Consider the following 72,089-nt stretch of genomic DNA (forward strand, 5'->3'; position numbering starts at 1 on the left):
CATTTCCTCTAACCACATTAAAGTCATGATGTACGCCGGGGTCCACTCCACTTCTTTAGCCTCAGGCGGTGGTTGCCTGATGTGTTATTAGATCTGTAATTTCTATTGCACAGCTGTACAGAGTGCAGAGAGAATTGAACTTATAACTTACATGAATTTGAAAGCAAGCAGCAGCCAGACATTTTTTAAGATCTAAAAAAAAAAAAAGAAAAAGTTTGATCAGTGTTATATTTTCATGCGTTTGTGCTTCCAGATTTCATCGGCCCTGAGTTGCTCTCACTGCCAGCTGGACGTCAGCACCACAAGCTCTCCGGTCCACAGCTCCCAGCGGTCCCCCGGCCCTCCAGACCCTCAGTACACAGCTCAGTCCACTTTGCTTTGGGATCCTCCTGCACCTGGTGATATGTGTCTCTGTCTATAGTGACAGCTACAGGGGTGTCTTAAGGCCCTGGCCGATCAATGGACACCAGTGAAACATTTGCACATATTTATAGTCAGAGCAGGGGTGTGTATAGCACTCGGATTAGAACCATTTATTTATTGTAGATGGCCAGGACCTGCTGGTATATGATGTTTTTTGTTTTTTTTGTTCCTTTCAGGCCTTATAATGAGAGATTCCAGGAAGGAAAAATGGGCAAAATTACCCTCATCCCTGTGGCTCAGTTGTACTAAAGAGCTTGTGTGCTTGCCAAGGTATGCCTTGCCATAAACTGCCAAATGGCCATATATGGGCATCCTCCTGTAACAGGAAATGCGAGTGATTGGATTGTTCCTCGCCGATGTCAGTGCCCATGTTACCGATCAGAGGGGAGGCGAGGCAGTCTGTTCTGCTCTGATGTGCCTGCTGGAGTGAAGCTGAAATAGTGCAGTTCATTTTTAGACATGTTTAAAGTATATTGCCACTAGGGGGCATTATATCATAAGAGTTATAGAACGTAAAGATGAAGCTCTGTATGTACATGAAGAATAACCTGCGGGTGTTTATATTTATAACTGCTGATGCTGAGGGTTCACTGGACGCCCGAGGCTCTGATCATTAAGTGCAATGGAAATTACACCAATTCTGGCAAATTGTAGTCCCTCAGCGCTCTGCCTGATGATGCATGACCATCACGTGCCGTCATTCATCCTGTGTTGAGATATTAAGTGCAAACCTATGATCACAAAGTGCTGGACTCGCTGTATAGAGGGCTTTGACGTCAGGTTTTCATTTTAGGCTTTTGGCTGGAGCTCTGACTCGGAGTGACCTGGTGCCAAAGAAAAAGCAGGGATTTGATTGTATGTCGGTCTTCTTGTTCGAAAGTTTACAGGTTTGGTTTTTGTCGATTTCACATGAAAGTTTTATGAATCGATGCACTGAGAGTTGCACCACTGAAGCAATCAAGTGGCCTCTTGAAGAAGTGGAGAGTACTTTATTTTCCATTTCCTCCAACATGCTTTTGCAATTTAATCTGTCAGCCTGTGAGAGAAACGGAAGGAGAGACTTGGTGACAAGTAGCCCTTTTACACCGTGTCCTAACATGCACCTTGAATCCAGATCTCTTCCACTGTTTTTCTCTTTTGGCTCACAATTTAACACCAACGTGGGAATTTAAAGGAATTGTTCAACTTTTGGGGCAATACCCACGCAAAATTATTATTATCATAGTGGCCATATTCCACTGACGTTTTCTAATCTTTAATCTTTGAACAGAGCCAGGCCAACTGTTTCCCACCGTTCCCAGTCTTTATGCTAAGCTAAGCTAAGCTAATCACCTGCTGGTTGTGGCTTCATATTAGCGCACAGACATGAATGATAGCGACACTGCTCCTCTCACCTAACTCCTGGGAAAAATGTAAACTGAAGTGTTTCCCCAAATATCAAACTGTTCCTTTAAGATAAACATGTGTACTAACACACAGCGGCTGTAAAAACGTTGGTGATTTATTCCCTCCCAGCATATCTGGACTGTTACGGAGTTGCTGGCTGAAGAGTGATTGACAGATTGAGCTTGCTGACGTCCGAAGGCTCGTGTTCTCATAATAGATCTCCAACCTTCACAACACTCGTCATTCTCACAAAAACATAACTGAAAAGGACAGATTGATTCTTCTGCGTCTGAACACGGGCGGGTTGTAACATGAAGTGATGTACAGCGATGGAAAAGAACCAACAGTATTCAATGATGTCAATGTTTATGTTGTTATATATATTGATTATTTTGTACAGAATGTATATTGAGCATGTGCATACATTGAAATCAATTTTACTACCAATATGATACAATAGAGTTTTGATGTGAATGTTTTAAGCTCTGATTTTAGTTCTCTCTCTCTCTCTCTCTCTTTTTTTTATATCATCCTTAGACAATGATAATGGAATTAACAGTTCAGCACACATATAAGTGCTGTTTCTAGGCAGCATATCAAACACAGTATGTTAAGTAATTAAAGTCATGTGAAACGTACCTGTTTCCTAAACAGATCATAGACATGGACAATACATTATATAGGTAGTGATAAATATCTCTATGATTATTTTGTGTTCAGTTCCACTTCAGCTCAAGTCTGCAGGTGCCAGTGCAGCAGGTTATTTCATGGACGGTGACTCGTTTAAAAACAATGTATAATCCTCTCTTTACCTCACTTTTCCGTCTTCAGAGTTCAACCTGCACAAACTAGAGAAAACAAACTGGATGTAACCTGAGATATAATCATGATAAACATGCTCAAAGTTAAATTTCATTGGTTTAGCAACAGTATATATAATCACGAGTCCAGCCACCAACAGCAAATACTGTAATAAAAGACCAGAAAGCTCTTTTATTTCAGAGATTAATTAAAATTTGCTGGTGCATCTTAGATCAACAATTACTTTTACACCTCCTATTAAGCATTTATAAGATGTGTAGTCAATGAAGACATGGTTAAGTACAGTAAGTATAAGCAGATATAAAGACATTTAAAGTGGCTATAACTGCTATTTTTATAACTGTGTCAAGTGACAATGTGAAAACTGTGATGAGGTGGAAAGGGTCTGTCATCGTCAGGCAGTTACCACCTGAATCTGCAGCTCCTTTCAGCTTAATGGAGCGTTAAAGTGAGTTTTAGCTAATTGTTCATCTCTCAAACCTGCAACTTCGCTCTCATCGTGTCGTTTTCTGCCGCAGCAGACAGCTGATTTAATGAAAAAGCTCTAAAATACCCACCGTAGACTTCCTGCTCAGCAGCGTTTAGCAGCCGAGGAGCCAGAAATTTCCTCAGGACCTGGTAGAGACCAAAGATGGAGCTAAAAGAGAGTGAATATTGGATTTACATTCATCAGGTGGACAGAAACAGTGATCGATAATGTTGCTCCGTAACTGCTGGATGTGAAAACAGTCGATCAATACTGCCCCCAAGTGGCCAAAAAAGGCAGTTATCGCAGGTTTAAGTGTTTAATAATTTAAACTCCACATGAGAAGCATCCACAACTGTTGAATAAACATCAATACTCTGTTCTGTATTATAGCTTATTGAATCTTATATAGTGACGCCTACATATTTATACATAGTCTGTAAAGGATTTGTACATGTGTATGAATGGTTAATAAATGCTTTTTAACACTAAGGATCAGTTATGGTATCAGTCATGTTCAGTTGTTCGGTAGCTGTTTATACTCCAGTTATGGATGCATCTGAAATTAGAGAAGCTATAATTGGTGACAAAGTCCATTAATAAACACTTAAAGATGGCTTTATATTTGCTTATAGTGACATCATTGTGCATTATAGAACATTTATGAAGTGTTAATATGCTGCTTATAAATGCTGAATGGAGAGGTTGAAATGAAGTGACCTCAGGAGAAGCTTTGGAGCTCATCGTTAGTGTAAATCCAGAGAGGAGCTCAGTGTTATTTCTTTTAAAACAGACGACTTTCTAATGCTGAAACTACTTAATGGGAGTCCTAATCTGGACCGTCATCACGTCTACATCGAAGGTTTAGTTTTTCCTCCGACACTCGAGCACAGTTCCATGTGTTAGTCCATAATGTGTACAGCATCTAGAGGAAACAGTGGAGTCTGTGGAGGAGTGCTGACGGTTGATCAGTGTTAATCACAAGGAGCGAGTCCTGTAAAAACTTTAACGGCTGCAGTCTGTTTCATCTCATCCTGTGTGGAACTGAAATAAACACAGTAAACCCTCCGAGAGTCAGAAGGCAATTGTAGATGTACCACCGCACATTTCTTTGCATTGCATATATGAAATGAAAGTTTCAAACATACGATTTCAAGAAGGGTTTCTCTTCAGATTCCGGCTGAGTCGGTTGAAATCGTTCACTGCCTCGTTGCCTTTGTTAACTCGTAGTATGTTTACCTTTTTTGAGGAGTGCTGCTGTAGTGCTGCTTCCTGTATCACTTCCCCAAATCAAACCAGAGCCGTCATCAGCCTTTTATCTTCAACGTGTAGTCTTTTCTTGATCGTGATTCGCTGTGGATTCGCACTAAAAAGCCTCCAACTTTAAATGCATTGATTTGTTTTTTTCTCACACAACGGCAGCAAACGACTGGACATTTCACATGGACTCTGAACACCTGTACTGTATTGGTGACACGAGATTGATCTCTGACATCATAGGATGATGTCACATAGCCCCAAAATCAGCTACTGTTACGTCCAAACTGTACATTGTTTTTGTATATAAAGAATCGTGGAAAGAGATCTGTCTCGTCTTTGTGCTTTTTCTGTCTTTCATGAATCACTTCAGTAAAAACATGCAGCAGAAGTGCAGCAGCAGAGCTTCATGAGACGAAGATAGAGGCAGAGGTATTACCAAAAATATGGATGGTTATAAAAAGCCAGCATGCTTCAATATGAAAAAATGGCCTGTGCACAGAAACAGCTGGACATGAGCAATGCCCAACAAGCATGTAAGTTAAATTTTGCTGATTCCCCGTCTCCCTTTTCTATCATTGTATTATTGCCGGTGCACTCCTCAGAGCTGATTCCAGAGTCCTCGAAGGCCACGTTTCCTAATTCAGAGACATGAAACTGAAAGAGCAGGAAGCTACGTCTCTGTGGAGTTTCATCTTTAAATACATTACATCATTCCTTACAGATTTCATGAACTAATTAAAACTGAGCCAATTTTTTTGTTTAATTTCCACTGAGCTTCCAAGACAGCCATGAGAGAAATTTACAGCCTATCAGGAAACCCAAAATTGTTGCGATTAGTGCCAATTAAGCCTTTGTAGGATATTAGAAAAAAACGGAGAAGCCTTAACTCAGTTTTTCTCATCACCTTCCGTGTGCCCTGATTTAGAAAAATTGTCCAGGATGAGAGCATAATTACTCCGTTTTGGCTCTCGCCGAGCTTCTTCTTGGGTTACAAAAGGACAAAAGATCCTGTAAAAAGTAAGATGATGCACATGTAATTGTATTAGACAGCTGGAGGTGTGGCTCAGGGGACACTGGGTCTGTTGGTGTGTCAGCCGGTTCACCGCTTTGCTCCAGACTGAAATATCTTAACAACTATTAGATCGATTGCCATTAAATTCAGTGCAGACGTTCATTGTGCCCAGAGGACAAATCCTAAGGACTTCGGTGATCCTCTGAACTTTCCTCTAGCGCCCCCATGAGGTCGAAATGCCTCAACTTTTGGATGGATTGCTATGAAATTTGGTAGAGAAATTTGTGTCTCCGTCAGAATGAATTACAACCTGAACAACCTCAAAGACTTAAATTTAGGACTAAACACCTACAAAAACGAATGCCATGACCGTCAGCCTCAGCTGTTTTCTTTGTGTTTAGCATAAATTAGCCAATGTTAGCGTTCTAACCAGATAAACTATGACTGCTGCTGAACATCAGCATGTGAACACTGTGACTGTGAGCATGTTTGTATGCTTACTTTAGTATTTATCTCAAAGCGCTGGTGTATCTAAGTACAGTCTCACAGCTGCTGCCATGGCTGCAGACTCTGTTCATCATCACGTCCAGTCTGTCCCTCTTTTTGGCAAATGTAATGTACATAATGGCTGTATACAGAAGTAAAATAAGAGCGTCGACACTGACTAATTCGGTCTGCTCATGTTTGTCCTCCCATGTCTTTTCACCCTGTGGCTCAGTTGCCTGCAAATAAAACCACGTGCAATTAACTCTAATCAAATAATGTGCATGTTGAAATACATCAGTTTAATTAGTCAAATGCAAAATAAGACCATTCCAGATACTCTAATAGCTGCCTCCTGAATAGGGAGTCACTTTTCAAATGCATCCTCAGTCTGACAAACACAAACTGCATTAGGCTGCCTGCCATTAAAACTACATTTCCACAAATAGATTTCTGAGAAATATTCCTGTGAGGTCTGCGAATGCTGCCTGTTTGCACTGTTCTGATGCCTGCTTGCATATGGCATTTCTTGGTCTTACAGTGCAAGTGCTGCAAACATCTCTGAACCTCTCAGCGAGTGTATTTTTTGCTTTGTTTGTGAGGTTTCTATGCCGATGACCACTGAAGTATCCAGTTTCATTTTCTGTTCAGCCTCATCCGCAGAGCAAGCCTGCCAGCTTTTAAAGAGGATGTGGGCGTAATGGAGTTGGTCCTTAAAGAGAGGACAAGGAAATGAGATGTAGAGTTTGAAGGAGACGAGGGATGAGGAGAGGTGGAGAGAGATTGCACAGACAGAGATGGTAGGAAATGACAGACAGTCAAAGAGGTGAATCACCACTGAGGCATCTGGTCAACTTGCTGTGGCTTTGGACGTGTTTTTATGGTACATATGTGCTGCAGCTCGGTGACAGGAAGGGCGTAAATGTAAGTTTTTGATTTGCTCATGCTGCAGACTTTGCAGCTCCCATGTTCAATATATATATATTATTGTGACAGCGGAGATTATTGGCTTTATAAAGCAAAGGAGGACAGCGAGACCACTGTAGCAGCTGGTGCTTATATGCGAGAGATGCCCTCCTGGACCACAGTGTTCATAAACCTCCTGCTCTCTCTCTCTCTCACACACACACACACACACACACACACACACACACACACACTTCTTTCACCTGCGAGGAGCCACACTCACCTCCTAAATCCTCACTTTTATCTTAAACTTTACTTTAAACTTCACCGCGGTCATATTGTTTGCACCTGAACTTTAAACATTAAATCCAAACTGAGCCCCTCTTCTCGAAGTCTTCTCCAAAAAGTTTTCAGCTTTTCAGCCCCATAAGTCAGTTGTAAAACCACACACACACACACACACACACACACACACACACACACACACACACACACACACACAATGCCCACGTTAATTAAGTTTCCCAGGAAGGATGGGAGGCAGTTTTGTAGCTGGCACACTGCCTGGAGGTCTTGGCTGTAATGCAGGGCTGCTACTCAAGTGGAAAAGGGTGGATATTAATCATGAGTCTAATACCCTGCAAGGTTCCAAAAAGTGTGATCATTAGCGGTTTACTCCTCCCTGTTATGCCGCTCATATTACAGTCATTCAGCTTCGAATTACATGCACTCTCGCCCAAAATAGGTGAAAGGTTGTGAAAGAGGTGTGGAAGATAACCTTTCTTTCAAAGAGACTCACACTGTTTAAAATCCATTTAAACCGTATTTGTTAACCGTAGGTGATTTTTAATGTAAACTTTCATTACATGAACCTGCTTCCGACTCGCTCAGACACTCATTAAGCATTTTGCCATAAAGGTTCATCAAGGTTCTGCGTACTCCTCAGGATTTCTGTTTACATTTAGTGCCAGACGCACGCCTCACAGAAAATATTCATGTGTTTGTCTCTGCTGCAGAGTCGTGAGCATTGTAGATGAAGAAAGAAAGAGGGAACGGAAAGAGGGAGAAAAGGAGGAAGAAATGAGGTTTAAAGGGGGGGTGTAAGCAGTGAGGTAGATGAAAGTGGGGAGTTTAGTGAAGGAGAACAATGGAGGAGAAGAGTTGAGGCAGATAGATAAAACAGGTGGGTGGCTGGGAAGGATAATTGGATTGTGGGAGCGTTCATATTTGACGAGGGTGAATGTGCTTCCTGGATCTTTTCATCGTTTGGCTGAGCTCCTGTGTAAACAGAGGGGAGAGCAGATGTGAACTACCGGCCAAACGAGACACTCACATCAGCCGAACACAGAAAGGCCAAGTGGCCATTAAAAGGTGCCATTCATAGTGTCAGGCACCATTTAAAAGTACAAACACTCCAAGGCCACTGCAGCTTCCAGTCTAACGACAGCTTTTAGGGGCTCACGTGAAGGAACACGATGAACTGCCTCGACCGTCGAGGCACTGCAGGGTGTTTTCAGAGGTGAGGTGATAATGAGCCGCCCTGTGAGATTAGATCGATGCTGTGGGCGTGAGGCTGCGAGGTGTTCAAGTACGCATTTACTGACTGACCTCAGTACCAATATGATGGAGCCTCTCATTAACAGGGCTGAACTTAAATAGAGCTCAACACATTTTCTCTGTAGGTTTCATCTTAAGCACATCTGGAGATTAGAAATAAGTGAAATAAGGTACAACTTCAATCCAAGATGATTATTAATTGCCCTTTAATATGTCAATGCAATGAGGGAATATTCTTTGACAATGATCTAATCTATTGAAAACAAATCAACAAAAAGCTGTTTTTATGACTCAGACCTTGTAACTGAAGCCTGAATAAAGCAAACACTGGGCCGCTGCTTCTTTCTGACATCTACACTTTATACTGGACTTCATGCCACTGTTGCCAAGAGTCCACACAGCCAGTGCAGTGGCTCTGTGAGGCTGTACTCAGGCACAGCGGCACGATGAGCTAACCGCTAACGCCACTAAGGCAGCATGATCACAGTGACGGTGCTAACATGTTCAACAGGGATCATGTTTCCCATGTTCACCATCTTAGTTTAGCGTGTTAGCATGCTGATATGGTAATTAATTAGCACTAAACACAAAGTGCAGCTGCTCATGGGAATGTTAATTTATCTGACAAATTTAGCACCTGCACCGAATTTCATGACAACCCAACCCGTGAAAATGCTGAAATATTCCACTGGTGTGATCTTCTATACCAGCACGTAACAAAGGATTATGAGCCGTACATGCAGAGGGGGATCAGTCATCAAACTTAATTCTGTATTTGGGCGACCACACTTAAAGCAGTTAGTTGAACCATTGAGTCAAAATAAACAAATACGACAATTTTATACTTTGAGCTTGACTTTTTGGATTTAGATCTTTAAAACCGTGGTATGAAAATGAAGTATCAAATATTTCTGGCCTGTAAGTTCACACGTAGCGGGGACAAAAGTCATTTTATTCCAGAAATATTAGGGTCCCTCTATCCAGCTATGGGCTTCAGAGGGTATTCACTATCTTAATTTGCCTCATTTTATATATGATCATTTATTTCCAGAACTTAATCAAAACAGTTGTTGCTGTAGACATATGATTATGAGCGTGCAGAACAGTTTTAATGTCCCTGTGCTGTAAAAGTTATGGTGTGTGTGTGTGTGTGTGTGTGTGCTGACAGGCAGGACACAGGTTTTATGGTCATCGTGAAAACTCCAGAAGGAATAAGCTGTTTGAGTTACACTGTTTTTATCTTTGCTGTACAAAAACCTGTAATACTTCCTACATCTACAGTGGATTATGGAGGCACTCGCAGTGACTTATGATGCATTCATAATGCTTTCTGATGCACTATATGAACAGTCATGAAACAGTACAGATGTGGCATTGTCATATATATATTCTGACTACATATGCACACATACACACACCTCAACAATGAACTGCAGTAAGGACTCATATTGTGCTATAACACTGCATGCAGTATCGTAAGTGTTCATTGCATGTGTTAGTAAGTAAATCGTGATACTTTTTCATGCATTTAAAAGAATCTATGCTGCATCATTTGTGATTGTTATGTAAATATGTCAAAATTACAAGTACAATTTGTCTGTTTTAGGAATGGAACTTGCAGTTGCAGTACTACAAACAGGGCAGCACTGAGCAAGGCTAATTTCCAAACAGGCTAAGTACTGAAACAAGTCTTTGTCGACATAACAGCAGTACAACAAATACACCTAACATCGATTAGACAGTACAGCATCGTGAAATACACAGAGAAATGAGTTACATGAGCTTTACAGCGCCAAAGTCACTGTGAGTGCCACCATGTCGTACTACTACACATATGTCAAAAAAGACGTCTGTAAAAAACGTTAAATGAACAACTTTTCTCAAGACGGTTCAGTCACTATCCTCTTATCTGCTGGTGATTTTCTCAGTAGATCATCATTAATGTTTTCCTTTTTCTTGCCTTCTTTCAAGATGAGTTATGGCCGTACTTGAGAGCCTATAATCGATGTACACCCACCTGCGGGCCATTTATTGCCATTAAAGTCCATTTCCACTGAAGTAGCTGGATCCTGAGGAGTGTGCGTCTATTTATGTGCTCGTGTCTCAGAGAGAACAAGTCAAGCAGTTTGTGTCTGTGTTGTTATGTGTGTTTGTGACGGCACATCAACAGGCCTCACGTGGCTTTCACGCCTGACTTGGCAGCACCGTCTCCACGACTCTCACAGCGAGGACAGATGGCAAGGACTTACCCCACGAAGAAACCCTCCAACACACACACACACACACACACACACACACCCAGACGTGACGCGCAGCACAAGAACTTCCTTGGCGCCCACTGACTTGTGTCTCTATCCAACAATGAGTCACGCACAGCATCCTTCTCCCACCAAGTGTCTGTACTTTTGTGTGTGTGAATTTGGCCAGCAGTATGTTTCAGTGAATCACCTGAAGTCAGCAGGTCAAACCACAGCGCCTGCTCCTCCCTTCTAGTCGCACATCTCACTGCACCTGCTTCCCACTTCGGTCCACAGAAAAGCCTGAACTGACTGCTTCTCACCTCTGATGAAGATGGTCTTTGACTTTTCTTTGAGTGATATACTGCTCACGTGGTGATGACAGTCACTGTGTTCAGGTCATGCACAGCTGATCTGCGTGCACTTAAATGTGTGGGTGTATGATTGGATACAAAATGTGTGTGTGTGCCTCAGTGTGCTGCATGTGTTAGAGACTGTGTAGGTGGATAACGGTTCATTAAATCTGCAAGGCCAAACAAAAGACTTGAGTGAATTTTACGGCTGTGCTGCTCATACAGGCAGCTGAGAGGCTTTACACCCGTACCGGAGGTTATCGACGCTCTAGCTTGAAATACAGGCTCATAGTTTATTTTCCAAACTGAGAGATCTCATTGTTTTTTGAAAGTGATATCCTCATTTGGAATTTGATGCCACTGACATGTTTTTAAAAAGTTGGGGCAGGCTCACGTTCACCTCTCTGCTGCATCAGCTCGTCTTTTAACACTGTGAGTTTTGGGAACTGAGGAGACCGACTGTCTCTGAGGGGTCTCCTTTGTCATATTTTACATTTCATAATGCCCCAAACATTTTCAATGGGTCACAAGTCTGGACTGTAGGAAGCCAGTTTAGCACCCGAACTGTTTGACTAGGGAGCCGTGCTGTTGGAACACATGCAGAATGCCGTTTCTCATTATCTTGCTGAAGTAATCAAGGCCTTCCTGACGAAGAAGACGTCTACTTGGCAGCATATGCTGCTTCAAAAGCTGAATATACAGTTCATTAGCAGATGGTCCTTCTCCTCTTTAGCCTGGAGGACGCGGCGTTCATGATGTCCAAAAATAATTTCAAATTTGGACTCGTCAGTTTTTCACCTCCCCTCAGTCCATCTTAATAAGCTCTGGAGCAGAGAGCCGTTTCTGGATCTGGTTTACATGCGGTTTTGTCTTTGCACAGGAAAGTTTCAGCTTCATTTGTGGCTGCAGCGATGAACTGTGTTCACAGATGATGGTTTCTGAAGTGTTCCTGAGCTCATGCAGTGAAGTCCACTACAGATTCATGTCTGTTTTCAACGCAGAGCCGTCTGAGGCCTGCAGATCACAATCAGCTAATACCGGTTTTCAGCCTTGTCCCTTATGTACAGAGATTTCTTCAGATTGTCTCAATGTTTTAATGACATTGTGCACTGTAGACAATTAAGATCCTCATATTCTTTGCAAGTTCACATTGAGAAACATTATTCTTCAGTTGCTGCACTATTTGCCAGCACAGTCTGTCACAGTGGTGAACCCCTCCCCATCTTTCCTTCAGAGAGACTCGGCCTCTCTGGGACGCTCTTTTTATACCCAATCAGGTTACTCACCTGTTGCCAGTTGACCTAATTACCTGTGAGACGTTCCACCAGGTGTTTTTCATTTAGTGTTTCACAACTTTTCCAGTCTTTTGTTCTTTGTCCCAACTTTTAAAAAACATTTTGCTGGCATTAAATTTTAAATGAGGATATCATTTTAACAAAACAAAGACATTTCTCAGTTTCAACATTCGATCTTTGTTCTATTTTCAATTCAATATGGGGTTTCAGTGTTTTGCAAATCATCACATTCTGTTTCTATTCACCTTTTAGTGTCCCAGCTTCTCTGAAAATGGGGTTGTAATATGCATTATATGAGCTTTTATCAACACAATCTGACACTGATCTTTAGCTTCAACACGTATCAAAGACCCGTATGTTGAGAAATTGTTGAATTTTTGATTACTTTGCGCTATATACCATCTTAAGTGTTAATGGTGACCAAACTTTTACTTCGGTCCACATTTTTCTTCAGTTAGTATTTTTTCTCAGCTTGTTTTTTTTTTTTTTTTTTTAAATATTGATGCACCTATTTTTTTTTTTTTTTTTTACATTTTTAGTGTCATTTTCTTTCCCTTATCTTTTTTTCTGAAACTTATTTATTTATTTACAGGACATGAGGTCACTAAATGATTTGATGAAGTATATGCTTTGACCTTCGTGTTCACCGGATCTGGGACCAATAGTGCTCTTATGGTGTTGAACCCTCCTGCAGCAATACAGCCTCTGGGAATCTGAACCAACCACTGAAGCTGCTTGTCGAGACCCAACAACGGTATAAACACTATTAGCTGGTTTTACTTACAATTGCCATTCATGTTTATGTGGTCCGGATACTGATTCTGAGATGAGAAATGACTCCATTTCAAACAAATGTGTGATTGAGCAGGTGACTCTTGGACTAAACTGACCCATGAACCATCGAATATAGACGTCTTGATGTGAACATGCCAACATAGAGAAAACAAATTTTAATCAAAACAAAATAGAACTTTCATTTCAGAAAAACAGCTTCATCAGGTAATGCAAAGACTTGACAGATGATAGGACGCCAGTTTGTAGACATTTTCTGTCATCGTCTCTTGTTACTGTTTACATCTTTAAGACGATGCTTTTCAGTGGTCCACATGCGAGCAATGTAAAGAGTCCAGGTCTGAGTCCAGGTATCTTGTGAAAGAAGACAGTCCTTTCAGTGTTGGCAGGGTCATAATTTTATGGTCAGAAATAATAAAAACAAAAAAACACATCCTACAAAAACATCCTGAGGGGGGAAAAGAACCCTCCATAGCTCACTCCAGTGTAATCTAGGCATCGTCGGGTTTGTCTGCTGGTGGTCCACATGGTTGAAGCATCTTCTCCATCAGATTGAAGCGGACCCGTGCTTTGCTCTCATTCTCAGCGACAGAGTAGTAATTCAGCAGATCAAAATGTCCCATGTAGGAGCAATAAGAGTCTCTGTGCTGGTTGACCAGCCATTCCCATTTGCTGGTGTCGGCGTGTCCAGTGCCGATGTACTTAGACTGCAGGTGCTCCAGCTGACTGTGGATGTTGTATCTGTCCGTCATTCTCGCTGAGATGAGAGTCCCTGAGACTCTGGACAAAAGGAAATAAAGAAGTGTATGCGTTAATGCAGAGGCAGACGGACAGCACAATGACGAAAAAAAATCCTGAGCCACATATATTTCTATGTGGCTAAACCCCCCCCCCCCCCCCCCCAAACAAAAACAAAAAAAACAATAGCATGTCAGTCATTGTGAAAGTAAGTACTTTCCAGTTTACTTCTCAATACAACCGTAAAATAAGTCATAAGCTCCCTCGCTTCGAATTGCTTGCTAGCGCTCGAAGCGGCTAGCATGCTAACGTTGCTTCCAATGGCTTTCTGGCTAACAGGAACGTGAGGTTAGCTAGCCGACGTTAGCCCAAAAAAGTCTTCTCGAACCGTAACTTGAGCTGCTGTTTTAACTAAATATCTGCTTCTTAGTGATCATGTAGCTTTGATAAGCAAAATATACTCACTCAAAATGTAGAGCGTTCAAAAGCGAAGGCAAAAGACGTAAATAATACTGAGGTTCACTCGAACTTCGTCGCAAAGCAAGTGGATGATGACTTCCGGTAGTGTTCCCCTGTAAAATGAACCGGGTAGAAACAAAGGCTGTAACATTTTGTCCTCGCCTTCAAAATCACATTAAAAATTAGCTTCATTGGCGCGATCATGATTATGCACAGTGTGTCAGTGTAACCATTGTACAAGGTTTAATAACAGGATGCAACGTTATTCTGTCTTTTGAGAGGCTGTACTTAGTGCTGAACAGCTGAGGCTGATGGGAATGACATTACTTTGTATTTGATCATCATCATCATCATCATAACACACACGTTATTAAAATTTATACCTGATGATGGTGGTAGATGAAAAGTTATTACAATTCATCCAGAGGGGATCATGAATGTCTGTGCCCAATTTCCTGGCAATCTATCCAACAGTTGTTGGATCCAGCCATCCAATAGTGAACCTAATAGAGGTGGAAGAGGAAAAGGCAGGTGATCATTAAAGTGAAAAATGAGGTTTAATCCTCTGGTAACAGTGAATGTCTGTGTCAAATTTCATCGCAGTACATCAAGACACTTCACTCAAAACCAAAAGTGTCAGTCTCCTGCTGTATTACCATGAGATATTGAAGTGGGACTTATCTGAACACAGTTTCATAGCTATGAAAAAGCTGTTGAATAGATGATGAATGGCAGACCAACATTGCCAGAGACATATTGCTAGAGAAGCCAGAAATACAATCATAATTCATTACCTGTTATGATGCAGCAGCTTCATATGTGACTTTGTAATTCCACATACGTTTACTGTTTGGCTGGAATGATAAAATGTTTATTTTGGGTTTAAACTAACATGTTTCTAGGAGTGAAGTTGTTGTTCATCTTACATATAGTAGGAATACTCCGTGCATTCATTCCTAAAACTCTTTAATAAAAAGAAACGTCAAAAGGTGATTTAACGTAAATCACATAATCTGTTTCAATAGCGTGTGTTGAATATGTTCTTGTAGCCAAAGCTTATTTCCAGCTCCAGTCCCCTGATGGGAACAATGATTACCTGACTTTTGCACAGGTGTTGTTTTCCACAGTGATACGTTATAATACCGTTTCTTTGAGGTTCACCTTCATGTGTCGTTAAACTACAAAGCAAATTCTATTCAACGAGGCCTCATGAGGACTGCGTCACTATTGATTGCCTGTGTTGCTCACCCACTCTGCAGAAAAATACCTGATGAGTATAACTTGGTATGATGAAGGTCCATTTATAACACTGCACCATGGAGATCTACAGGGACAGAGATTACATTTCTGATAGCACATCCTGGCAGAAGCTGCTGGGTTTGCTTAGGTCAAATCCACTTGACACTTTCACTGTGGTGGAGGCGCAATATCGTCCTTATTTCATTACAGAGAAAAAAGCAAGCATGCCCGGAGGATCCTGTGACCCTGGATTAGTTTCCATATCTTCATGCTCGTTGTATTGTGCAAGGTAATCAGTTCAATGTGGTTTTAGAGATAAACCTGGAGTGAATCTCAGTTCTCAGACAGTTGAAAAGATGTGCGATTTGCATCAGAATGAGAATAAAGGTGCAATTACACCGTATGTAGATAATTAGTCCAATGACATCCACTTGAAGCAGGAGAATGAGAAGCTGTTAGTACAGCCGGTTACATTATGCTGCCCTTTTTGTGTCTGATAGTGAGAATTATAAACAGACCTTTTCTTGAGTTTCTAGTACACTTTAGTCTGTAGCACTGCCTCAATATTCAACAATTTGCATAACAGGCAGTACATTTTAATTGGTGGACACTGTAGAGATGGAGATGTGGAGAAAAAACAAAACCATGTCGTGTTGTAAGTGGACGAACCTTACTGAACAAAGTGCAGCTTGTTTTGGCTGCAAGACAAATTTAGACCAAATATTACAGAAAGGTTTGATGGCTCCTGTGGTTTCTGAGAAAGGAGCTCACAGGAAACTCTAAATTCAAAGGGAGGTTTCAGCAAAAGAGGATGTAATTTGGTACTAATTACTGGGATGGAGACAGTGTTTGACACACTTCAGAGTAATTCAGTCCTTTCAACTGTCTATCAGTCTGCACACAGCAGGTCAGGTCAACATGAAAGACTGTGAAATTTGTCCACAGGCAAGCATAAAATTCAACATAAATGGAGGCTAAAGTTTCCAGCATTAACTGAGTTATTAATGAAGATAATGTTGAAATGGAGCTTTTCTTTCAAGGGCATTTCTCTAGAAAGCAACATGCTTTATGAACTCAGTTAACTAAAAGGATTTAGCCTCTATTAAGATTCTCAGTTCATTCCAGGTATGATCTTAAGATGTAGTACACAGCAATATTAGAGATTTTCATCATGACTCCACCAAATTAGCATTAGACTTTGAGAAATCTGAGACAAGTTGAGCTCACATCCCAATTTGTGATTCAGGCTTTCTTTGAAAAACCCTGGTTTTAAGCAACTGTAAAGACATTGAACAACTGTTTTCCCATGCTGAGTCGTTCCCTGTGTCGAGTAAACGGATGTAAAATTGTAAAATGGGAGGAGTGCCTCTTTAAAAGAAATGCAGAAACGCAAAATAAAAGTGGAGCCTCTCTATGCAGGTTGAACTGTTACATCTTCTCTGTACTGTGCACCTCCAGAAGAGCCTTTAAGCGAGGTACTCGAGTGTGTAACTGCTCCAAGGTCTGTAAAAGATACTGTGGTAGAAAAGGTTTATGTGGTGCACTGAGGGATCGCGCTTGCAGACCTGTGTGTTTATATACTGTGTGTGCATGTATGGTGACACGTAAGAGTACAGATTCATTCTTTTTGTGTTTTGATTTTGCACTCTGACACAAACCAGGTAGATGTAGTTTCATCTCACCTCTTCGCAGAGCTCCATCTATGGTAGAGTAATAGTCACAGGGGCACGATAATCAAACGTTGATAGCCTATCTTTTAGGGAGCAGACCTGGGAACTGCAAAGCGCAGCACCAGCAGGAAGAAAGGGTAATGAAATCAGGTGGATTGATGGGAATATTGCCTGACTGGATGACTCTCGTGCCTCACAGTCCTGCTGAGTGATAGCCATGTAAAATACAGAGTCAGCGATATTTCCAGTGATTTAAACCAACTGCCTAAGACGGAGCTCATTCCCAACCACCAGCAGTCGGAGGCAGATAGAGAGAGGAAGTAAAAACAAACTACACCCTGTAGGGTTTTTATAGCGTTGGCTGGTTGGTCGACGGACAAACCGAGGCGGCTCATTGGTCAAGCTGCTGCTCTTCCTGGACCGCTGGTTCACTGGCGGACAGAGTAATGAGGTGGATGGCAGTTTTACAGGACTCAGCGGTCTGTCCCTCTCATTTGCTTACTGATACATTAGCTCGACCAACTGGCTGGTCTGTTTATTTGTCTTACTTCCTGTCTCTGTTTTAAGGACAATCCACGATTTTAATCTCCCCAACGCACCTGGGTTTATCTCTCCTGCAGCCGCCCCTCCATCTCCCTGTAAGACACACCAGCAAAAACGCAATGTTCCTCTCAGTCAGATGATGGGAGCCGGTTAGCCATTTATCAAGGTGTGAAATAGCTCGAGGAAACTATTGCTCTATGACAGTGCTGAGCTGCTGGAGCATCAAGGCCTGGAGGACTTAAATCGGATTTGGCACGGCTCTGAACATATAATCCCACTCTTTCATGTGCTGGCTGTTTGGGGTTTCATATAGGATTTATGTTTATTTGCTATCAAAAACTCGTTATTTTCCCCACTGATCACATGCTACAATCAGTCGAAAGCTTCTTTGCTCGAGGCTTCGGTTATAACCTGAGCAAAGCTACTTGTAGCTGCGGCAAAGATAAAACAATATTCATGCCTTTGGCTTTTCCCCCGAAGCCTTCGGAACTGAAGAGACAGTATAGAGCAGACGACCAGAACATCCGGAGAACTGGATGACTTTCTCACATGAACAGGAATCACATTACCTATAAGCACAGATACAGCGCTGAAGCTCATCATTTAGGCCATGCCTGTCACAGATGACATGATGTACAGAACATGCACCTTTAATCAGTGATGTCAGATCATGGATATATACAGTGACCGTGTGCAGAGTGATTGTTAGCATGCATCATAATAATATGATTAACCTTATCAAATATGTCCAATTTAGACAGAACATTAACAGAACGGGCACATTTGCATGAATTATCAGCTGTTCCTTCTGAGCAAAGCAGCACATTAAGGTTCCATACAGGAATGTCTGTAGGGATTTTTTTTTTATGCTTTGCAGCTTTTTTTCTGATCAAGACAAGAGGTCATGTAACTTTGGTTTGGTTGATTAGTTTTCTGTACAGACAAGGGCAGCTCCACAACATCGTGTCTGAGAGAGGGCGCCGGCTCTGCGGGAAGAGGGGACATTCAACGGCACTTGATATTAATCGCTATGACAGAACTAATCATGCTGCCAACTCCAATAACATGACGCCTGCCTCCGCAACAGCCCCGTACATGACATGACAGAGTCGAGGGCATGTATGCAGACATAAACGCTGCAAACACACCTACGCAGCCCCGAGACGGTGCTGACGGTGTTTTCTCACCAGGGTGAGCACCTCGTGCACACTTACACATGCATGCATCCACGTGAACACATGCACACACAGTGAATGCACGGTGACCTCACAGACCGTGTGGGTTCATGGTGTTCTCACACGACTGTTTTGGCTTACTGCAATCATGGCAACCCCGATCCCAGTGCGACAAGATGAAATGGTGTGGGAGCCGGTTTCGGTCCGTTGGTTCCGTTCTTTCACTTCCCGTCGACACTTGGTAATACGTAGCACCATATGTCAAGCCAGTGGCCACTTGCTGAGTGAGGGGGCAGGGTCAGACACGAGCAGAGGAATGAAAATGAAATGAACCTGCTCTTAATTAGGCCTAATAATAGAGAACAATGCTTGATTGAAAATGCTCTGAAATGGGAAGAATGAAGGATGGCAGATGGCTCGCTTTCATGCATAAGTCCTTGAACATTATGTAGTTTAGAATTGGAAGGAATTGTTTAAAATTATATTACTTCTTATCCCATCATGCACTGTGCAGTAACAACAATGACAGATTAGAGCACGTATGCCCTTTAACTGTCTGTAATTGCTCCCTGCCCTCATTCTGTCAATCTCACAGAACTCCACTTGAGTGTTCTGTGGTTTTCAAAGGATTTCACTTAAGACGTGGACATTTATCTCAACACAGGGGTAGGTAGACACTTTGATGTACTAGTTCCAGGGTCCTGGTGTCGAGCCTGCTCGCTCACTGGCATGTCGTACTAGGAAAGTTGAACAGGAACAGATAAGTTACACTGATGCAGCGCCTTATGGCTGAAATAAAGATCACCTAATGTCACAATAATAATAAGCTTTTACATCATCAAGTGATAGACGGGGAAAAAAAAGGACAGACCACGATGCTGATGACACTTTATTCAGATGCAAGAGAAAAGGCATTCAGTGAGATTCAGAGTTACATTTTATTCCATTGCGCTGATTAACAGTAAAAATTATATGTATTGTGTCACAGAGTGTCGTCCATAAATCAGAAATTATCGTCTGTACATCAGATTACAAGAAATGGCATTTCAAGATTAGAATACGAGTCACGACTGAGTCAGAAAACGAGCAAATGATAAAAATGAGTTTGATGGTGCCGTGTGTACAGATTTTATTTAAATTTACCTTCAAGAGTATGTTGCATCAAATGTGTCTGCTGCAAAATGTGGCTTTAGGTTCATGTTACATTAAAGTCAAATGTCACCTTCTACACTTCTCATACCCAGCAGTGTCCGTTGACGTAGCCGCCAGAAGTGACAAGTAATTAACGCTGTTTCAGACTTTTTAATGTTTTCCCTCTGACTCGTTTTTAAATGAGAGTCTTGTTAATAAGGACTTAACTACGAACTTCATGGCTATGTGAGTATCGTGCTCAAAGACTGAGGCTGAAGCTGAATGTCTCCTGGGCAGAAATCCAGCACCCACACCAGTTAATGATCCATGCAGGACATGGAAATTAACTAATTAGCTCCTAGTATTTCTTGTATACTCAGGAAAAATGTAAAACCATTTGTTCTAAAATCAGCCCATTGAGCGGTTTAGCTATAAAAGCTTTTTTATTGTCATTTTAAACAGTAGGATTTCACTTTCAATGTTAAATAAGCTTTTAAGATGAGGACTAACCGGTGTGTTTGATGAATGTAACTCGGTCTTGGGTGATTCTGGCTTGAGCTGCTGGAGTGCAGACTAACAACTGCACAGTCTTTCTCACAGCTACGGGCACTTTAGAGCCACTTTAACTGCATTTTTTTGGACTTTTCAGACCACCCAGAAAAGCATGAACGTGGTGAGAACATACAAACTCAGGAGCTTCGTGCCAAATATTTTTTTTCATCGTGTAAGAAAGTGACAGCTGGCTCCTCAAAATTTGCTTTGTGAGCATAATGTGTTGTGAGATGAAACATATTGTACATCAAATACAGCACAAGACGCCTGATGCCACATACCGTCCAAACTCAGCTGCTGTAATATTTTAATCTTAGACAATTTTGCCATATTTTCAAGCAGTTTATCTCTTCACTTCTGTTTCGAAGACTTGCTGGTCCACCAAATTCTTTTCGGGCGAGTTCATGATTTCATGTTTATAAAAAAGCAACACAATACATACAGTATTTCACATGAGAGATTAATACAATCATGTTCATCTTTACAGGCCGATTAAAAAAATACTGATACATAGAACATCGAGGAGAGTTACTGTAAAGGCAACTGGCAAGTATAGCATACAGCACAACACGTAAGCACAAGCAATTCTAATGATCACAACAGATGTACAATCCTGCTTGGCTCACAAGTGACTCCATTTAAGCCCATACTTTGTGTAATGGCCGTTAAGATGTAGTTAATCATACACTGGCAGTGCCATATGTCCGCACTATATGCCACGATAGCACGCTCTGTGCAAACAGGCGGATGCGTCTTCTTTGCTGGTTTAGAGGATCCACAGTTCAGCACAAGGATCCAGTGTGAGAAACACAGCTGGTTTTCCTTCTGTACATTCAGAAGTTTGTCAGATTCAACAGAGAGAACATGCAGAGCTCTACTGTATGTCTACTTAATGATGAGTCCAGCAAAAAGGTAGAAAAGTTCTTTAACGAGACAGAATGTATATAGACAGAGAGGAAAGGAAAGGAAAGGAAAGGAAAGGAAAGGAAAGACTATACCATAAATCCACATTTCCTGAACTGTCCTCTCACATGTGCAAACAGTTGAAAAAGAAAACATCAGGAGGAAAAATCGACAGGTTGAGTCAAAGTCATACAAACAAAAACAAAAACAAAAAAAAACCACAGGATAATATTCTGATCTTTTTTTTAAACCTAGAGAATTACAATAAGGGTTACGGTGGGAGGTTTAGATCAATGAGGCAGCTTTGTACAGAGCAGAGAACAGAACATCATATTAGTGTGTGCAACAACAAGTGTTGGCTTTTATAGATGTGTCTTTGCTGCACATATTCAGTCTATATACTCTTTAATGTCATATCAACAATAAAAATAATGAAAACTAGATTAGAGTTTTGAAAAGTTGTAATAGCGTTAATGCACAATTTAGTGCAACAAGCTCTTCAGTAATGAGGCCATGTTATTGTAATGATGCTTGCTTCTCTGTTCAGTCTAGCTCAACCCATTTCTGATTCAGTGAGAGTAAAAGCCTTGCACAGCCATGCAGTTAGTGATCTGACGCAGCGCTGCAGTTAAGCTTCCCTTACATTGTTAAAATGGTCTGTGCTATCGGGTCTCGCTTTTTGTTTGTGTGTGCGTGTGGTCAGAGCCCCGTGGTGACCTGCGTGACTTCTGAGTTGAGATCGTCGTTGGCCGCGCCGCCGCAACAGCGAGAGTCCACCGACGACCCCTCCAAGGCTAGTCATACCTGGAGAGGACAAGCATGTTTATGTCACACAGCGTACAGTATGTCCACATGTGCCCTGAATGTCTGCTCACAGACTTGTCTACCTGTTGATTGGACCTTCCTCCAATGTTTGCACTGTTCGGTTCACGCTGTGGGAGCTTGCGACTCGTGGCTCCGGTCCGGGACGAGTTCTGCATCTCCAGCACCGATGGACTCGGGGTGCAGAACTCACGGAAACAACGCTTGAAGTTCTCATCCAGGTAGCCGTAAAGAACCGGGTTCAGACTGCTGCAGGGGGCAAGAACAAGGTCCAAGTTTTTGACGTTTATGTACAGTCTGATGATTGAAAGCTACAAGTGAACTTGAGTCATTGTAGAAAAACGTGCATCAACAAATATACGTTATCAAAAAGTCAACACCATCTTATCTGTTAAACACGCCTCCCTGCTCATAATAAGTATTCTGTTATCTACATTTAACCAGACTTTCCCACAACACCACTTCATGCATTTCACTGATAAAAACCACTTTGTGTGCAAATGTAGGACAGTGACCTCAATAACAAAAATACAGGTGTGGCAGAGGTGAGTGCACACACACACACACACACACACACACACACACACACATACACACACACACACAGAAATGGCACTAACCAGAGTTCAAAGTGGTTAAAACCATAAAAAAGAAAATCAATAATTCCCTAATTATTTATCTGAATTATCATACCTGGATTTTTAGAAGTAATAGATTTGATACTACAGTGCGAACCTGTTGGTGTAGCCCAGGGCGATGCAGAAGTGCCAGGTGATAGTCTGCAGCGTGGAACTGGGGATATTGATGAGAGCTGTGATGATGACGAAGATGTGGATGGGCGTCCAGCATATGATGAAGACGGCAACCACCACCAGGACCATGCGGGTGATCCGACGCAGGTTCCTGTCCTTCTCCTGTGTGTGTGTGAAGGAGGTCGATGGTTTAGTGTTGTAGACAGGAGGGACGGGTGAAGATGGTTAGAGGCAGGAGAGGTAAACGTGAGACAATCAGGAGGCAGAGAGGAAGTAAAAATGATGACGGCCCCACTTGTCTCTGCTGTAAATGCATCCTCATTAGAATGCGCACACGTTCTGCAGCCCGTGCTCGGAACATTTCCTCGAATACTGAGTGTGAAATTATTGTTGCTGGGTCATTTCACCTTCTACTGCAATTAATTAAAACTGAGCCACAACCTCAGGCTTAAGTTGATTTTCTCTAATTGTTTTCTCTCGAGAGCTATGAGCGCACCTTAATTTGCATGCATGCTCCAGGCCGCCCTCTATTTTGCTTCAGTATTCTGAAAGATAAAATCAATTAATTATTCAGTAAATAGGCCATGGAGTTAGACCCAAGCTTCTGAATTTTCACAAACTGTTCACTAATGCTTACATTCCCAGAATCTCATTTGCATTGATGTGAACGCCTTTGGCACTGACTGTGGAAAACAGCTCATGTTTGTGTGAGAAAAACTGATTTTTCTTAACCTGGGAGCCCGACAGCATGCGCACGCTCTTGAGCCGAAGGATCATGAGCCCGTAACAGACGGTGATGATGAGGACGGGCATGATGAAGGCGAAGATGAACACGCAGATCTTCAGCAGGGTGTCCCAGTACCAGGATGGGTGGGGGAAAATCAGCTTGCAGTCAACAATTCTGGAGGCTGTGCAGGATGAGGAGACACGAGAGCACACATGTATGTTCACATGTTCACAGGTAAACCCACAAACATTCATTACTTCCACTCTATTTTCTCTTCTCTTGTTCTTTTTACACATCTGTTCTTCCTTTGAAATGTGTTTGTTTGATCCAGATGTACAAAGTGCAGCCAAATGTTGTATTGTACAAGCGTAATAACAGTATTTACGGGTGCAACTCATTCATTCATTCATTCATCTTCTATACCCGCGTATCCCTTTCGGGGTTGCGGGGGGCTGGATCCTATCCCAGCTAGCAATGGGCGAGAGGCGGGGTACACCCTGAACCGGTCACCAGCCGATCGCAGGGCAACATAGACAAACACACAGACAGACAACCATTCACACTCACACTCACACCTACGGACAATTTAGAGTCACCAATTCACCTAATGCGCATGTTTTTGGTCTGTGGGAGGAAGCCGGAGTGCCCGGAGAGAACCCACGCATGCACGGGAAGAACATGCAAACTTCACACAGAGAGGCCCTGCCCAACCAACTAATAATTATTATTTCTATGATTAACTGATCATTTAGTCTTTAAATGTTCAATCAATGATATAAAACAGAGAGAAGCATCAAAATCTCGCATTTAAGAAGCTGGAACCAATCACTGGTCACTGGCCATTTGGGGGCAGTGGTAACCGAATGCGAACACAAAATGAAGATGCTTCACTTTTTTACGTTGATATTGCGACAATCACTTGTTTGCAGACAGTTACTTATTTACACATCCAGCAGATATCGAACAATAGTAGTGACGAATAGGTAGTCCATTATTCGCTCTCCTTTTAGCTCAGTTTTTGGGCTCAGCCACCTCCTGAGTGACATTGATTCCCATCATCCCACAGTGACTAACAGACAAATTGTTTCAGCCCTTTATTTTGTGTCTGTCTGTCTTTAACGGGGTTAACGGACAAGTTTCAAGTTTTTCTCTTGAAACTGAACATTGCACAGGGGCCACGGTTGCCCAGAGGTTATTATTTTGACCATGAGCCACAACATCGCTGGTTCGAGTCCGACTGTTTGTTGCATTTCAGTCTCCATCTTCCTCCCTTTATTTTCTGTAGTCTCTCTACTGTCCATAAAATACCACAACTGGTGGACAAAAATGGTTCATATTCTAATATATTTGCTGTGTTTTTGCAGGTTATGTTTATCCTGTTTGGGACTTTGTGTGCATAGATCCAATTAATTGGGATCTTTTCAGATTTAGCATATATGATATGAAGGCAGTCTGTTTCCATTATCTTGATGCCAGTAGGTGTAAATGCACTCAGTGTAACTGATATGTTGGTTTGTATGTATTCATCTACCATATACTGCCAGATTAAAATGATTATCATACACAAGGGAGATCTATTGAAGTATATATACTGTATGTCTTATTCAGCCTCACAAAAACTGTTTTTAGCTACCTGTGCAGAGATAACTTAGAGGTTTGGGGGGTTTTTTTTAAGCTTTTCATTACTTTCTCTCTTCCAAACAGAGTGGATTCACACTTCAGCAGCTTCAGCAGTTTTCTCTCCATTACCACTGCAATTACACGGAGACACTGTGTCAGAGACGCCTGTCTCTGTGCAGGTAGCTCTGTGACTATGTGGACAGTTATTTTAGTCATTAGCCAGGCATATAGCATTAAACAGTTCTTTTGTGCACTTACACAGAGGAACCTAAACAGCTCCTATGGTGTGTTTCCTTTTATAGAGTTTGCTGGAGTACATAATTGCTCTTTAAGGCTGAAATGAAGAAAATGAACTGACTGTGTTTTCTTGCTGTTTTGAGTTTGTATTTGCTTCCGAGCCCTCGTTGAACTCATCATCTGCTGATGACTTAGAGAAAAAACAACGCTTTTGACGACCCTACAAGTTCAGCTTTGTCGTCCATGAGTGCGGTCTGAGGGTCGGATGCTCCTTTTTGACACGTATGAGTGTATGAATTGTGCACGTGTGTGTGCATGCTTACGAGTGACGGCGGTGGAGGCCATGAACATGACAGGCAGTCCGATGGCCGACGAGAGAATCCAGTTGCAGACGTTGACTATCTTGGCGTTATGTGGCGTCCTGAAGTCCAGCGCTTTGACCGGGTGGCACACAGCGACGTAGCGGTCGATGCTCATGGTGGTGAGCGTGAAGATAGAGGTGAACATGTTGTAGTAGTCGATTGACATCACCATCTTGCACAGCGTGTCCCCAAACGGCCAGGTCCCCATCAGGTAGTTGACGCTCTGGAAAGGTAGCGTGCTCGTGACCAAGGCATCAGCCAGAGCGAGGTTGAAGATGTAGATGTTGGTGGCGGTCTTCATTTTAGTGTACCTGCACAGAAAGCAGGGATTTATTATGAAACATCAGGCCCTGAGGACAGACGAGTAAAAGGACACCTGCACTGTTTACAAATGACTCTTTGTAGCTCTGTTGTGTCTTTCTGTGGTCGTCTTGAGCCTTTGTAGTCATGTTGCATCTATTTGTAGTCTTTTTGTTTCTCTTTGTGGTCGTTTTGAGTCTTTGTGCATGTTTTGGGTCTTTGTAGTTGTTTTTAGTCTTTTTGTAGTCATTCCTTTTGTAGTTGTTTTGCATCTAAGTAGTTATTTTGAGTCTCTTTGTAGTCAGTCTTTATAGTCTCTGTGTAGGAGCAAAAAACATAATCAGGACATCTCAGTTTCCTACACAAACTGTTTACAGTCACTTCAAACAGAGGCTCTGGCCCAGAGGCCCCCTGACCCGTTGGGCCCCTGGACGCTGTAGGCCTATTCATTAATCCATTCATGACAGAAAGAGGGGGGAGATAAGGAAGAATGAGAAAGGAGTGGATTCAGTTTGAGTTTGAAATGTTTGATCTCATCTTCAAACTAAAGTCTTTGATTAGGTCTGAATTCAGAAGGGTCCGCCTGATTCTAATAATCTAGTTCTATGTAGTTACACTCTGTTTCCTGGAAACTGTTAATGAAAACAGTGCCCTCAGATTGCTATAACTGCAGAACTAAGGGGTTTTTTTCTTGGTTGAGAAAATTTTCCTACTTCTTCAGCTGAATAAAAAGGTGGTCTTTGCACAGGAACAGCCTGAATCGCTGAACACCTGTCTTTTGAACAGAATTTGAAGGCACAGTTGAAGTTCTTCTCCTCTTTCTCCAGATGAGTGGCAATCATAGAAGGTGCCCTGGAATGTTTTGTGAATAATTCAGGCCCCTTCCTGAACCAATTTGGAAACATAAATGCACACAGAATTGCTTGAAAATGACTAAAAAGACTCCATCAAAGATGCACTGAAAGTCCAGTTTCAACTGTACTGAAAAAGAAGTCACAAAGCACAAAGAAGTAAACCTGCGTCTCACTCTACAGTAGCTTTTTGTCATCTGAGTGATGGGTGATCAAAGGACTGGATTCAAGGACTGCCCCTTTTATCAATCGAAAATATCCTTTCAGTCAGCAAGAAACTGTGGTCGTTCAAAGAATATGGAGGATAGTGGGGTGTTTATAGGAAAGAGAAGAAAGAGCGTGGATCCATTAGTGGAGAGGATGGAACACAGACCTTCGAAATGGCTCGACTGTTTAGAGCTCATGCCAGCAAAGAAATATACTACGTTTATGATTATGTTTATAATGTTTCCACATTGCAACGACGTGCAGGTGAAGCTGGATCACGTCAAAAACATCTGATTCATGATTTTTGCACATCATTGCCCGCAGCCCAACGACCTACATGAAATATGTAAGCAACAGTCATGATCCAGTTATTCCTTTTGGACTAACACACTACATGACATCCAGCGTTTGTGAGAAAAAACAGAGAAAATATGTGGGAAAAAATGGTTTAAAATGAAGTGAAAAGTTCAGCCACAGCCCGCAGCTTGAGACCCACCTGAACGTCTGACAAGTTTGAGTGAAGCATGGCATTTTAATCAAGCTGCTTTTGTTTTTCATAATGTCAAATGTGAAGAGGATTTCCACTGCTGAGTCCCACGATGAGGTCAATATGCCTGCGAGTGATTATAGAGCTCCACGGAGCGGCATTACTCAGTAAAGAGCTAATCAGCCCAAATAATGAAGCTATAATGAAACTAACTGGGAATTAGATTCTGCCGGTGAAAGGCACTTAAATTCAACTTTCACTTCTTAATCTTAAAACATCAGATATTCAGATTGTATTCTTTCTTCTATCTAGGCGATAGTCAGATGAGAACATTGATACCTCTGTCCTGCCTGTCCATAAAAGAGGACCCCACAGCTGGTTAGCTTAGCTTAGCTTAGCATAGAAGCTGGAATCAGGAGACACAGTGACACATAGCATCACCTCAAAAGCTCACTAATTCACACTTGACACCTCGTTCCTTGAATCTTAAGAAGTGTAAAAATAACAATAGGGTTAAATGCCAGGCTACTTCTTGTCTTTTAGCAGTTATCAAGCAACCAGGGAAGACTCAAGGAAGTTACTGGTTGTGGCCAAGAAACAGTCTGACACACAACCTCCGTAAGAGAGCGAAATTACACTTTCTGTAACAGATTAAACAGACGTGTTACAGGATGTTAATTATGAAGCTTCAGAGCTGCACTGGCATCTCATCTAACTCGGCCATACCACTACTGAATTAATCTGGATACACAAAGTGACAATGATACAGCGCGCCCTCTGGCCTTCACTTTATTAAACTGTCATTCTACCTGCGAGCTAATTTACTTCTGCTTTGTTCTCGCACTCTCCTCAATAATCCCAAATCCTCTTAACAACCAGACACGACAGTTAGTTCATTAAATTTAAATTAACTTTAACACTGGCAGCTTAGTGAGTTTGTTATTTCAGGCTTTATTTGCGCAGGGACTGACGAGACACCGCGAGATGAAGTAAAACCTGTCGCTCTACGCTGAGTAGTGAGCTGGAGCTGCAGGTAATTTCCAACGGCCCCTGATTGACTGTGTGACTGTTGATAACATGGCTGCAGATGATGATTGCTTGCGTTTCTCCTGTGTGTCGTATGTCTGAAGCTTATGCATGAACAGCATGCTGTATGGGGGTGAATGGCTTCATCCCATCCACATTAACTGAATGAGGTATTTTATTAATGAGTTCCCAGCTTTAATTTATTCTTTGCCCTCGAGGTTTTGCCACACTGATCACCCATTTATTGTCATTATGCTCTGATGTAATAATATTGCAAGATCCCTATGGCATCTTTGTAATTTAGATTTCTGAAACCGGATATATTTCTGCAATAGGAAGAAACATACAGTAGAATTAACAATCTGAGATAATTGTTGCTCGACTGTGGTGTGGACTGTATGTTCGTTTTGTGGTCATGGTGGTTCGTGTAAATGCGTGCAAACGTGCAGCGGATCAGTAATCAGACCTTGCTTTGGATGCATTCCTTTAAACTTTATATATCTGAGAGAGGAGACATTATGCCGGTGTGTGTCGAAGCAAACCGATGCTGCAGTGAGACGAGGACAGCAGACAGACGGCTTTAAGTACAAAGATGCACAGCTGTGTGCCGTTATTTCTCCTTTCATCAGCTGCTCTGCCGTTCCTTTCCCTGCCTGCAGTCTGTTGTTGAGGACGTGTGTTGTCTGCCTGTCAAGAAAAAGAAACCTGTATGCATGGCCTACACCATCTCTACCTCACCTTAACCAGCTGATGCAAGAGCGTAAAGGTTAATGGCGTTGTAGTTGAAATGAGCAGATATTGATTGCCGTTAGCAAATGTTTTGCAATATGTCCTATCAATAATTTTCTCATTATGTTGATAAAAAATCACACTCGGGTGGTATTACATTTAAAAACACACTTGCTGTGGTAAATTAGCTGCACATAAAGGTAATTTATGGGCTGCAGAGTAGCACGAGATGATGTTACCTGGAAAAGAGAAAACACTTTTATGAGCTTAAATGACTACTGTGTTACATTAATTGACAACACAGAGTTACCAAATGGACATTTACTGAGATATCTAACACATTATTTCTTTATAAAGCGTAAAATTAATTCCCATGCCAGCAACAGTCATTTGATAAGTATCACTCATAAAGAGGATATGCATCTCCCGCGGATGGTTTCTCATATTGGATGAACACTTTGACAAGACAATTGAAGCTCTGCTCATTCCACATAGACAAAAGATAAGGACATCGTCTCATTAAATGTCAGTAAACAGACGTCGAATTAAAATGTTTACAGCAAATATTCAGCGTACTATCGACAGGAAGTGAAAGTGACAGCAAAGCCTCAGAGAGGCCAGACAAAAATCTTCATTACGCTGCTTCTGTGAATAAACAATGCAGCAGAAAGTGTTCAATCTGCCTCTAAACTACCTTGATTTATTCTTTTCCTGGACCACTGAAGCACAGAGGCGGCAGATAAATATGCGGTAATGGACCTTAAAATCGTCCGAAACAGTCCTTTCAGTGAAATCATGTATAATTCATTGCCTTCCATTTACCCATTAGCTGTGGTTCCCACCTGGGGAAGAGAGTCGCCCTCCATCTCCCTGTGTCTCATCTGTCTTTATCTCTCCTTAAATGAGAAAAACAGATTTGACAATGACGGTAAATTATCCCTGAGACGATACCGACGAGAAGCTGGTTTACAAACTCATCACATGGTCTCACAGGATGTCCTCTGGAGTGCATTGCTCAAACAGTGAAATCATTTGACACACACTGTACCATTGCAACACTGTTAATTTAGTAATTTCAACACATACAAAAATGCTCTTAAATGAGTGGGGCAGCTGAAGATTGGTTGTTTTAAAATGCACAAATTCAACAGAGCTTAATGTGGCCATTTTGGCAAATTTGACTGAAGACCTCAAATAATCTTCTATGAATTCTGTATGAAAAACTATTCAAAAGAAAATTACAATTGCCTGCAGCCTGGCTCCATAATGAGCCTCATCTGCTGCTGAAAATGTAATGCAGAAGCACAGAAACGGCTTTTTGACTGCTCCTTATTCTTCTGAGTGAGATTTCTTTTTCTTTTCGTTTTGGGTCCTTGTGATGATCAGAATGATGCCGATACATGACATCAGTGAGTGACCACCTTTTTGATGATGGCATGTCCTTAGATTTTTTTGAAGTCAGCCACATGGCTCAGTCAACAGGAGGCTCTCTGCATTAAGCTGAGGAAAGGCATCTCCAAGCTGTGTACAAATTTGCTGGAAAAGACAAACGTGGACAAAGAGACGAAGGGACTTAGAGCTTAGCTTATGTAGGGATGAATGATCCTTTTTCTGCTGGAAAATTCAGAACTGCTTCCACAATGCGCTGTACATAAATTACCACTTCACACAGAATATATTTCACTCCAGCACGAAAAGCTGCACAGAATGAACTCTGACGTGTTTTTTTCTGTTGGTGCTATAAAAAGCAGAAGGGCATATGTGGTCTTGTGTTAATACCCTTTAGGACCTTTGCAATTAATATAAAATTGTTTTCATTTGAGGTCAGCAGTTCAGACCCTTAGGACCCGTTCAAGAACAAACATATTGATCTTGCACCTTTAGCTGCAAGAACAAGCACAACTGGAAATCTGAGTACCCACCAACAACACCTCAAAAGCAAATTATATATTATCTTGATATATTTATATGATGTTCAACTTGAAGAGAGGACTTTTTGAATATTTGACTTCTACATGATGAAAAGCCAGTGTCTGACTGTCTTTGTGCTTTTCTGTAATTGTTATAACTCATTGCTCTTCTTTTTTCTTTGTTCTTTTCTTTCCTTAGTGTTAAATGTAACTAGATAACTTATTTAGATACAAGCAAAATTATTAAACAAAAACAATGACCTGTTGGTGGCGCTAAAGGAGGACGCTGGGGGATCACCTAAGCTGTTAAAATCCAAATTTCTAAAGCATATTTTCCGGAAATCCATGCAACAGTTGTGAAGACATTTCTCATGTGACTCTGTTGCGTGAACTCCCAAGTCAGGCGGCTACAAAATGTCATGAAAGTCCATCCTGTAGATGTTGAGATGTTTCAGTTAGCATGACAAAAACAGAATAAGAAAAAAAAGAAGCATGGATGTGACACGCCTGACTGTATGCTTGGATGTATTTCTTACTATTTCAGTCGCGGTCAGACCTCTTAATCACTATTCACATGCATGTTTAAACACCAGATCAAAGTGTAAATAAATGCTGCATGTGCTGTCCGTGTAATTGGTCTGACGGAGGCCAACCCCAGCTGTTCAACAACAAAGGACGAACACTGGACCCATTATTTCTGACTGCCAATAATGTCCGAGCCGCGTTTCCTTCTTGCTCGATTAAAGCTACGCTGCAGCGCTGATTGACGTGAACCCATGTGGGACATCTGCGGAGAGAAAAAGCATTCTGCCCACACAGCACGTCCTCAGTCCACGAATATAGCACGCAACATGGAGCCGTTCAAATGTGCCTCAATGTTAATCAACTGATAACTGTTTTCATGTGTGAGGATCGTGCTTCACCATAGCAACAACCGCGACCAGGCGGAGGAGAGTCCTATGGCAGGTTTGACCGAGATAACATGACATGATAAGAACACAATGATGGTGAAACATCTCTGAAGACCAAGCGTCGTGACATCTTTTGGCTTTAATGTGTCTCTGTGAATAGAAAAGCTCAGATTTAATGATGCAGCAAAAGAGAAATCTGTCGTTTCTCTGAGGCCAAACATTACAACATCTGCAATCTAGAAAACACACGTGGTGTGTATGCGTGTGTCGTTTTGAAGATTATATTAACCATTTTAGATGTTTCTCCTTTTAATGCTGTCTTATGGGTTCCAACATCAGCCTGTGAATACCACCTCCACTCTTGTATCATTCGGGGGCCACAGCCGCCTTTCTATGGGAGAATGATGAATCTTGATAGATAAACATGAACCTAATTCAGTTCCATTTGATTTAGTTAAGAGCACAGTAAAACACATTAAAGCAAAGTGATTGAGAGACAAAGGGCGAAGGCTATTAATTTCTGTGAAGTAAAACGGAAAAAGCAAGGGTTTATAAAAATGAAACTGGATGAGGATTTATTACAGTTTACAGCCAATTCCCTGCTCGTTGTCTCAAGTAAATGTTTCCTCTGGGTTTCGGTGTTTAATGCGTCAAATTGGTAATTTTGGAATGCTAACAGACATTAAGAGACCAGTAACTTGGCTGGACATTTAAAGCTGCTCTATAAGCACCAGTATGAACTTTGTATATCTTTGGAACAGGCCTGGAGCGAATAAACAGTCGTGTCACCATATTTCCAGCAAATGTCAACATGAAACCTGCACACTTGTGGTCAACAGTTTAGAACAGAGGCTGATTGATTCTCATGGTTCTCGTCGCAGAGCAAGCTAAACACAGTTCATCATGAGCCGGTGAAGCTGCCCAGTGTCTGTGTAGCCTTGTGTATGATTCATGGGCTGCCGCTGGGTGCAGAAAGACGATTAAGTCCTGTTTGCCGTAACGGAGGCTGCTCATGTGAACAGACATCTGTATGCCTCTGGCTCCGACCAATAACACTGTCCATGCAGTCCGTGAGCAGCATGATGGATGAGGGTGCACAGGGTGTGACTGTTTGCATGTCTGACTGCTGGGCATGTGTTTCTGCGGCGAGCAGTGATAGGACTCTGTGCTTTTACTGCATGTTAGCAGCACACATGTAGGGAGTGCGTGATCAGCTATATGGAATTTCATATGAAAAAAAAAAGTACATACAATGCAAAACGAAATGCATTTACAAATTGTTAAGAGTAATGAGACAAGGATGTGTGTCTTTGATTGATTTTTCTAACTGATTGCCTGACAAGTCAACATAATTCATCACTTTGATGATTATATAAAATCCAATACTGCTGTAAATGAGTCCTGCTCATTGATTTGCAACATTCCCCACAATGACCTCTTTCACCCAGAGACATTAAAGCGATAGTCACCATGGTGTAATCCAGCCTTTCAAGTGGTAGTTCAAATTTGTTCATGGCCAAAACAACTTGCTCAAACAAATCCTCACCCCAGTGCCAGTGGCAGTAATTCCTCCCTCATATCAAACTCTGCAGTAATCACGCACACTAACAGAAAATTTGCTATGTCTGTCATTTAAAATCACATGCCAGAAAAGCATCGTGCAGTGAGCCACATCAGCTCTGTCTTTGAAGATTGTCATTCATCCCGGTTATGGTACCTCTACGTGCTTTACAAAGGCAACTTAGACGTTTCGCCTCTCAGCCACGAGGCTTCTTCAGTTTAACTGACTGATGGGGAGTCCCAGGCATTAAGAAGCTCTCTTCGTCAAACTGAAACAACCATCGCCGAACAGCAGAGGTGGTCTATGATGCCACTAACCAGCCACTTACAATGCAGCCCTGAGATCCCTCTTCAGGCGGCTTAACATCCATTCACACCACTGACCCTGAGGACTCACTTGATGGCCGAGCAGATCAATGACTCACATGTGACCTCAAAAATTCCCAAGCTTTGAACGATCCTGCAACACGATCAATACCCGGGACTCCGCGCCAGTCAGTTATAACTGAAGAAGCCTCTTGGATGAGGGGTGAAACATCCTGTGGACCCTCAAACAAGTTCAGTCACATCAGTAATCCACTCTGTGACGATACTTTAAGACAAACTGTTACATTGGAAAAAACCTTTTTTATCCGGTGCGAGCAGCTCCACAGTAACAACAACAAGGCACTCATGACAAATCCTCCTTCTGAATGAAGTTTCAGCTTCTTAGCTATGAGCTCGCTCACCACACAACTTGCCTGTATAACACTGTCTCTGTCTCTGTTGGATAAAACTTTTGAACCTCTATGACTGTTAAAACATACTGAGTTGCCTTCAGAGCCATTGACAAAAGACATTAAATATCACCTCAGAGTATTAAGGCCAGACATTAGGTTTAATATGCTTTGATGAAGATTCTGATAGTGATTTAGCTAAAAGAAAATAACAGCGTGGATCATGGTCGGCAAAGACTGAAATAAATACCAGCAGGCATTAACCATTAGAGACAATAAATAAACCTACGTGACAGTAGGTACTTATTGCTTTATTAGTGTTAATATGTTTGCAAACCAAGTTTCCCACAGTTACTGTTTTTTAAACTCTCTTGGAAATCATCTCAGTAAATGGTTGTCATTAGACAGGCACTGCTGGGAATACACAGATCCCAATATAGCCTTAAATGTTGTTAAATTGACTCATGCAGACAGACAGATTGAGATCTAGCACTCATTCTGACACTTATATAAAAGCTTTAGGGACGTTTTAAATGTATTTCGATGAATGGCGCTAACTCAAGGAAAGCTCGGAGCAACAAAAGGCTGATACTTGAATAGGAACCAGCTAAAAAAGAAAGAGGAGTCAATACGAAAGATGCATTAAAGCAATATTTTTTCAACTGAAATGATTCACGATTGTGTGAAAGATTTTCTGGGATAAATTCCCCTTTTTGCAGGTTTTTTTCAGCTTTGAGTTACAAAACCAAAACAGTTTGTCCACAATAAACCAATAAAGAGCCAAAGTAAACTGGTTAAGAAAGTCATAAACACATGAGCCATTTTTGTCTGAAGGCGAAAGACGACAACTGGGCTGCAAGGCCGGTGAATACTGGAGTTACAGCCAGCATCAGTGCTTGAGCGTGGTCAGAGGTGTGCTCTATTACATCTGTAAGCACACCCAACAGTGAGGCCACTGGAATTAGGGAGGATTCCTGAGGCACCATGCTGAATGACTGGCAATGGGTCAGAGTCTTAAATCCAGCTTTAGAGAATGGGATTCAACACACACATGCAGAGAGAGATTCATGGCTGTTCAGTCATCGAACAGCACTTCCACATCTGCGCTGGCCACTCCACTAACCATTACAAAGAAAGCATGTTGTCATAGAGACTCTCCATTGGTGACAAAATTATTATTACAGTGAAGGTTTGCTTTGAAATTACATTGCTGAGGTGTTTTTTTTTGTGTGTGTGTGTGAGAGCGAAAGACGGCATTTGATAATTGACAGCTTTATCATATCCGGCTCTATTTTAGCGGAGCAGCCACAAAGACGGCACTAAGCACGAGGTCATGTGTGGAAGCTCTGTGAGAGTGTCGCCAAGCACATCTGCTATTTCCATTCATAAAGCAACAGCACTGTGTGCAAAAGAGTTGGCTGAACTGGGACAAAACTGAACAAACAGAGCAGACTGAGAAACTGAGAAATCAAAACAAACGCCAGAGAAATCCTCTGGTAAACTTAAGTGACGAAAAGAACAGAGGAAGGGGTATTTGCATAGGGCCTTTATGTATACGTGTGTGTGATGTGTGCGTATGAATAAGTATGTAAGTGTACAGTACCTGCCACTGTGAGTCCTCTGTGAAATTGACTGAAGCTGCCTGGATTCAGCTTGACAATGCACATTTCCTGGCTCATATACAGACAGGGAAACAGATGTGTAAACATACACAAACGGGCAGATAAATAGAAAATTTCGTTATCCATCCCCAAATGTCAGCGAGACAAACAGCTCGGTCGAGCGTGTTTCGGGCTGTCAGACAGAGACGGATGGACACCGTTGTGACGGATGTGCTGCTGTGCGAGTTGAGGGTCGAGACTCAGAGGCTCAAAGTGATGCATTCACACTCTCACACTCTCCGACACACACTGTTATGAAGAGTTTCAATATGGTTGATATAATAGTGAAAATGACTGGACCTAAAATTGAACCCTGTGGAGCTCCTTTTGTTACTGGTAAGAACTCATAATGGTAGCTTCTTAATTCAAATTAGTTTCTCCCTGATTGGGAGTTCCTGAACCAATTACATGCAACGATAACAACTCAGATATCATGAAGCCTCTGCAAGAGCAGGCAATGGTCTCCAGTATCAAATGCTTTGGATAGATCAACAAAAAGTGCTTTTTATAATCCAAGGCTGGTACAAAGTAACATCAGACAGTACTGCGCCCCACTCCAAAACCAGACTGAACCTCCCTTATGTGGAGCCATAACACGAGCCCTTATTCAAAACCTGCACCAGAGCAAATAGAAAGTTTGAAAATATGAGTGATTTGCTCTGAGATAATTTGCACCCGGCGAAAAAAAGGCATCAAGATTGGCCTCTCCAGTACATTTCCTGAGATCGATGGCAGGGAGAGTAATCACTCTGCAACTGTCATCAGTTAGAGAGTGACCGCAGCCTCCATTATCAGAAAAAATGACCAGTTGCTACAAAATGTTTATTCTAAGCTAATCTGTTTATGGTCAGATAATTACCACTTGCTGACCTTGATCCGAACTGAGAAAATATTGTTATTTTTATTAGGATTTACAGCCTTCCAAATATTTGCAGGATTTGAATATGAGCAACAGACTAAATCCAGAAAATAGTCTGTTTGGCTTTCCTCACCATGGATGTGCATCTGTTTCTGACTCTTTTGAAAGGCATCCAATTGGAACTATTCCCAAATTGTGCAGCAAGGGACCAGCCTTTATTTCTTTCCATGAACAAGTCTGACAGACCATTGGTAAACCAGCCGTTTCATCTATTTTTACCCTATTGCATGAGGACAGGTTACCGCGTGAGTTAAAGCTTTTGTCTTACACACCAAGATGTAAAATAATACTACATCAAACACACCCCAAGGAGATGAGAATTGTCACTCCTCTCTGCATCCATGCAGATCCACCATGTGCTCACTGACAGAAACATTTAATTAAAACATCAACAGTGAGAGGTGACATACCGGAACACACCTAATGGACCTGACCTGAACCAATACAAAGCAATCAATATCCATGGACACACACGATGACCTCCAGTGGGGTGGAAACAGACGGACACATCCATCCACAGGTGTAACAGAGCCCTCGAGCGCTCGAGTTGATTTCAGACATGTGGTGTCTTGTTCATGTTTTTATCCTGGGTTGGGTAATAATGACTGCCACAGAACATGATAAACATCGATGTAAGCACTGAAAACAAGTATAATATTCTAATAATAATCTTAATTGTGGGGAAAACTGTGACATCTTAGCGTTTTACAGATACTTGTCCGGTTTGAAACTGGGACAATCCTGCGTAAACTGGGATGTCTGGTCACAACCCTGCAGTGCAAACACACTAATGAAAGAGGTCATGGGAAATGCTGATTATTGACACAACTCATCCAGCAAATATGAAACATGTGATATGAAATGCTAGTTATTTGTACTGAACAGGTTAAAAGATCCTGTTAAGATGCGGAAAATTATTTGAAGGAATTAGACAAAACTCAAAAAATAAAGAAATTAATGTGTTGTTGGGCACATTTTTTAACTCACAATGAAAACCACAACAATCCAGACTTGGTCTACTTGAGAGATGCTTGAATCTAATTGGCAAAGCACTCCAAACAGCCTCTAAATGAGATAATCTGGATCACAATGACATAAATCGCACCTGCCACACATGTTCTGCATCCACTTCATTGTTCTCGGCTCATGGGTTTGACAAACACTGACCCTCGCTATAATGGTTTTCCATCTCTTGAAATATGAAAAAAAAGAAACCAATTCAGGACAAACCCAGATCCTCGGTGACACCGGACAAAGGAAACAGGGACCTCAAGAAGAGTTTATCAGCTTGTTGCTTAGGAACACCATTGTTCATGTAGTGAAGATCTTTTACAAAGGATCTCTCTGTGCCCTGGGCCCCCCGTCTTAAATCAATATTTAATAAATGCAACTGTTGTACACAGCAGTGAAAACGCTTGTGAGCTCCCGAACTGTAAAGAGTTTTACTTCAGATGAGGAAGCATTGACCTCTTTGGTTTGTTTTGTTTGCTCATTGTTAACACGCTGCAACAACAAACCACTTTTTTGAAAAGACAGAAAAATGTACTGAAGTTTTCACACAGCTACAAGCAGCGGGGCGTAACCGAGTCGTCAAATTGACTGTGAGTGAATCTACGATACCCTCTGGTGCTTTCAAATGCCAGACTGATGAAGAAAGACATGTTTAACAGTACCTGTCATAATGTAGGAAGAGCAGAATCAGGGTGTAGTGAGTCACTGTGTAACTGACGGATGGACAAAGGAGCCGAGCGCTCCCATCAATCATCAAATAAAGAACGAGACAATATCTGTCTTTATGGTTCCCTCCTCTTCGGTTAATCATCTTTCTTTCACTACATTTCTTCAATTCAATAAAAAGAAAGAAACTTTCTTTCTCTCATCAGTCTCCACAGTCGAGATCTGGCAAATTGTGGCAAAAGTGAGCATGAACACCTCCTGTTGAATCCGGATTGACGCCGCTCTAATTCTCCAGCCGAGTCCAGTGATGTTAAGAAGCTCATTACTCTTAGACACACACACACACACACACACACACACACACACACACACACACACACACACAGGAAGGACAGCCTAATTACCTCTCTGCAGCATCTACTCATAATGGTCTCCCTAACAAGAAATTAGACTCTGTACCACCCTGTTGTGCGCAGATACACAAATTAGCAAGAGCAGCATCTCTGTGACACTCACACTGAGCCGTTAAACTCCTTCACACTGACAATAATAATGATCATTGAAAGCTTTTTTGGTGAACGAGTCAAACAATTAATCACCATTACCAACAGTTAGGTTCATTGTCGGCGGAGGTCAGGCTTTTTTGTTGCTCATACCGTGCAGGTGAGTTTGCTCGTGCTGTAAAGCAAACAAAGTAATTGCAGCGAAGGTGAGCGACAATTATCGAGCTGCCCGCCTCCCGTGGAAAGCGATCAAGGCCACGGCGGACAAAGGCTGCGTGTTCAGCGCCGCCAAGCTGTTACAAGAGGTCAGAGGGCGAGGTCTCAAATGTTTACAGGCTTTGAAGAGGTAACGGCGGGCACGGCGCACAAACACACGCAGAGGAACGCAGCTCCGAGGGACTTTCACTCTGCAGTGATTGGAGGTTCGTAGCTGCTGGAGGCACGAACATCTGCTGTCGGTGTACCCTCACAGCTCTTCTGTGTTTGAGTGGAAAAAAAAAAATCCCATATGCCGGATGCGCCCACGATGTCTCAGCCTCTATGTGTTAACAGCCACACGAGCACGAACTCACACCCGAGACACGTGAGGATGTTCATGAATACACATGAGAGGTATCTACACCTTTAAAGCAGGCAGGGTCTGCAACATCAAAGAGAGGATTTAAAGTCGCTGATTCCCACAGCTGATTGATATGCAATTTCCTTTTTTTGATAAGAAATACTAGGCACACCTGGTAATGTATTTGCGTTAATGAGGGGGAAGCCATTCCCTTTCATCCCACACAACTCCCCACCTGGTAATTATAGCCTGTATAACAATTCTAGTCATTTAAATGCAGTATCTCTAAAAAAAAAATCTTTTGCTTTGCATGATGTGTGGCTGTTTGAGAGGACAGTTTCACATATTTCTCATCTATCTCAAAACAACAGTGACATGCAGACTGTAGTTTGCTGTAGTCATTCCTCCTGTCCGTACTGGCCTCAAAGAAATCCCTTCCATAAAGAGATTTTGATCGAAGACGTGGCACTAAATCCACAGTGTGTGTGAAAATGGATTGTGAAGTTCAGCCGAAGCCCTTCTGCAGCCTGAGTTTGACCAATCATCTTCCAGAGTCACAGTCTTTTTGGTATGCATTTCCCTCTTCGTGCTCCCGGGGAGATCGATTTCTCGCTGAAATTTGTTCTAACTCAGACGGTTGAAGCCTCATATTAACTTCAGCTGAACTTTAAAAGTCATTTATTCATGAAATAAGGACTTCAGATTTTGTCCCAGTAACTCTTCAGAATGACCTGTTATAACGATATTTTCTTGACTTCAAAAACGGTTATTTTAACACGGAAAATAATGACTAAATGGTTAAAACTTCCACTTTGTTGATGTCACCTCAGTGTTGCATGACAGGAGAGAATATTGTTTCAACCATTTTCCCCCAAAACACCCTTTGATTTTGAATTTGTTTTTCATTGATCTTTAGTGAGCCACATCAGTGCAAATGGGCTCTAAATATTTTGGGAACCCGTTTTTGTCTGGGCCCTCTGTCATCTACTGTTACGGCCATGACTGTATCCCATGAGATCCCCAGTGTTTCCTTGCTTTTTCCCAGTGTTCCCAGTGCTCCCCTGCCTGCCTCTCTCTTTGTTTATGCCTTGTCTGTGTTTGTGTGTTGGCGTGGTCCTCCCTCCTGGCTCTCCTGGCTCCCAGCTCTAGTCTTTGTACCCGCCTGCCTCCCATCAGCCCATCAGCCTGCAGCACATCTTCCCCGGCTGTTCAACCACTCTTTGCCAGAATGTGGTAAACACTCGTCAAAGCTAGAGCTCATGGACAACCACCGAGCCTTTGCTCCTTCCATGATTATCCTGCTTCACCTGCTGCTTCTGGACGACATTCTCCCCCATCATCCACTCATCCTTAGTCCCTGTTACAATAAAACTCTTTCACCTCCAAACCCACCTGTCGCCTTTGTCCTGTGCTTGGATCCCACTCAGGGTCACAGCCTCTACTACTAACTATGATTTGATCTGATAACATTCCTGTTAAATCCAGTTTGTTATTCCGCACTTGACACAGAAACATCTGCACAGATTTTGTTGTTAAGCTTCCAATTTCTTTTACGGATGACTGTGATTTTATCTATTCTTGTTTAACTGTTGCTCAGAGGTTTCTTCACCTCTTTCTGCCCTTTCATTTGTCAGTCTGGTTCAACCATTGAACCCTGTTTTGTTCTCCAAGTGCGAAACAATATTTTTATTTGCAAGCCCTTCAAAGAGGACTCTCTACAACCTGAAAGCATGAAAGACCATCCTAAAGTACAGCTTGTCCTCTCAGCTGTCTGACTGCATCGAAAACAAGCGCGTCTGCCAAACCTTTGTTCATTTAAATTGCCTTAAGAAGTGGCCGCTATGGACAGGAGAAGCAATTAGAGTGACAAATACCCTGTTAATGCACATGTGGGTGCATTGGATTGCTTACAATCAACAAGCACTGGAAATTATTTTGTGAAAGGCTTTGTTGCCGAGCATTAACTTCAGAGACTGTAGGTTAATGTTTGAAATTCAGCCTGAGACCATTTGTCACATCGGCCAGCGGGAGCATTCGAGAAAACCCATTAGGGAGAAACATTAGTGAGGATCTATGGCATTAATCTTGTGATCCAGATTGTGTTGACTCTCATCATAACACCATATTTCATGTGACTGTGCTCAAACTCACATATACAGAGCGGGGACCCAGATGTTGAGAAGTTACTTTGACATCAGCGAGCAGGGGCACGGACGCTTTCGGCCTCGTGTGAAGAAGCTGAAAGCAGTAGAAGGTAAAGGCGGCTCGGTGCGTGCAGGTCGGCGTTCGTGCAGATGTTCAAAAGACTCTGAAGCAAAAGCATGTAAAGTTTTAGAAACGCTTTGGCTGCTGAGCGCGATCATCCAGGTACAGCTGCCTGCTCGTGAGGCTGCATGGAGGATGGAGTCAGGTGTTTGGGGAGCCGGCGGAGTCGTTTTGCACTCACCAATGCTCAAAAGGCCTCCCATTGTTTCCATGGTAACAGGAAGCACTCTGGCTACACACTCCTCGCGGGCACCCGGCGCTTTCTGTTCAGCCGCAATTGATTTTTTTCCGATTAAGCGTGCAGATCTCTGGCAGTGTTTGTTTTGCTCACGAGAAGTTTGCGGATGTAAGCGCGGAGCAAACAGACGGGCGAAACGGACATGGAGATAAAGATGGAGGGAGGAATGTTTTATGGCTTTGAGGTTAGCATTACTCAGACAGCGGGGGGCATTTCTCATCCACCACTGTCTCTATTTAATCTAGCCTTCAAGGCCATCACTGTAAAGTGGGGACGGACGGTTCAAGACAACGTTCCCATTTACAAGTAAATATCAACTGTGTGTCATTAGGTAAATGGCTGTTAGCTTTCAATCTACTGGCAGAGAGAGAAAAGACCAGCAGAGACGGAGAAAAAGAGCGAGGTTGATGGATGTTAATGATCCTGAAGGACTGCGGTTTTCAGAGGAATCAGACGTGTCCTTTATCTTCCTCCCAGATCCCTTAAAGTCTCGTTAGCGGAGCTGAGAAAGTTGCACAGGTGGAGCAAATAGCACTCACTCTTACATTACTGACATACTGTAGCCTCAATGTTGGAAAACATTTCTTCACTATTATTATTATTATTATTAGTAGTATATTATTAAATATTTCAAAGCTTCTTTTACGTTTCATTGCTGTCACTGATTTTCCTACAGAGTAGGAGCTTCGTGATACCAGTTGTCCCAGGTTTTGGTGAAGTAACCCAACGAGAGGCACAGACCTCAGAGACAGCAGCTAACGATATGGAGGCTAGCTGCTAGCTACGTTCAACAGACTCTGAAATAATGAACTTCAATACAACACGCAACACGCTGCTAACAGTATTGTTATATGTGTTGTTTGGGTCATACACTGTCATGGTGGCACAGCTCTGTGTTTTCCTCAATAAAAAGGAAATAAATTGAAAATAAACAGGAAATAACAAGAGACAGTTCAGTGGGGTTCGTAACAGGCGGACATGTTTAACATATTTTCTGCTGTATATTAGAGTGTATTTTCTCAGTCCGTGTACGGATACGACCCCCTCGACCCGCCCCAAATGGCTGATTTCATGAGTGCGAGGAGAGAAGGCAGGAGACGGGAATGTACGTCAGATCCCAGGAATCAGTCAAGGATGGGCGAGCCAAAGCTCTCGTGATGATCTTCACTTCTGTCATCTGCTTTCCAGGCAAACTACTTTGGAATACGTAACACACGCCTGTAAACTGACTCATACATCATAAGCACTCCGGCCCCCTGTGAGACAGCTGCAGACACAGACCCCGACACTAAAACGATGCTGCTGCATGATAATCGTTCCTAAAGTTGGCTCCTCCTCTGTTTGTCCAGGGCTCTCCCACTTCATTTTTTAGCTATGGAAGTGCCGACAGCCAGCGGTGGTGGGACAGAGGGGCTGAGCGGACTGGTTAGACTGGGGCAGAGGGGCTGAGCGGACTGGTTACACTGGGACAGAGACTGGTTATGTTATGCTTTGAGCCTGACTGAGCAGAAGCTGAGCCCAGGCAGATTGTGGAGGAACTGGCAGAGCGCCGAGCTCACAGAATGACGTTTAGACAGACGAGAACAGCAACAAACTTACTGAGGGGTGTAACTGTCTCTCTGCGTTTCTGAGCCTGATGCTTTATTGTGCTGTTAAAGTGGCAGGTTTTTTAATTTGTGCAGCTTAATATTGCTTGTTGCGCCTGCTGTGTCGTCCACACCTGATTTAAGTTATTATCATTTTAGTTTAATTAAAATATCATTGGGTTTTGTCATCATTTCTGCTTAATTCTGGAAGGCCATTCTATAGTCATAACTGATATGAACCTGTATGCTCAGGCTACAAATGTCCGTCTGTAGAAGAGAAATTATCTATTGATTTGGACATCAGGGCTCTGTGGTGTGATTCAAGCACAGGGACGGCCTGACGCTATCCCACCAGTCTATATCCATCGACCTGTTAATACACTTTAGTTTATAGCCTAAAGGTGATCTTTAATCTAATTATGTTATCATGAAACATCATCATCCTTTGTACTGAAGTAAAATTTACTCTGAGTACATTTTAACAGACCTACAGTACTTTTTATTTTAATCTGAGTGCATCATTACACAAGTAATCTCTACTTTTACATTAGCAATGTAGTGCTCTTTCTTTCCCTGGGGACATATCTGGCATAGATGCAGAGAACATCCCGAAAAGATGTTTGCATTCCTTAGCATAACAGAACTATTTGGCTATTTGACTGTGAAGGGGATGATGTGTGCAGTCTGGCAAATGAGCATTCGCTTCATGCTGCATCTGCCCTGGAAACAGCGGGGAAGCGGGGAGAATTATAGGTCTAATGATATAATAGAGTAATGACAGGGAACTAAATCGAAAGAGAGAAGCCTCCTCTTTTTTAAATGTCTTATTAAGTGCTGTAATTTCAATTTCAAAGCCATCTGACCATCTGCCTGATAAGTTCAGCACAGCAAAGCCTTCACTCTTTCACTGACTCCATCACACCAATAAAGTGTTTCATCACAAAGTGGAAAAATGATGGTGGACCACGCTCACCTTTATCTCCATTCTCCTCCTCTTTCTCACTGCTCACCATCAATCTGTCTCCCCTCAACCCTCCAATCACCTCCAGCTCTTTCCCAAATTCATTTCTCACCTGTTTTGACCCATTTTTTTCTCCTCCAGCTCTCTATCTGCTTCCCCGTTCTAGTGACTTTTATCACGTGAAAGAGCCTCATCTGGAACGACAGCATCAGCCAGGGAGCAAACATAAATGTCACAAGTGTAATTAAAGGCCGAAATCCTGTGACATCCACCTCAGTGGGCTGATGTCGTTAACACAACAGGTGATTGTTGATTAACTCATATCTTACATTAACACATGACTGTATTTATACTCTTATGAACTCCATCAGTGAGTGTCAGGGTTGTTTAAATTAACATCAACGAGTCCTTCTAAATAACAAAAAAAGGTAATTTAATATGTGATATTACTGTCAGATCAGAAATCTGGCAGACAGTGGCCTTGAAATTTGCCATTTGTGCACCATTCATCATGTTTTATTGTCCTTTACTTTACTAACTTTAAGCATATCAGATTTACGCCAATTGCTTGTTTTAAGCACAAGCACCTTTAATTTTACATAAAACTTACATCACTGTGTTCAGGAGAACAGCAGCATCGGTCAGGATTCATGGTCCATAATGTTTTTGTGAAGCACTCTCATGGGAGCAACGTGCAGCATCAGTGCGATTTTCCAGTTTAGTTATGGGATTGTGGATGAAAGAGACAGAGAGCGAGCGAGTGCACGCTGTTTCTATAGATATGTACAACACATATTGTGCCTCTGTTGGCTGCTGCTGTATGAAAGGAGAAGGGTGTTTTGTTTTCTTTTTCTGTGCAGCAGCCTTCTCTCTCCATCCCCTCGCTCGGCTCGCTTTTTGCGCGCCGGAGCAACTTGGCTGAAGGTTGAAGGCATTTTTACGCACGAACGGCAGCTGAGCGCTGTCAACACCGCATTCACATGATCTCACTCGGCCTCATAAACACACACACGCGGACACACAAGCACACACCTTTACGTACAATACGGTTAATACAGCAACAGGTTGCTGTAGAGACTTTTCTCACTTAAAGCCATGTTAGAAAAAGACTGTTTAAAAAGTACAAAAGGCCTAATTATGCGCAGCGCAGCTGAGAAAACACATCCACACATATCAGTGTTTTATGAGGACTTTTCTGTCTTACCTGACGATGACATACATAACCAGCACGTTTCCCACCAGCCCCACCACGCACACTATGGAGTAGAGAGCGGTGATGACAATCGCTATGATGACCGGGTTGGCGTCGTCGTCCAGGCTGCTGGTCAGTCCGCCATCCGCGTCGCATCGCGCCTCCGCGAAGCTCGTGTTGTTGTTGTTGTTGCTGCCGTCGGTGAAGTTCAGACAGAAGCTGCTGTTGTTGTAAATTACCGGGAGCTGGCTCCGGTAATCCGCGTCCGAGCCGTTGCCTGCGCTCTCCATGGTCCTCAATGTGCCGTAGGTGCTGTGCGCGTCTTTCGCCTCCACTCGGGCGCCCGTCTGCGGACTCGCTGCCTGCGATGCCCCGCTGGGTGCTTGTCTGTCGTGGTCTTGGAGAAGCGCTGTGTTTCACGCGCGGGACGGACCGCCGGTAACGTCTGATCTCACCGTGCTGAAGAATGTGACCGCGTGTGATGTAGTGACTACTGACGACCCTCGCGCGGCACAGCGAGCCTGCACGGAACAGAAGCGACAGCGTGAAAATGAATTGTTCGCTCCCTTTCTTCCTTCCTCCCTAGGTTCCTTCCCTTCTTCTTTCCCTCCTCTCCTTTGACTATACTTCCATTCCTCCCCGTCGTTAACATTTGCTTGTTCCTTCAATTTTACCAATTTTCTCCTTCACTTTTTGTGCTTCCTTCATTCCTTCCTCACTCCTACCCCTTTTCATCCTTCCTCCCTTGTTCCCTGTTCCATCTAACTCATCATTGTTTATTCCCACCTCATTTCCTTGCTTTCCCTTTCATCCATCCCTCCTTCTTTTCCTGATCCCTTTCTTCCTTTCTTCCCTCCTTCCCTTTCTCATCCCCTTCCTCCCTTGCTTCTACCTTTCTAGTCTCTTTTCTTCCTTTAACCTTTCTTTCCTCCCTTTTCTCTTCCCCTTGCTTGCTTCCTTCCCTCCATTCGCCCATCCTTCCTTTCTTCCTCCTCTCCAACTCCCATCATTACCTTTTCATTCATTCATTCTTTCCCTTTCCTTCCATCTTTCCTTCCTTTCCTTCTTCATTTCCTGTTTCCCTTCTTTTTGCTCATCTTTGCTCATCCCATCCATCTTTTCTTTCTTTTCTCATCCCCTTGCTTTTCCCCTCATCCTTCCTCCTTGTTCTTAACCTTATTTCCTTCTTTCTGCCCTTCACTTCTCCCTGCTTTCTTTCTTTCTTTCATTCTTTCTTTCTTTCAGTTCTTCATTCTGATTGGTGTTTTATGTCGTTATTGTCACCCACACACACAGAGATGATACACTGGCACCATAAGCTTCTCCCTTAAGTGGCAATGTTCTGGGAGCAAACTGTACCTCTCTGCATTTTCTATTCAGTCAAGCAGCCAATGACACAGTAACAGGACACGAGAATGTAAAACCTGTTGGATGGTACAACAGCAAACACTGTAAGATCAGACAACACTAGAGGATGTTGAGGAGGAGTCCAGGGATCATCCATCACTGTCAAGTTGTCCATGCATGTACAAGTAGCGCTTTGATGAGTCTCCTCGCTTCTGATTTCTGTTTTCTGTGCTGTGCTCTTATCAGTGAAGACAAGCAGGGGAATGTAGCACAGTGTAATCCAATAGGGATTGATTTCAATCAAGATAATGTCCCTGCTTGTCTCATTACAGTTTCAGAGAGGCACGAAATGGGCAAAGATCATTTACTGAACGTGCTGGAGGCCTGCTCAACACGAGCATGACTAGTGCTCAAAGTCGTTGTTGTAAGCTTGTTTCTGCAGCCGGTTTAATCAACGAAATCCACGCAATTAAAAAAAACTTGCCGACTATTTGTATTAATGAGTTAGTTGAGTAAATCTGAGCAGCAGCGAGGATGGAGAGAGCTTCCCGCTGCTGATAAGACGACAGAGTTGTATCACTTTCAGTGTTTTATTCAAACACCCAGCACCTGGTTTTCATTTAGCTGGGATGTGAGCACTGCTGCCCATGTGAAAAAATATCGCCTTTCAGTTCTCAGTTGATATTTTGCCAAGTAAATTTACTTGTGCAGCTTATGCTTGAACATCCTTTTGAATAAGGTCAATATCCAGCTTGGCTGTGTGTTGTGCTGATAGGCATGTGATTCACTGATGCCAGACCGAGCAGTAACGCAGGAGGCTCTGCAGTCCTTATTAACATAAACAGGGCACACAGGGTCGTTAAATTTGAAGGTTAGATTCAAATTTTTAAAGTCTATCTTAATACAAGAGAGAATTCTGTAGCAAGAAGGCGGAAACTTAACAAGATATTCACTTTATTTGTCTAACTCTGACTGCTGACGGCTCGTATTAGCTTTAGTTCATGTTTTAGGATGCAGGACTGTGGATTTTGTCCTCCATCACTCGATATAGCAGGGCTGCAGTTACTTTTGAAGAAGTAACTGCAGCCCTGCAGTCATGTCGGCAGTAATGTCTCTGGGAATTTGGGGGTTTTAGTAACCCGGGGGGAGTTCACAGCCTGCAGTTACAGTGTTTTCAGACCCAGTATTTTGCCATCGGGATTTAATTCCTGGCAACTGTGCAGACCGCCTTGAAACAGCATTTCGAACTTCATGTTGGGAAATAAATGGGAACGCTTTACTAGTCAGCTATCCATATGATCTCATGCTAATTAGGAAAAATGAAAGCAATTCTGGGGCGGTTTCAAAGATTTATTGGCCATATTTTCAATATGTGCAGTGAAATGTGGGGGCGTGATCGTCTAGAGGATGTGCTAAAAGGCTCATCTGCAATAATGACAAAGATTAGAAATAAAGAAACGCGGAGGTTTGAAAATCAAAGGGCATATTTTCTGTGTATTTCAATCAGACTTTTGTTGGCAGTGTTGAGTTTGCAAGCAGTTTTTAGAGATGTTTAGAGAAACTGCTTCATTTAAATAAAAGTCAGAAAACAAACGAACGGCAAACGATGAAAAATAAGAGAGCGGAGTGTTTTAAATCCTGACTCGAGCACTGCTTCAGTATAACAAAGAGGAATGATTACAGCAACCAGTAACTCTTTTAATGTGCTTATGGAGCATTGTTTTAACACACACTTCAAAAAATCCATACGGGTCTTTGAAGGGATGTTTAATGGTTTTGTTGCGCAAAGCAAGAATACGATAACAACATTTCAGCTGAAGATAAGTGGCCAAGATTAAAGACATAATTTCCTCCGATGCTGTAATGTATGCATGAACAGTCATTTGACCTCTCACACACTCGCTCCCACAGAGATGCTTCACAAAGTGTTATGAGGAGATAAGCTGTTGATGTCAGATGCGTTTTTACTCTGAGTAAACTCTTTGTAAAACCATCGTTATGTCCTCTGCCGCCACATTCAAGGATGTGAACGAACTGGAGGTAGGGGCTTTGTTCTGTTGCCATGGTGAGCATGAACTACATCCCCACTGTGGCAATTTCATTTCACAGAGGCAACACCTTCACAGCTCCACAGGTGACCCGTGTGACTATGTTTGTGTCATTCTGTGTGTTCCCATTCCAGTTTTTAACACTGCAGTCACAGCATATTGGATGTGATTCCTTTAGTCACTGTGAAAATGAAATTCATAGCTCTTCACCAGCCTGCACAAAGAGGTGCAGAATCAAAGTGATGTAATGCGTCTTCGTTTTGGCTTTATAACACAATCAACCGCAACAAACGCCTCAGTTTCATTTCTAAATTTTAATTCAGAAAGGAAAAGAAAAAGGCTGCTTGTCTTAAGGGGTGTTCAGACTGAATGCAACGCTAATTCTGGAGGTGGTACAAATGTATACAAGTCAGTGGAAAGACGCACAGAGGTTGAAACATGCCTCACGTTTAAGCTTGACGTGACGTTCTCCATTTCTCTCGCCCCTCATTGCCTTCATGTCCACACAACAGAACAAATGGGAGGATAAAGTAGAGAGCGTGGTTGAAAATATGAAACAGCTGCAGTTCGTGGTTCAGTTGATATATGAAGTTGGCGCATGCTGTTAGCTTGCAAACATCTGCGCTATCAGTGTGTTGGATGTTTGTGGTGCATGAACCTCAAACCTCAATCTTCAAAAGTAGCTCTAATTTTAAGCAAACTGACTAAAAATGGCAGCAGACAAAGTCATCAGCTCTGTGTGGACCGATGAGGAGGCTGTAACCTTCCTCAAATCAGTCCATCTTTAGACTTTATTTTATTTCATTCCAGCTTTGACTGCCACTCTTTTAATTACATTTCAGTGTGACCTCCATTTCTTCATCACAGTATCTGAATCAGCAGCAGCAACCTTTCATCCAAATGAACCAACTCCTGACGTTTGGTCCTCCGGTCCTGGTTCAGGTCCTGGTTACTACTAACAGAGGTAACGCACATGCTGAGACTCACGTTTACAGGCCTGCTGTGACTCAAGAATAATCATCCCTGTTATTTATGACTCCTGAGAAATCAAATTCTCTTTTTCTAAGTAGACAATCACGTATCAGTGACAATTTTTACATGTTCTTTCATTGTGAGGAACAAATTATGATGTTTTGAAATGACTGACAGTGGCTACGGTACAAGAAAAACCTTCAGCGAGGCCGAACCGTCCTGTGACCAAACACAGAAACAGACACGCGTGTCTCACAGTGTTCTGCCAGAGATCGTCTTACTCAGACCCATATGTATTTACACAAGACAAATATTTACTCATTCTAGCCGGCTTCACGCATTTGTCATGTCGTATTTGATGAAATGTGCTTCAGTTGTGGAAGTTTATGTAACCGTCTGAAAGCATGTGCATCACTCGCTGCATGCTTATTGTGATGTTATCTGAAGTGATGAGCATTCGCCGTCAGGACAAAGACTCAGTTTGAAGCATGTTCGTTCAAAGTGACTACAAAGCGTCGCAACTGATGTTCAGACAGAGGGATATTTTCCTTTTATGTCAGGAACAAGGATGACAACAGGCGGAGCATTTTAGATGCAGAAGACAAAGAAAAACGTAACAGAAGCGCAGCGTAGCACTTCACATCCGAACGTCTGCGCTAAACGAGCTCTCATCTGTGCCCAAACTGTGGGTGCAGCAGTCAGAAAACTGCTGATTCATTTAAGAGCTCGAGAGGAACAAAGCTGAAAATCATGACTGGATCAGACAAACAGCACCGACACAGAGGAACAATGTCCGTAAGTTAATCAACATGAATTATTCACTTTTCAACCAAAAGAACCAAAAAGAAAGAAAAAAACAAACTGAATCTATGTGAACACTGCGACACTTCCTGCATGTTCATTTATATCAGTTTAGAAATCATTATCATGCTTTCCATATTAATGATGCTGTGGTCTGACTAAAAAAAATCACATTTAGTCTCATTGATAGGAACCACAGATAAAAGTGCATTTTTATCTTTAATCCAAAGAGCAGCGTTTGAAGCCTTATCACTGAATCTAGCAACATTTTAGGGAAAATGATGACTTTAAATAAAAATATAGATTAATATGAAAAAGGAATAACAGTAAAACCCTGGATTACATTCAGTGCCAATTATTTCTCTACAAAACCATCTGCAGATTTTCTTGTCAGGCTGTGTGCAGCCTCTCCAATCTGAGTCATCCTGCGTGCAAAAACCCAGGGCAAAAAAGTCCCAAAGCACTTGCTGTTGCTCATAAAGATTATTGAGAGCGTCGTGATAACTGAAGGCGATTCACAGAATTAGCATTTTTATCAGCTCCTGGCTCCTCACATCTGGATAATGACAGCTGGACAAGAGAGGATTTTGCAGAGTCACTCACATTATAACCATAAAACTGTGAATTTAGTACAGAAAACTTTGCAAAAGGACAAACGATTAACGCAATTTACAGTACTATGATCAATCTATGCAGTCATGTTTGCAATAGGTATTGAATTACATCAACATTAAGTCCCTTTTTGTGAGCAAATGATAATTTTTAACACTGTTCGCACAGAACAGTACAAACATGTATGTGTACTACTGGCTGTCATTTAAATGCAGGATAAGAAGAGAATATATTAAAGTGAGAAGAAACAAAAGAAAGAAAAAACACACATCATAACAACAAGAAAAACATCCCACCTCTTGCTGCATTGCAATTTACAGAAAATCATATTTAACTAGAGCAGCAGCTTTCTTGCTTGCAGCTCTTGGCTCCTCGTTAAAAGCTTTAACACATAATCGATATTTCTAAAGCTGAAAGTTTGTGAAAAGAGGACATCCACTGTTTAATAGTGCATGTGTTGGCTTCCATCTTAAATAATTTCTCAGCTGCAGTCAAGCCATCTTGACAGACTAATAAGTGTTTTCGTGAGGTCTTTATATGATGTTCTCCATCCCCTGAGCTGAAAACCATCCTCACATTCGGGTTGATTTATCTGGTCGATTTCCTTATTTAAAGTAATAACAGCTGGTAGAACAGCTCTGTGGACCTGTTATGATCTATCGCAGTAATTCTTCGGCCAGCCAAGGTGATGAAATTAAAGTCCTTTTGAAAGTCTGTCTCGTTGCCTCGGGCAGCTCTCTTGCTGCCCTCCTCCTCTGCTTCAACAGATTTCTGGATAATCATTTTGATGGAATATTTTACACTCTTCAAAGAGAGGGTGACAAGACTTTTTGACACTGATCGCCGCTGATGATTAAATATTTGACAAGCATATTATGAGCAAGGCTTTGATGGAAGAATGTGAATGGTAAGAGGAGGGAGTGTTTAAGATAAATAATGAATCAAAGATCTCATTTCATTTAAATGGTTTCTTGGAATAAAATCAAATGCAACGTCTAAGCTTGTATTGTAAGTAATAAGAGTCATTGTGATATGTTACTTTTTCATAATCCTCCTGCATTTCCTGTGATTTCATATTATGTCAGATGCAGGAACACCACCTCTGCAATGTTTCCAGTAAGCGTAAACAAGTGACACACAGGTACTTATTTGTTCCCTGGAGGAAAGCCGCCTCCATCAGCCTGGGTACAGTCTTTGTCTTTCTGTGGTGTAAATATCGTCAAACAAAGCGAGGATTGCCGGAGGGACATGGTGCTCTTCCTCCTCTTTCCATCATCGTAGACGACATTCATCACTTTCCTCCTCAGTCGTGTTCAGTTCACTTTACCACAGTTTGACTTTTCTGAAAGTCAGCTGACTTTAAACTTTAGCTTCAGTCGAAGAGTCGCAGAGTATTGAAAAGGTTTAAAGCTGTACTGATCAATATTTTTTATTTTTATAATGGATAAATGGTGAAGTGAAAGGAGTCACTGGCAGCGACAAACTCACTCACACAGTCTCACAAACCTCGTTTTAGCAAAAAGCTCTAAAAGCCATTATACGCCATCTGTCTGGCACCAGCTGCCAGACTGACAAAGTTGGTGAACATACTGGAGCATTTAGCCGCTAAAGAGGCAAATACTTCCCTCAGGAGTTGGTGGAGACCAAAACAGAGCTTAGGTTCTGCGGGCAACAGAACCAGGCTCAGCAGCCTCCCAGTAAACATGGCCGAACCCAGAGCAGACACAGCCTCCGAGACCGCCAGAGACCACTTTATGACGGGGGAAACGGTGCAGAGCAGTGTGATTTACAGAGACTCCAACCAGGACTGTGACCCGGCAGAGGAGTGAGAGGAAGGTCGATCATCACCAGCGCGGAAAAGAACCGTCTAGAACCGGAATATTTTTACTTGGAGAACCAAACCAAGTTAACAACGAGCGCGTTTGGCAATGACGCTCATTCTTGAAACTTGAATTCAGAGGGTGATCAGTTGTGTTTACCTGTTTGATAAGGAATACAGGTGTAAGAATATTTCCTTTCTTGACATTTTGTGAGTTATTATTAAACCTAAAAAGCTAAGAGAGCTTGTGAAACATATCAAACTTGCATAACGTTACATCTCCCGCCTGTTGAGGCACAAAGTGTATTATAAGAGAGCGAGCTGCTTAGCATGCTAACTTTAGTGGATGTGTCTGCCACACATTACGTAGAACTGTAACCTCTTCACATTCTGTTTATTTGAACACTTTAAATTAAAATTCTGCCCATATCTTACACATAGTACCTTTAAAAGTATCCTATGGAGGCCAGCGGTGGTGCTGTGGAGACCTGTTTGATGAGCAAGTCCCTGATTTGTTTGTATCTTGTGCTTGACAGGCAAATGCACAAGGACACATAGAGACGCTTCAGCATCCTTGCCTGCAGTGAGCGTTAATGCAGTACATGAGAACCACATTACTCCATGCAAGGAACTTAGTAATGTGGCAGAGCAATGGACATAAAAGATAGCCAACATACAAGCGATGAAATTGTCCTTGGATTTAGTGCTTTGAACAAAACTGTCTGCCAAATGAATGTAATGTAATATAATGCTATGACTCACCATTCATTGTTCACATTGCCTGTTTCACATCTATCTTTACCTCAAGGTCAGATCCCATTGGATTCTTCCTGTCTCAAAACAAATGAAGACACATTACAGCAACGCAGAGGTGCAAAGCATGTTTGGACTCGAGATTCGGAGCTTCTCCTCTAAATTACTCTGTGAAAAACAGTCCAGGAACAAGTGGTCACCTTGAAGTCGCCTTGTTGTGAGTTATGGTTTGCTTTCTCATTAGACTGCACATACTGTAGGTGTCTTTGTGCTGCAGCTCTCCCTCTTCGAAGTAACGGTGCCCTTGATGAAGCCTGTTGCCTTGATAAATGTATTGAATTTCATTTTGTGAAACTGCCACGGCCGTTATTTTTTATTTATACACAAAAGTGATGAGAAACAAGCGCTGCATTTGTCTGTTTGCTCGTAACTCAGAGCTCGGCTGTAACTCTGAAGCCTCTCCAGGGGCGCGTGAACACTTTCTTTTCTTTCTCTCTAAAGAGATAAAACAATTCCTCTTTATCAGCATGAGTTGTGATGATTGTGCAAGTTAGTTTGTTTACACTTCAAATCAGGAGGCGGCACATAAAGACGGAGGCAGACGAGACCACAGAAAACTGCAACCAGTGGCAACGATACACCAACGATGAAGCAGCCAAAACTGAGGAAAACTGAAGATTTACGGCCTCTTTATACTCGATCTATTGCTTTAAAAGGAGAACAAATTAAATGCATCAAAAGGGAACCTTCAACAACTATTTCTGTGCTATTTTTTCTGAGAGATTCAGGCACGTGGTGGCGTCAGGGGTGTGAAAAATTAGATCAGCGAGCGTGTGCAAAGATGAAATCCACAAACGTGTCCTTTGTCGCAAAAGAAGCTGACCACAGCGGCCTCAGCAGCAGCCTGGCCTGAAGGCAGACAACATGATGACGGGATCGGAATGATTCATCCTGCGAGTCCCTTTGGGGGTGTCATTGCAGGTACCTTTTGACCTTGTGTCACTATTACAGCGATATTTCATTCTTGGAGAATCATCAGTGTGAATTTGAAGCTCCACATTTTAATCTTTCTTAATGAACAGCTGATTATTTTGACCGTGGTTAACGGGGGGCGCCGAAGCCTTCAGCACCACCAGTGATTTGATTTGAAGCGCTGGAGGAGCAGCACCAGCTCTGCCGTTGGCTGGTAGCCCACACCCCACAGTCTTTCCAATTACTGCTCCTCTGTGTAACGACTAAGTAATCAATTCTTGGTTCAGCTTGTTTCTTACTGCACGTGCTCCTCTGTGTCCTCAAAAAGAAGAAGAAAAACAGCTCACTCCCCGACACGACAGGCAAAGTCTTGGTTTAGTTTGCAGATTTGTTGAAATTTTGTTGGGTGTGTTGAGGTGAACCACAGACTGATTCAGAAAATGAGTCATATAAGGTGACAGAGCAAATAATTTGTTGTTTTGAATGGAAAAATTATTGTTCAGCCTTTTTAATCATTGAAGGATTAAGATGAAAGATTGTATTTGATAGAGAAAATCTTTATATTTCCCTTGAAACTAAATATGCGTCCACTAAGAGCAAATATGGTGGGATGATGATAATGTTTTGTGTAGGGTTTATATAAGGAAACACAGTCCAAATTTTACTAAAAGTACTACCATCAGAATGTACTTAATAAAGTTAAGTTAATACAATTCATTATACTCATTATGCAGATTTCATATGAAGATAAAATATGTATTTTTCTTATTATATATTAATTATTGATGCTGGTAAAATGGAGCTTTTAACTACTGTATACAATGCTGGGTCTCTTACTCAATAATAAGAAATCATAATTTATTCATTAATCATATTTTGTGTTAACAATATGAATCTCCTGAAAAGTTTAGTGACTAATATCAAATAAAAGAGCTCCAGTAAAAAGAATATCAGCCTCTGAAATGCAGTAATGTTTAAAGTAGAAGGAAATGGAAATACTGAAGATTCAGACCTGCCGTGTTGGTCTTTGTATGATTTTCTGTCCCTGTTTGGAGCATTTTTTACGAGAACAGCAGAAATGTGTTTGGACATGTCAAATGACTTAAACAGGTCTCATCTGAAACAACTGATTAGGGGAAAAAGGACGAGAGACAGAGAGATGGATGAAGACAGATTGGGCCAGCAGCGTTAGCGAGCGGCCAATGAGAGAGAAACCAACGTATTTCAGTTGTGTTACACAGCGTTGCACCATCCCTCTGTGCCTCCACCGTCCCTCCATCCATCTCATAGTCTCTCCTTGGCCTCATCCATCCTGCTCTGTATTCATACCATCACTGCATTGAAACACGTCTGTGCCTTTCTGTCCCCTCTCTGTCACTTCACTGCAGCCCTCATCTTTTAATGCTCAGACACTCCAGTGAAGCCAAAAGGAGAAGAAAGGGAGGCTGAGTTATGGCTCCATTTACAGGTCAAAGAGGCAGCTGTGAGGGGTCTTCACTCACTGTTCCCTGTTAGAGGACACGCAGTCTGACTCACCACATATTGGACTCTGCAAACCCTCCGGCTGGAAGACAACATTAGAATCGTAGAGTCTAGGGTATGTCAAGTATTTTAGAAGTATTTTTTTTATCATGCTTGTTGAAATTCTCTCAGCAATTATTAAATCAAATGCCTGTCAAACCTACATACCTACCCGCCTGCGTGCACTCATTGTGCAGGTCTTCCACAAGGCTTTATTCCTAACATCAGCAACATATCAGCCTATACCATTAAGCAGTTGAATGGCGGCGAATGGACACAAGCAGTTCATGCTTTGAGTGATTTCATCTAGCTATTTGTGCCGAGCAAATGAAGCTGCATTCGAAACGTCCATTCTGAGGAGAGGCTGCAGAGCAGGCGGCGGTCAAGCTCATCTAGTGGGAGAGCGTAGAGAAGTAAGCTTTCATTTCCTGGAGGCACAGTGGCTGCAGCACAAATGGGCCAAGTTTAACAGGCTTTGTACCGTTTCTTTACCAATAAAGAAACGGTCAGAAGAGTGACTGATGAATGAGAGGCTGTTCTTTTCATGTTCAATAGTTAATGCTAGCAGGCTGTAGGCTGGAAACGAAAATAATTCAAAGGCTACCTACTTTAAAGGTGGAGTGTTTTCTTGCAGGCTACACAATGCATAAGTCGACAGAGTGAATCCATCGACACAGTTTTATGACAGCTCTGACAAAGCCATTTGCTTTTGACTCTCCTGCGCGACAGACGCTTTATGTGAATTTCATTACGTACACTGTGAATATTTTATTTCCTCACTTCTTCCGCCGCTCCGGCAGCACTACGCCTATGATTTTGATGTCTTCAGTTGTGCTTTTACTGCCTTTATATTTGTGTTTTAATGCGTGGCTTGACGTGACAAAATTACAAAAGACCTGCCTCTCGATTTTTATCCTTACACCAATGACTTGTGATGTAAACTTTTTGACTCTCAGTGACTTCATATCATCCCCAAACATGAAAAAAAAAGTCTGATGTACATAAAAAAGCATGCAGTGAATAGGCTTTTAGTTTTCTGAATAATCGATACGCTGAATCTAGCCGACAGCAGCAGTCACAGTCGAGGAAAGGTGCGTTCTGCAGTGCACGCTGGCAGCTGATGACACCTCAGATTATCACATTCGGTGTCTTGTGTTGTGACGGATCATGCCATGGTACGACAGCTCATTTGATAATTGTCCTGCGCCCGTCTGTCACTCTTCCTCATCGTCTCCCTTCAGTTGGTCCATCTCTTCACACCTGTGTTTGTTTCAGGCCACAAGCTGTCGATCCTCGACCGCTCTCGTTCACTCTCGTTCAGGTCTGACCTTTAGCTCCTCACGCCCTCCCCTCATTCTCTCAGCGTCTGTTGTTATTTCCCCACAGCTTTTCATGTTGCCTCTTTGAAGTCCGCCTGTCATTTGCTCAAAGCTATAAGTGACAGAGCTCTGAACAGCCAGGCTGGCTTGACTGCACAGACCCAGACCTTCATCCAGTGCCTGTATTTTGGTATTCTCCATACAGACGCGCTATCATTGTAATTCTCAACTGTTATATTGTTCTTGTATTCTTCGAAATGGAAAATCACCCGTTTAGCATCAGTATTACTGAGACACCTGGCGTCCTTGTTCATTTTGTCACACTTATAACTTGACAGTATCCCATCTGACCTTTCCTCCGCACACACACTCATATAAACAGGGCTCAGCATGCGTCCTGTATCTCATCAGTTGTTACAGTTCAGTGCCACTTAATGGCTTTTAATTAATAACCTTTAAGAGAGTTTGTGTTCAGATGTGACGCTCGCTGTCTGCAGAGCAGGAAGGACCTTGTTATTGAATATCAACTTCTTATTAACTCATCATTTCATTACTGTTCATCATATAATTCAGTTTAATGTTGTTCTCGGGCATCGGTGCACGATGACCTCACATCACACAGACCGCAGAGGCCCTCTGGGAAGCCAAACAGGCTTACCTACATTTGAAAATTACTTCTTTAAATGGCTTTTAGAAAACCAAAATCCTCCACGCTCTGGTCTGATGCGTTTATTTATATTCTATTATTTGTTGTCACATTTCTATTTATATTCAACAGCTTCCCAAGTTGTTATCTTTCCAAAGTAATTTTCAGTCTCTCCAGACAATTGGAGATTTAAAAAGAAAGAAATAAAGAAATAAATCCTGGCAGTCAAATATACTCGAAAGCAGAATTCAACAGCTTGAGGTGGCACAAAGGAGAAAGCCGCAGACAAAAACAAGAGTTCATTTGTGTCAGTTTGAGGCAATTTGTCATTGGCCAACTAGCAAATCCATGTGAGCCAATAAGATAATGGAACCGAGTGGCAGGTGAGCACCGTGTAGGTAGGTCATGAGATTATTATCCACAGCGATCAGAGATTTAAGGGAAAGTTAAGACAAATAAAAACTGGTTAACGTTGGTGTTTGCTGACTGAAACACTTGGTTGACATTAGGAAAGGTTTGTGGTTGTTGAATGCTAATTGCGATTTGCATTGCCACACTTTCCACATTCATGGTCACTTAATGTCGTCTGCAGTGCAACGTCTCCACCACAGCCTGGAGCAATCATGTCGAGTCATTTGCATCAAATCACAATCAAATGGTCTTTTCTTTCTGGAATTGAAAGCACCTTTGTTGAGCTGACACAAAGGTAACCTTTACGGGTAAATGACTCTGATGGAGGAGATAATATGAAGAAATCTATTGTGAGCTGCCATACAAAACCACCTCAGATAAAGGCCTGATCTTGTAACTCACCTCTCACTCACAAAGCCGGAGATTTCTGTTAATTTGAACTATTCTGTGATCCCAGTTTGTTGCTGTCATTAAAATCTAACTGCAGTTCGGCTATTTTACCCGTCTCTCCCACTGACCTCCTGTTTAAATATCCTCCCGTAAACCTCCCATATTTCAAACCTTTTTACAAAGAAACAACAGATGAAGAACCTGCAAAAAAAAAAAAAAGGCTCAACGTCTTTGCAAATGTCTCGCCAAGAGGGAGGAGGAGACATCAGTCAGAGTAAAATATGACTGGCTGTAAAATATGTTTTAGTGTATCGCACAGAGGGGAAGGCGACGCGAGCCAGCATGACAAATCATAAGCACACCCAAGAGGCTCAGCAACACGCTCCACCAATGACTGCATTTATTCTATCTCTGCCGTCCATCACACCCTGCTACCGATTGTCTCACTCGCCAGGAGCCGCTCTCAAAACATCAGTGAAAGAATAACGTGTAAGTGATGTGTTCCTGCAGGTGTGTGCTCACAGCATTTCACTTTCAACCAGGTATCTGATTCTGACCACCTGGTTATAGTCACTTAATGTAGGGACTAGTTAACCCAGTCCTTGTTGCTCTGATGTTTCAAGGCAGGCGGCTGCCCCATGGTGATTTTAGGATTCACTGTGTGCAGCCTAAATTTAAGGGCCATGTAGACAGCCCCAGCAAATTTCTCTTATTGCCAAATCCTTGTGTTGACAGGGTATAACCACCAGCACTCATGGGACACTCTGCTTTTGCTTCGGTCATTCAAGAGCAGACAATTGCAGTGTTGGCCAGTGGTGTGTCTGTACATTTTAACACCATTTCACAGAGAAACTATAGGGAAGAGGACACAACAATAAAACACCTGGACTGTATGATGCTTTAAACTTTAAACAGCTTTAAACACTGCAGAGGGCTGCACTGGTGTGGGAATAGGATCCAGAAAGCCCCGTCTGAGTAACAGGACGTGACGTTGTTTTGCTGGGGGCCCCTGCGTTGGCACAGTCTGGATGCAACCTTAGCCTTTGCATTGAGGTCCAGATAAATGATGAATTTCTCTTGCCCTTGCAATATGCGGCTTTATTTTCACCAGTGTGACATGGTTCTCTTTTAGTGAATGCAGACTGGTTGGTCTCTCGTCAAACTCAATTTGCAGTCCTCCAGAGAGGTTGTAATGAGGGGTCTGCTTTTTACTTCACTTCACAACCATCTATTGTCACCAATTATGCCGGAATAACCCAGACAGAAACGACTCCTGTGTGAATTCCTCTCCGTTACCGGTGCAGGCTAGCCACAAATGTACAGTGCTGCTGTGCTCCTCATACATATAAATCATTTTGATTATATACAAAAGCAAATGTCAGGCGGTGAAGGCAGCAATAAAAAGGCTTCCTGTCAGCTTTCAGCAGATACCCGTTTGTCATGTGAACAAAATGTGAACAGATAATGATGAGAGAGAAAGGCTGCAGTTGCATGCATCAAACAACAGCCTGCAGGTTTGTTTGTGGAAACGTGTTACAAAAAGGATGCGCGGTCTTCACGAGGTCAACCATTGAATTTCAGGGTTAAGACAGCAGGTGAGGGTTGAGCGTTGGGCATGTAGTGGTCTCATCCAGCAGGTGTTTTGGTTATTTTGCTGTAAATTACACTCCGTGTCACACAGGAGGAAAAGCACAGGTGTAACTAATAAAATGAGTGATGGCTGAATTCCAGTTAGCTGCTTCAGTTTCAGCGTCCTGGTACTGAGACACTTCAGCAGTGTCCGCTGTGAAAAAAGGCCTGTTCTGGACTACATACTGAGGATAAGCTGGTGTTGTGTTTGTTCACAGAGGAAAAGATTGATTGGTTAATTGTTGCTTAGGTGTTGATTAATGTCAACAGTACAATGCTTTAAGGTAGTGGAGGAGCTGCTCACAGCTGCACAGTGTTATCAGACGTTCAATAACTATCACGTTTGTAAAATAACCTTAAGAAGTGCACGATACATGATCAATAATTCAAAAAAAAAAAGGTGGAGTGTATGATAATATTGCCATTTCAATAAACCCAGAGCATCATCACATCAGCACCAGATCTGTAATGAGGAAGATGTAGAGAAAAAATGTAGAGACTCTTAATAACCAAATAAAAGACAATAAAAGATATTAAGTGATTCATAAAATATGAAAGATAAATAACAAAATAAAGTCACTATAAATAATGTGAGTAAAACCATAAGAGAATAAAATAATAATAATAATAATAATAATAAAAACTAAGACTAAAAAAGTTTAAAATAGAATTAATAGACCAAGTAAAACATGGAAAATCAAATTAATTAAGAGAAATGAGCTCCAGAGATGAGGACCAGAGAAAAAGAAGGACAGCTCACGGGTTTTGTTTGGACTTTCAGTATAATTACGAGGCCACGATCAGAAGACCTGAGGGTCCTGGAGGAGTTCATAGGATAAAAGCTCATTTAATAAGTAGGCAGGACTAAGACCATTAAGAGCTTTATGAGCCAATAAAAGGATCTTAAAATCAGGTCCTAAGTGAACAGGTAGCTGGTACAGAGACTCTATAATTGGTGCAATGTGAGCTCTCTTCCTGGTCTTTGTCTGCACATCCAGCTGAGTTCTGATTTGAGTGTAATTAATTATAAGATTTGTACTGGACCTGACCCACACTCTTAACCTGTGCTGTCGGTACAGTGACTGGTCCGAATACCAGATTGATGTTTTTCCAAAAATACTCCATAAAAACCATTAAAAACAAGCTTCTCTACAAGTGCTTAAAGTGTTGTGGTCTGAAGAGCAGTAGGAAAAACACCCATCTGAAGTGAATACCTTACAATGTCCATCAATTCTTCATTAAAAAAGCTATAAACTGTTTTTAAAATGGGTGTGGGAATGGGATCCAGAGAGCAGGCTGCTGGTTTTAATTGGGAAATAACTTTGCTAAGCATCAACCAGGACAAGCTTCTGCAGTGTTTCCTCATGCAAAAACAAAGATTCTGGGCTGTTTGTCTTTGCTTTACTGCAAACAGGTGTTCACGGAAAATGTGGTAACTGACGGTGAATGTAGCTGCGACAAAGCTAACAGGAGAGACTGAGGGAGAAGTCAGTCGAGCGCAGTGTGATCATGCCTGCACAGTCCTGAGAAGAGGTTTAATCAGACTGCGTGAGTGAAAACACCTGCATGGGTGTCGCAGACGTGCAGGGCCTTGCATGTTCCATGCTGCAGGGAATAAACGTGAGTGAATGTCGTTCACTTGATATGTGTCTCAAAACAGCGTTGTCAGCGCAGTAAAATCACTGTTGTTTGTAGGAGGGCGTCATAACATACATGCCTGAGTGCGTGCACATATATGTTGTTCTTCAAAGGCTAATTACATTAAGAGCTGTCACACAAAGAGGCTCTGATGACAAGTCGGTGCTGAGAGTCTCTCCTGCTTCAGGAAAGCAGCGTCACTCTTCTCCAACAGCAAACAAAAGGAGAGAGAGACTGAACTGTGCTTTGTTTAAACACTTTATTTCAGCTTAATTTAGCAGCACGGTTTACCAGAAAACACCTTTTTTTCTCATTTATGAGGCAATTAAATAGTAAATATAATCCTTTATTTCAGAAAAGCGAAGCGATAAGCAGACCGGACAGTGTTTTCCACCTCTGAAAAGAATAATGGATTTTTCTCAGAGCGCCCTTCAAGCGAGGTCATGCTGCCAATTAACTATTCAGCTGCGCCAAAATGTGTGTTCCTCTAAACAAATTGAACTCAAATAGTGCTTTCATGGCAAGAGCATTTCTGGATAATGTGTCCACAATGTCGACAGATCAATTCTGCAGCGAGGGTTCGGAACAGAAACAGGAATCAAAGAAAGTGCTTAAAAAGAAACTCACATTTTGTACTTATTTGTTCTGTGTTTACACAATCTGTCACAGAGCGGCTCAGAAAAGGAAGTACATTTATTTGCTGTGTTTGCTCTGTACTTCACTACTTTCCTGCAGCAGCACTAGCATTATAATTCTGAATCATGTTTCTATTCACCTGATGTTCACTCTACTTTTATCTCCAGATCTGGTCTCCAATAACTCATGGAGGATTTATCCTAAATGCTGGACTATGTTCACCAGCTGGTCACTAACCGTGTTTGTCTGCTGTTCGGTGCCCAGCAGGTAGAGTACGACGGGTTTTTGGACATTTTTCACTGAAAACACCTGAAGGTTGCAGCCGAAAACGACACTATGAAAGTAACCGTAAAGCTGCAGCACGGACGGCTGAACAATGAGCTGAAACTCTGACCTGAGCTGCAGATTCAGGTGTCACTGCAAGCAGCCCATTTATTCTCACTTTGTCACAGTGTTTTCTTTTGCCATTCGCTTCCAGTAAAGGATCTGAATCGCTCTTTTACTGTGGCAGAAGATTAAAGTCAGCCCCCTCTGCTTCCTGGTTTAACCCGTGAGGCTACATGTGGGAAATAAAGCAGCAGGAACATGCTGCACAGAACACTGTGGGCCAAAGCAACACTAAACGCGCAGATGATGACAAGTCTGATCACACACGACCGTTCGTCTGCAGGCTGCGTGTGTGCAAAATACCCCTGCAAGAATATGTGTATGATATGTGAATAATGTTTAAAGTCAGAGCCAGTAAGTCAAATTTAATTGGCTCCAGTAAATTTAATTGGAGTCCCACACAGACACTTCTCATCTCATTTGCAGACAGTTTATTTAAATTCTACATCCTCAGCAGCTTCTGGTCCTGAACTCAAATCCCTCCAGATAATGAAACATACCATCGTGGGTCATCTGCTCCGACAACAGCTCTCTGGGTTTTATGCTTGTGTATCCATGGATACAGCACTCTGCAAGCTCCCGAGCTCCAAATATAAGGCCAATTTCTGGCCGGCGTTGTGTTGTGAAAAGCATGTCATGGGGTTGGATGGCTTGATAAACATGTGTCAGACTTGATTATTGGTGTTTATGATTTTCTTATTTTTCTGAACAAATTCCACACATGCATACACAGAGAGCAGGAAACGATGGAGAGCTGCTTGGTAGGGAAGTCAGTTTCCACCTCTCACAGTTCTTCATCAAACCGTTTTTACTTTGTCACTTCTCGTTCTTTTATTTCAGGTTTCCTGACTGCATGAACATGTATTATTTAAGCAATTTCTAGGAGACAGGGATGAATTATCAATACTACAATAGAACAGTGCTGCAACAAAACAAAGAGTTCTGCCTTTAAAATGCTTTTTTTTAACTGCATTGTTCCTTTCACACTCTGCATCATATTGTATTAAATAGAAAAAAATGAATTTATTGAACTAAAGTACTCACCGAGTTTCCTCCATGATGAAGAGTTGATGCACAAAAAGTGTAAATTTTAAATACAATGGACTCTGTTGACTTCAGAGCACGTCAAGGCCTTCAAAATGAAGTGTGTGATGCTGTTTTCATTTTAAAATTTGTTAAAAATGTACATTTTAATTTTAATTTTTCCACTTTAGAGCATGTTGATACGTAAACAGATGTGCAATCGGCTGTGGGCACTGTTTCCCTTATTGCATTTGAATCTCTAAAGTAATAAAACAAATTATTATTTATTTTCATTTTGATTTTAATGTGGTCATCAAACACCCACGTGAGCATGTGAAAATGAAACTCCAGATCGGATAATTGCATTTTGACTTTGTCGCAAATAACAGATCATCATTGTCATGTTTGCATTATCATTTTAATTAAGTGCCCGTCTTTGAAGTCAGTACAGAGGTCAGTTCAGAGCATCACGTTCCTCTCACTCTCTGATCATATTCTGTTTTGACATCCAGCACAGCATGAAGACAGATTAAATCCAGCAAAACATGGGACTTAAACAATAACTGCACATCACACATGGAGCAAAAGTCACTTTATAATGTGTGCAGTCATTCCCTTTCCCATTCCCTTGATTTGTTGCTTTCCACTTTTCGCCGAAATGACAGCAAAACATTTCATGTTTTGCCTTTATAAGATTATTAAATTTATTTTGGGCACATTTTCAGAAAATGGTTTTTGTATTAGTGACATAAAGGTCATCAAACAAATGAACCTTATTTTTTTAAAGAGGAAACCCAGCAAACCAGGGAGGATAACAGGATAAATGGGTTTTGTCTGTATCACAAAGGCGCAGTGGCTCAGATTTGCATATATTAATAAGATTAATGTGGCGTCTGTGCGGAGTTTTATGGCTTAACCTTTTCCTGCCAGGCAGCCAAACCGAAGCTAATTGTTATTTTGATTCAACTTCCAATATTTTGAAGAAATTAATGGTGATTGATGATGATGAAATGTGTGAATTCATGACGCTGCGTGCTGTGTTTGTTCAGATCGTTCTCATTTCCGCTGCAATATTAGACGCTTCGAGCAAGTGAGGGAGAGAAAAGAGCGAGTTCTCATAAGGAGGAGGCGTCGGGGGACTGCTGCTCATGTCCCGGTGAAACGCAAAGTCAATGTTTGCTTATTATTTCTTAAACCGAACCAGGACGTTTTGGTGCCTGAAGCTAACCAAAGTGTGCCTGTTTTACAATGTTAACCACCTGTTACAAAGGTTTTCTGGCAGATGTCTCATACAGATGCTGAAGGTTACCTGGTGCATCTGTAGGAGACAAAAACATTGTTTTTTGAGGACCTGCGCTTGTTTGTTAAGGCAACACCTTCTAACTCCCAACTCATCAGGCACGGACGCTTGGTTAGGACCCACTTTTTAAGGCACTTAAGCAGAAATTTTCAGCATGCATGGTTGTCCTACACGCAGCCTGTTCTATCTTTGAATGCGTCAAATGATAAGTGGTATAAAGAGAGAGAAGAGCCCACAGACGGAGGAGGTTGGGTTGGTTGGATAGATCAAGCACACAACTTTGACTGGTGTCCGTGTCCCCACAGGGAACGTTGATGATAAATCAATGCTGATGTTGACAGCTTGCTGTGTTGCTCCCAGCAGGTGAAAAAAAATCTGTTCATGCAGGTTGAAGTATTTGTCAATCATACATTTCTTTTTTTTTTTTTTTTTTTCAAACATGGTAGAAGATACAGATATGAAAGGCAAAGGGAAAATAGGCAGACACAGATAAAGGTGTGACATTTGACATTATTCTCTTTTACTCATTCAGTGTTGCAATTACAAAAAACATTGAAAAACATGCACAGAAAGTGAAGGTCCTCTCCTTTTTCCTGCACTTCTTACAGTAAACGACCGCCTCAGTCATTAAATACATCGGCTGCACATGATGCAGGCTTTGTGCTGAGTGGAAGAGCCTTTTCACCACTGTGGCATTTAGGTCAGATTACAGGAAGAAGCCATCAGCTGCATCAGGTGCAGAGTAATGACGTACAACCTGAATTCCAAAGATGCATTCATTAGCAAACAAACTGCATTCACTAATAGTGATTTCATACAATCATGTGTTCACAAAGTGGTGAACCTCACTTCATTCTCGCTTGTGAACGACTGAGCCTTTCCAGGACGCCCCTTTCATACCCAATCATGACACTATCACCTGTTACCAATCAACCTGTTTACCTGTGGAATGTTCCAAACAGGTGTTTCTGCAGCATTCCACATCTTTCCCAGTCTTAAGCTGCTCCTTGAGAGAGAGAGAGAGAGAGACAGAGAGAGAGACAGAGAGAGAGAGAGAGAGAGAGAGAGAGAGAGAGACAGAGAGAGAGACAGAGAGAGAGAGAGAGAGAGAGAGAGACAGAGGGAGAGAGAGAGAGAGAGAGAGAGAGAGAGAGAGACAGAGAGAGAGAGAGAGAGAGAGAGAGAGACAGAGGGAGAGAGAGAGAGAGAGAGAGAGAGAGAGAGAGAGAGAGAGAGACAGAGAGAGAGAGTACTCGGACTATAATGACAAAGTGAGAGACAGATGTTTCAATGAGCTCTAGAGTTTTCCTGGTGGCACCTACAACAATGTCATCCCTATACAGACAACAGCCTGTCCCACTACATTTTTGTCCACACACACACACACACACACACACACACACACACACACACACACACACACAGACTAACTGTGTTCCAGGAAAACAGCTTCCGGGAGTCTCTCCAAATCACCTACGCAGCCAAGCCGAAGAGATGAGGGCAATAAAGCCAAAGGATGCTGACTCATTTTATTGATGAGTGTACACACACACATACACACACAAACACACACACACACACACACGCACACATAGGTAAACAACAGTAAGAGCTTCTGTCGGTGCTTCTGCTTTTGCTAATCTTCAATCAAAAGGTCGTTGGCTGCTCATCCGAATCGATGCAGCTGAAGGTGTGGAGAGATTTCCATCGTTATTTGTGAACACACATTACACTTAACCATTAAGATCATTCAGGTCAGACTTTCCACTCTGAATTACTTTCATTGTTAAATTTGTGGAAATCAGAGGTGATCAAAGCCAAAGTGCTGTTGATTAGTTACAGTTCAGTTCAGTTCAGTTACAACACGACTTCTCGTATTTTCACGAGGGCGATGACATGCAAAATACGTGACTGGGATGAAGTGAATATGATGATAGATGAGTGTGTTTGTGGCAGAAAAAAAACATCTCTGAGGTTAAAAGATAAGAGATACATGAAATAATAAGTTAAATATGTGACGTCACATAAAACTATGGTATAATCTAATATAATGTAATATAACTAAAATACAAACCTGAAGATGAGCTGAAACCTACAAAGGATCAACAAAACATACAAACAGGTTGTTTCCACCGGCTTGCATAGATTTTTTTTGTCTTTGACGTTCAGGAAGGAGCCTCTACTTTATGACTGAGTAAATACACAACGCACTGAACCACTGGTCAATAACCACTGGACCCTCTCAGACGCCCCGCAGATCCCCTGACAACACGCCTTGTCATGTGTTCGTGCATCAAAACGGCAATTTGTGTCGAACAGGCCAAAAAGTAAAAGTGCAGAGTTTGGGTGAGATCTTCACAAGTCTAATCGTGGATTTCATCACTTCGCTGTGTTGAAATATTTTTATGATGCCATAGGTTTTTAAACATAAATGCACAGGCTTTATACCCCAAAGCTGTGCATGACAGTGGTCATCGGAAGATCTGCTCCACCATCCAGACGACATGACAAAGCTCAATTCCTCCTCTCATATTTCCTCAGTGTTGTTCTCTGTGGCGTAATGTGCTGCTCCAGTAATGCCAGTTGGACTTTTGCTGTCCCATTATTTCAAATTATACGTCCGTCCTTCAGATCTGCTGCTTCATGTGACATTTAAAGAGGTCCTTCATTGGCATTTAGGAGATTACGAAGACATTTTCTGTCTAGAAGAGCTCTCAGAAACATTAGTGTTCGTCACCGCTCATTGCTCACTGCTCAGTCCACTTCAGCCCAGACTGAAATATGTTAGCAGCTATTGGATGGATTGCCACGAATTTTGGTACAGATGGTCTCGGTCTTGGTTCATGATCTGCAGAGGATGAATCCAAATGACATGTTTGATGATCCCCTGGAGACTTTTCCTCCAGAGCCACCAGCAGCCCCATTTTCTCATATCCTTTATGACAGCGTCTCAGCAAATCCCTGATGGAAACTGCGACCAAACACTCATGGCCCCCTCAAGAACTGTAACAACCTGAACCTTCGTCTAGATTTTAATTTGTTCAACACTTTGTTTTGTGATCAAATCGCAGCAGCTCTAGCTATTATGTGATTAGTGCTAATTAGCCGATAGCATGCTAACTTATTAAACTATGACGGTGAGCGTGTAAACCTTATACCTGCTGAACAGCAGCATGTTAGCATAGTCACACACACATAGATCATTCAGTGTAACTGTGCAGAGGTCAGGCTCATCATGGGAAGGGGAACTACGACGCTCTGCCAGATGACAGCGGCCATCTGCATGATATTACTCTTATCTCTTCTTTATGTGCTTGTGCTTCTCTTTGTCTAGTCTTGTTTTATTTATTGGCAGTGTTTCTTCTAAATGACTGACCTCGTTAGAACAGCTAGTCAATCCAGAATCTAAAACTGAGCTTAAACAGTGGAAAAGCAGTGCCTGATTAATTTCACCAGCATAATGTGATATTGATGGAACGGCAGGTTAGCACATTAATCTGTCAGGAACTGTGTGCTGCTGCAGCTCCCCTTTGTTCACTGCTGTTGCTTTTTGCTTGTTTCTGGTGCTTAATTATACGGCAGGGAGGTAATTGTCTTGCTGTCATGTCACTTTGATCTCTTTTTCTGCTGGAAAACAAGATGCATATAGTTTCCTCCCCTGTGATGAGTTTGATATGTTTTCACTTCTTTTAAGATCACTGCAGATATGCATGGAGCCCAGCTGTCCCCTGGAAACAGCAATAAAACCAAGACATAAAGATGTAGAGATTTTTTTATTTTTTTTTTAAAGGCCTTTAATTGAGAGAATCTGAATGTCAACCAAAACAATAAAGTTTTAAAATCTTATAAAACATCCAGTGAAAAGCACAGAAAAAAGCCAGTGGAGCGTTTGTTTGTGTGTATGCATCATGGGACAAAGTGCTGTGTTGAGTTACTGGAGAAATACATCAAACAGCTCGGTTCAAACGGCTCCTGCGTTAATATTTCACACGAGGATGTTTAAATTCTCCCCCTCTGTGGATGAAGAGCTCCACAGTCCTCGTCATCTTCAGTAAACCTGACAGAAAGCACTGTTGAGAATTCAGCTTGAACAACGCTTTGATATCTGCGTGATGGGGCTGTCATCGTAAATGCTTGTGAGTCATCATTGATTCAAATGTCCCAAAAGCCATCGAGGATGCCGTGAAATATGAAGTCATTAAGAAAGGGTCTTGGGTTGTCTTTCTTTCTTGTATGCCAGCAGCAAATTAGTCATCTGTAATTAAAGAAGTTGATGCCATAAAGCAATCGTTCACCATTTTGCAAACTGCTTTTCCAAGAGTCAGACGAGTTGATCAGTACAGCTGTCATGATGGGAAACTATTTGTCGGCTGGGCCACGTCATCAGCCTTGTCATCATGGTGAGGTTGCCTGTCAACCACCGGAGACGCTGCACTGGATGAACTCTTACTGTCAACAAACAGTTGCAGCTCATAATTGCCTGTAAAACCACATCATTGCTGCTTCTATACAGATGAAACAAAAGTGCAATATGCGAATTACTTCATGCTAAGCTAGGCTAATCACCGAATCCAGCCAATGAAATTTGGACCCTGGAAACATTGATGCGTTTTCTGTGAATTACCTGTTTTTGATTTCCAAACCATTTCCAAAATATTCTGCTAATATCAAGATGCAACATTACAGATTTTTTCTTCTACATCTCCTTCTTTACTCTTTATTCTCCCTACTACTGCTGTCTGTGATTACATGATTTCCCCGGCATGGCATTAATTAAGTTATATCTTGTCTCATCAAAGCATTAATAAGTTCTACAGTAACCATCAGCAAAACCTTTAGTTAAAACTTATCGCCTTAACAGAAAGTGATGCTAGCATGTTTAGACACAATGGAGGAGGCTCTTGTTCTTGTACAAAGACTGCGAGGTGTGAGGACAACAAACCCAGCAGCTCAGTGAAGCTACGAATGTGGTTTGAGTGGGCCTGTGGGGGTTTCTGTGCCGAGGGGCTGCACCTGGCTTCACGTCCAACTTCCTTTGCAGGAGATGTTTCCCTCATGAAGTAGTTAATTAGTTTGTCAGGACTTAAAGAGGCTGTTGCAGCGAACACAGAGGCAGACAGCGATCAACTCAGCGGTCCCACCACTTCGGTCTGTCACGCCACCGACAGCCTCGAGAGGTTTCTCGCACCTGCCTCCCCCGTCCCTCCCTCCGCTCTGAGTGGGCAGACAGGAAGATCACCCCTCTGGTTTTAATTAGGCTTTTTAATTACACAGTGGGGACGCTTTTCAGAGAGACTTGTGCTGAGGTTACAGTTGAGCAGAGGCGATAGCAAAGGGAGCGTAACCGTGTCACTAAACGAACAGATAGCTTGTTTGTTTTGATGAGACTAGTGGGTGGGGGTCTCCAGGGATGTTTGAAAGTGTGGAAAAATCAATTCACTGTAGGCCAGAATAAGTTGGGGTTCTTTGAGGGTAACAGAAAAGTAAAGATATAAATGTTCTCATACATGTGCTGCCTGTTTAACCTCATCAGTGTTATTCCATAAAGCGCACTTTATGCTACCAAAGACCAAAACCAACTTTTGACATTGAAACTTGAAGCCTGGAAACACAAAAAATGCACTCATCCTGCTCTTGGGGGTGTAGGTCTTGAATTTTTCTGACACAACCATGCAGATATAAAGA

The 72,089-nt window shown here is 42.1% G+C and overlaps 3 protein-coding genes across 7 annotated transcripts in view; 1 reads left to right on the top strand and 2 right to left on the bottom strand.

Annotated features, from left to right (window-relative positions):
* The window catches only part of phactr2 (phosphatase and actin regulator 2), a 39,226-nt gene extending 34,545 nt beyond the window's left edge, over positions 1–4,681 (top strand). For 3 of the 5 annotated variants that reach the window (XM_076743093.1, XM_076743096.1, XM_076743094.1), the window contains one exon: positions 254–2,254. In XM_076743093.1, coding sequence (XP_076599208.1) covers positions 254–269 — 16 coding nt within the window. In that variant the 3' untranslated portion in view covers positions 270–2,254. Of the gene's footprint in view, positions 1–253 lie in introns of all 5 variants that reach the window. The other 2 variants (XM_076743095.1, XM_076743098.1) reach the window with 2 other exon arrangements.
* Positions 4,682–13,135: 8,454 nt separating this feature from the next.
* On the bottom strand, positions 13,136–14,305 carry sf3b5 (splicing factor 3b, subunit 5). The gene is made up of 2 exons (XM_076743233.1): positions 14,196–14,305; positions 13,136–13,772 (listed from the first exon to the last, which is right to left on the bottom strand). Exon 2 carries the CDS (start codon positions 13,742–13,744, stop codon positions 13,484–13,486), a length of 261 nt encoding a protein of 86 aa, XP_076599348.1. The 5' UTR covers positions 13,745–13,772; positions 14,196–14,305; the 3' UTR covers positions 13,136–13,483.
* Positions 14,306–19,687: 5,382 nt separating this feature from the next.
* On the bottom strand, positions 19,688–46,975 carry oprm1 (opioid receptor, mu 1). The gene is made up of 6 exons (XM_076743284.1): positions 46,193–46,975; positions 25,884–26,233; positions 23,709–23,884; positions 22,960–23,138; positions 22,290–22,473; positions 19,688–22,206 (listed from the first exon to the last, which is right to left on the bottom strand). The coding sequence occupies exons 1-6, from the start codon at positions 46,468–46,470 to the stop codon at positions 22,201–22,203; spliced, it is 1,173 nt and encodes a 390-aa protein (XP_076599399.1). The 5' UTR covers positions 46,471–46,975; the 3' UTR covers positions 19,688–22,200.
* Between the last annotated feature and the right edge of the window lie 25,114 nt (positions 46,976–72,089).

Source organism: Chaetodon auriga, chromosome 11, assembly GCF_051107435.1.
Source record: "Chaetodon auriga isolate fChaAug3 chromosome 11, fChaAug3.hap1, whole genome shotgun sequence".
Lineage (NCBI taxonomy): Eukaryota > Metazoa > Chordata > Actinopteri > Chaetodontiformes > Chaetodontidae > Chaetodon > Chaetodon auriga.

Coding starts and splice junctions, on each gene's coding strand:
- sf3b5 (XM_076743233.1), bottom strand. CDS start 13,744: ATGACGGACAGATACAACATCCACAGTCAGCTGGAGCACCTGCAGTCT.
- oprm1 (XM_076743284.1), bottom strand. CDS start 46,470: ATGGAGAGCGCAGGCAACGGCTCGGACGCGGATTACCGGAGCCAGCTC. Junction 26,234..46,192: donor GTTATGTATGTCATCGTCAG/GTAAGACAGAAA, acceptor CTTTCTGTGCAG/GTACACTAAAATGAAGACCG. Junction 23,885..25,883: donor GGCCTCCACCGCCGTCACTC/GTAAGCATGCAC, acceptor CATCCTGCACAG/CCTCCAGAATTGTTGACTGC.